The sequence below is a fragment of the Gambusia affinis genome, linkage group LG20 (assembly GCF_019740435.1).
Source record: "Gambusia affinis linkage group LG20, SWU_Gaff_1.0, whole genome shotgun sequence".
Lineage (NCBI taxonomy): Eukaryota > Metazoa > Chordata > Actinopteri > Cyprinodontiformes > Poeciliidae > Gambusia > Gambusia affinis.
Window position 1 is genome coordinate 12819304 of NC_057887.1, and position 60948 is coordinate 12880251.

General features: G+C 37.7%; 1 protein-coding gene across 1 annotated transcript; it reads right to left on the reverse strand.

The window, feature by feature from the left end:
- Nucleotides 1-544: 544 nt before the first annotated feature.
- On the reverse strand, nucleotides 545-53735 carry LOC122822841 (glutamate receptor ionotropic, NMDA 2C-like). The gene is made up of 16 exons (XM_044101805.1): nucleotides 52533-53735; nucleotides 40596-40950; nucleotides 37333-37431; nucleotides 27985-28050; nucleotides 27124-27312; nucleotides 25884-26224; nucleotides 24201-24315; nucleotides 21652-21863; nucleotides 16055-16220; nucleotides 14638-14791; nucleotides 14270-14395; nucleotides 12029-12258; nucleotides 9429-9589; nucleotides 8470-8657; nucleotides 4163-4395; nucleotides 545-3159 (listed from the first exon to the last, which is right to left on the reverse strand). The coding sequence occupies exons 2-16, from the start codon at nucleotides 40932-40934 to the stop codon at nucleotides 1618-1620; spliced, it is 4161 nt and encodes a 1386-aa protein (XP_043957740.1). The 5' UTR covers nucleotides 40935-40950; nucleotides 52533-53735; the 3' UTR covers nucleotides 545-1617.
- Nucleotides 53736-60948: the final 7213 nt, after the last annotated feature.

The window sequence follows — 60948 nt, forward strand, 5'->3', positions numbered from 1 at the left end:
CTTGTTTTCGTCTGCCATCACTATGTTTGCCAGAATCTCTCTGTTTTTGCCATTTACCATGAGTGACCCTACCAGTATTTAAACCCTCTTCTTGCTCACACTCCTTGCTGGTTCCTACTGTTAAACCCTGTTATTTTCTGTTGTCTTCATATGTTCTCATACTGGCTTTTTGTTCCTGAATTCTTGTGTTTATGGCCTGCTCTGTCTCCCTGTGGATTTTGTAAGTTTTTGATGATCACCTTTTTCATTAAACATTCACATCAATTCTTCCTTTCTACCGCATTTGGGTCCACCTACAAACAACTTATCATGACAAATGTGACATTTCAGAAAACTATCCTAAGAGAAAAATCCCACCAAGATTTTTAAAAGCCTCCCAACAGGAAAAGACAACCCCCCGGCCCCCCCAACCCCTAAAAAAACAATGATTTATTTTTTTACATGTACTTTACACAGAAAAGAAGCTTAAGGCTATAGAAAAAGACACACATATGTTCATCAAAAAAGACTCTTTAATTGGTCTTTGTGGATAATTACAGGGTGTAGAAGCCTGGTAATATAGATACTATAATCGTTTTCACTTACCTCATTTTTTAATAAACACTTTGAGTGGATGGTAAAAAGAGGAATGAAGAGGAAATATAAAAGAGTGGGAAAGTGGGAAAAGATCACTGCTTAACTGATGTTATTAATAAAGTAGTACCAAAAGCTTCCATAAACTTACAGCAGTTTTTAAACAGATTTTTTTTTTTTTTGTGCCAGAGGTGTGTTTAGAAAAAAAGGGTGATTATAAAGTCCTATATGTGGAATACATGAATATTACATTAACCAGCCTCAAATAACACATTCAACTATGCGATTATAGTACTTAGAATACAGAATTTATTCAACGTGAGGCTTGTGTGCTGTTGAAGCCTCACACTTAGATACAGTGAGGATGAAATCCGTGGGTTAAGACACCTAGTGCTGGTCAATGCTGTTCTAATCCGGCAATCATTTTGCAGATCATGTTGTTGTGGACTGCTTTCACAAAGTAGCTGCTTCCTGTGACTCATCATTATGACTTGGACTGATTATATTTGCTTCAGAAAACTGGTGTGCTTTTATGCCTTTTAAAAATTAGTACTGATGACCTCATGTCATAAATAAACACTTCACATCTACATCATAGCTATGTTTTAGATGTCTAGTGACTAGTGATGGCTGCCTATCCAACGCTCCTGTCCAGATGTAAACAGTTTGTCTTCCAGACAATAATCAATGTTGAATTTCAGCAATCCACACAATAAAAATTTAAACACACACACACTGCAATAAATCTCAATTTACAGTTTAACCACTTGTCAATAGCATGGTCTCCTGTGAAAGATGAACACTTTTGTGGGAAAGCAGCCACTGAGTTAAATCAGTCAAACCCAGCTTTCCACAACTTTATCAAGGATAGATTGGTGAAAGTCTTTTTTCAAGAGTCTGACCTGAATTACTATTCTTTACCACACAATGACACAATTAAAATCAACATAACTGTAAATCTAACAACAAAAAACTTCCCAAAGTTGTAACATTTATTATTCTCATCTTTTGTATCTCCACAGTTTTCATCCATAAGGTTGTCAATCAGACTTCGGATTCTAGACTGGAAACTCGTCGCCAAGGCCGAAGTACACAAGGACTCCCAACAGGCTGTCCTGTTCCTCCTTGCCCTAGCTGGGCTTCTGAGCCAGGCTGGGGTCCCTGATAGGCCCCATACGCTCCATACACATTGTCTTGATACAGCAGTGTCCGCTGTCCACCACATCGTCCACCACCACAGGCCAACAGCTGGCATACTGGGCTGGAACTCTGGCTGTGATGCTGGAGGTCCAGTGGACTGTGATAGATTGGGAGACCGGGGTATGAGTTCAGATAGTGTGTGTACTGTCGGCTGAGCAGGCTTGTGGCTCTGCGGACCATACCCCGCCCTAAACCATTTCCATTTCGAACTGCTTCTCCATATGTTGGGAGGTGGGTGGATTGGGAGTAGCGCAGCCTCTGGCCCTTTCGTCCGTTTGGCCTCCTCTGGTCCTCCCTTATATGGAGGTAGGCCTGGTTCCTTGGGAGGCACAAGTTATTTCGAACATGGGCAGGATTGTAAGGCTTGGCAGATGTTGTAGGAGTAACAATGCATGGAAACAGGTCTGGCAAGGTTGAAGGTGATTGGCTGGATAAAGAAGACTGTGATTCATCAAGATGATGAATTTGGTCGTTGCCCCAAGTTGCTTTAAGAAAAGAGGGTCGGCGGTGCCTCCGCCGACCCCTCAGCACAAGGTCCTCTGGAGGCCAAGAGCTATAATTCTCCACCCGGGGACACATCCCCTCTCCTGAGTAAACATTGTCAACACTTGGGGCAGAGATATGATTCTCTTGGAGGTGATTGGCTTTAAGTTCAGTCAGACTGATAGTGCTTTTGTCACACTTACCCTGATCCCCATGTTTTCTCCTTTCCACTTCCCCATTCTCACACTGAAAACTCTTGGACCTCCTTTTTGGTTGTGAAAGGCCCAATTGGATATGTTGGTTTTGGGGTAAAGAGACTGGATGAGATGTGTAAATGTCAGGTAGTTGGAGTTCTGAGTAGGTAATGTAAGGGGAGTGAGAATGGGAGTCTACATAAACCCTCCCTGTAGTCTGGTAGTAGTGTGGGTGCTGATGAGGGAGTGTCTCCCCTACAGCCAGGTGAGGGGTGCTCAAACTGGACACAGGAAGTGGCCTGTCATACAGACACGATGTTGAACGAGTTGGAAGTGTGTAGCGCAGTGGTGTTGGTCTACTTACACCCCTGTGTTGTTTCAAAGAGGTAATGCCAGTTAGAGGTGGTGTGAGGGACCCCTGAGGAATGGAGCAGTGATTTTCAGCAACATAAGCAAATCCCCCCGGAACGGCCTCAGTGGTGACTTGAGGGACACGAACAGGCATACTACTACCATGACGAGTCAATTGCTCTATGGTTTTGGTAGCATTGTCCAGGGAGCTCTCAACATTCGCAGTGGAGACCAGATCCTTGGCAGTGCGAAGCATTTTTAGCATGTTTGCTTGAGCATAGTTGGAGGTCAGATCAGGTTTGGCCAAACCAGATGAACGTCCTGGATCTTCTACTCCTTTGAAGCAACTGTAAATACCCTGGTGTGGTATGTAAGACAAGCATAGAACATTTTAGTTATGAAATAGAAGTAGAACAAAGTAAATAGGATATGTAAATTATTTCAAACCAACCAGCTAAGCATTCCAAAATTCAGAATTTCACAGGCAGAATTCTAAGCAACTGGTGCATCTGAAACAGTCACCCCCTAACAAAAAACCCTGGATTTTTCCAATGAATCACTTTGTTGCTGAGGCATGTTTAAGGCAATAATTTACTGTGCATTCTCCAAGAACAGAAAAATGCTGATCAAACCATTTGGATTGCCCCAGAAAATCCACAAAAGAAACAAGCCTTAACTCAGCTCCAGAAACCAAGTCATTTTGAATTAACAAAAACAAAATCCCTTGACTTTTCTCTGGTTACAGCAGGCAGAGATATCCAAAAAGGACCACATTTAATTTGGAGTTAGAGCTGCTCATTAGGAACTAATGACAGCAATTTCTTTAGAAATCTGATCAAATCCCAGCGCAGTGGTATAATTATATACTCAAGAAGACCATCCATTAGAGATTTCTCGTTATGCCTTCAATCAGTCTTTTTTGCCCTCACAGCCACATCCTTAAATAAATGTATAAAGAACTAATTTATGCTAACTACAGCAATAGCTTTCAAATCTAAAAGCTAAATTAACAAGATTACAGAAGCTTTTCAATGTGTGGTGTTGGGCTGAGTACTTCGGCTACTATTGAAGTTCTCCAGTCAACACCCTACTATTAGATGCACCCACTGATTATAATTAATCTGACTTTGAATAAAAAAAACTGTGCATGTAATATAACCCTAAAAATAAGAATTATTAAAACAGTCTTTAAATATCTCTACAAAACGTTATGCAACTGATTCAATTAAAGTAGGACTGCTGGCCATCTAACTACTTAGTCGGTCTCTTGACCCAGTTCTACACAAACAGAGCATGAATAAGCTACTCTAGATTTTTTTATTTTTTTTGGGGGGGGGTTCTATTTTTTACAAAAGCCTTACCCTGCTTATGGCCAACAAGAAGTCAAGTTTATGAGACTTATGGAGAGAGTGCCGCAACTTCCAATACAGCAGGTGTTCCCAGGCGAAGACCAGCAGACTGAGGCCCATAGCTACCAGAAGCATGTAGAAGACACCAGCCATGTTGTCAATGTCTAACTTGCTGCTCATCACCTCGTTTTTCTCATTCTGGCAGATACCAGAAAGCCAAACCGTCTCCAGGCGTTCTGTGTCTCCTGAAGGATTAGAAATGAGAGGGGGAAGGGGTGAAATAACAGTCAGAACTTTCAGAAAGTGATGATGATGATAATATGCACATCCCAAATTCTGATGACTGAAAGTTACTAATGTCTATTATAAAACATGTATTGAATGTGTGTTTGTCTATAATGGGAATATTTCTTCTTCAGCATAGAAATTAAAGCAGTTTTGCTGGTGTAATACATTTATACAGAAGATGGGAAAGGCCTAGTACTATTGATGTTAATATTGGTGGGGGGCAAGAGGGGTGAACTGGCCCTCTGGTGGGTGTGTGTTTGGGTGTGTGTGTGTGTACTGCTGGCATGCTTGGATGCCTCTGGGTTTGTGATGTGGGGTTGGTAGGGTGCCCTGTCTTTGGTGCGCTGGACCGCCTTTCCTCTACTGCTTCTTCCTGCTGCTCTTCCCCATGCCCTGGGGGCCAGAGCATGTGTTTGATATTTGTGTGCAGGTTGGGGGTGGCCCTGTGGTGCAATGCATGTTGTGTCTTGGGCAAATAAATGATAGTAAAACAAAATGTTGAATATCTACTGTCCATTTCTTTTCCACTTCTAAATTATGGAGTACTTTGTGTTGTTCTCACACTAAGTCCCAATAATACACATTCTGGTTCTTTGAGGGAAATTTGCAATTTTACTATCTTGAGAAAACAAAATTTTCTACTAAAGATCATGTGATAAATAAGAAACAAAGATAACAAATATTGTATAAATATTTCTGTAAGTAACTGGTTTTTTTGATGTATTTTTTTTTTATCTGTCAGGCTGGGATTTGACTTCAATTGATACCAATTCACAGAATGTGCATGTGTCCTCAATCTGTTTTGTTGTACTACAGATAATCCTAAACTGTAACAAACACTATCACATTTCTCAGGCACAGCTCACAAAAAGTGCTAACATATGAAAATGACATGAAGGTAGTAAGACTAAAATAGGGCATAAACAACAGTCACAAATTATATTTAGTATATTTAGATATTATTTGTTTGAAAGGTAAATATAATGCCTTTTAGAAAAATAGATGGTGTTGCACTAGAATTGCAAAATCTCAATTCAAACCCCTCGAAAACTGAAACTGAGATAAATTAAAACCTTTCAGAGATCTTGAAGATCTTTTGAATTGGATGAAAAAGTAAAGTTAATTTTGGTGTTAACCCTCCCTTTGTAGGAGGTTTGTTGCCAGAAGAAAGAGGTTAATTCAGCAGAGGATTATCTGGACCATTTCTTGATCCCACTGAAAGGAGGATGCGCAACTGCCCTTATCTTTCACACGTCACAGAGCACAGGAGCAAAGGGGCAAAGGAAATAACCTAAAAAGAAGTCAAGGGATTGCCCTTTCTTTACTGCACCACTATATCTTTACATAACAATTTATTCCCCTGTATTTCAAAGTATTTCATTACAGTGGTTGTTTGTTTTAAATCAATGGTTGAAGCTTGCCAAAAGCAATTTTTATGCACATTTTCTAGCAAAACTATGTTTTTCTTCCATAGTTTCTTTTAGAGAAAAGCCCCTAAAACCCTTTCTTCATTGTCAAGTCTCGCTCTAGTCAGTTATAATGTGTGGTTCAGATCTAGTCAGGTTGTGAGCATCTCCATTACATTTCTATTCCTATTAAAACATAATGGGTGAAAACATTTTATGTTACAAAAATGTGAAAAAGTTTAAGCGGTATGAATATTTTATCAAGGCAATCAATAATCAAGTAAGATGTTGATATCACAGCAAACAACATCAAGATGACAAACATTTAGGTAGTTTAAATCCAGTTTTTATTATTGTTAAAACTTGGACTTGCTTGTTTAATTTTTTAATCTTGCTATCAATAAAATTACCGAGGAAATTAACTTAGGAATTGTTTTGATGAGGTTTCTCCAAAAGCCTTTGTTACCTTGCTAGCTGTTATTTTTTCTAACCCAACTAAGACTTAGTCGTAAGGCATCATCAGTTTTCTGTAGCAAGTGTTGGTGGTTTTGGTGGTGGAAACAGATCAAATGCTAAGCAAGCAGTAGTACCAGTTTAGCACTTGGACAGGTTTAGTGAAAAGACCCCCAATGTGACTGTGGTTGTGAAGGCTTAGATTTGGCTCTCAGTGGATAAAGGAAATTAACTATATACCAGCAGCTATCTTAGCTGGTGTGTTGGTGTGTTCCTGCAGATTTTGTGAATATTTAAGGAGAAAGTCCTACTGTGGGCACTTCCTGCTGTTTTAAAATATTGACTCTTCTAGTTTAGGTCAAATTGCAGCTGATCCAGCAGTCATTAATCTAGACTGATGCCAGAAACCCATAAATCCTTAGCCAGCAACTAGAGTTGTGCATCCTAAACCCACGGACGAATAGAAATCAACACATTTCACAAGAAGAATCCGTAGGTTTTATTAAACACAGCAGAAGTTTAAAAGAAATATCTGAACTGACAGAGCATTTGTAAGTAGTCTTGCATACCAGACTTTAGCTAATTTGCGTCAAATCTCAGAGGCACTATTCCTATCAACAGTTTACCACAGGGTCAAGAGCCAGTAGACCAATTTTGCATGTAAAGGGATTTTGTATATACAGTATTTTAGGTTTTTGGGGTTGTAATTGGTTTCTCCAACGTTTTGCATTTGGACTTAATTTGTTTTCCTTAAATAGTGACGTGATGTGTATGCTTTGTTTGGAGTTGTGCATTTGAGTTTAGATTAAGGTGGTTTTATAAACTGGTAACTACCAAATTAATTATACATCAATCAACAATAACTTTACAGCCAGTGACAATTATGATGATTCTTCTTCATGAATTATCATTACCTTGATTAATCAAGGCATCTGTTGGTGGTTGAGAAATATGAGACAGTAAGTGAATATTTTGTTCTGAACGTTGATGTTTCAGAAGAAGTAAAATGTACAAGAGTGAGGATTTGAGTGAGCTTGACAAGAACCAAATGATGATGGCGAATAATTGAGTCAGCATATTTCCCAAACTCCAGATCAGAAAGGGTATTCCCATCAAAAGTCAACCATTGAACAAATAGTAGTAAACTACTATTGTTAAAGAACTTTATACTGGTTCTAATACAAAAGTATCATATTGGATAGTGCATCACAGTTTGCATGAGGCTGCATAACTGCAACCCAGTCAGGAAGCCTTTGCTGATGCTCTCCCAACAGCTGAATACACCAACAATAGGAACATTAGCATCAGAACTGAACCTTGGGTCCCAACCTCCATGTGGATGTTACTTTGAAATGTACCACTTAGGTATGTAGTTTTGCTGACCATGTTCACCCTTTCATGAAGACAGTATTTGCTGTTGGATGTGGTTTCTTTCAGCACGATAATGCAACCTGCCATTATGCAAACATGGTTTGAGTGTGTTTCAGGTCTCAGTTTGGAAGGCATATTTCCTAGAGTTCAGTACAATGAAGTATAGAAAAGTGCTGGACAAACAAGTTTTATTTATTGAGGCTCCACCTTACATCTTACATTATTTAAAGTTTGTGATTTAGAATTGAATTGGTTACTTTACCTGACTTAAAATAGTAATCATTACTTTGTTTTAATGAAGACATTTTTGGCAAATAAAAGAAGCACCACAGATGGTACCTCATATTAACTTGTCCTTTTGCCCCTGTACTACTTCATTATATATAAGCTTCTTCAAGGCTTGACTTTGAAATAGAAATATATCTGTCATGACATAGTGATATTGCCCCCAGGGAAAGATTGTACAATGAATAATGTATAGATTAAATTGTCAAGAATTGTCTTGAAGTGACAAGACTTTGTGCACCTTTCACCAAAGTCTATTTGGTTGATGGATAATTCTTCAGAAGCAACTCATCAAGAGGCGGTGATCCTTGAGAAGAAGGGCTAGTCAGTTGGGCAAAGACTTTGAATTCAAGAACTGCACAATTTCTAATTATATGCTGGGATTATTTGAGACCATATGGTTATGGTCAAAATGGGAGAGCTGAGATTTTGTCTAGAATTGCAGGTGTAGTTTTATTTCTCGATAGATATAAAATATAAACCAGGTCATTGTAGTTTGCATAGAAAGGAGCTTACCATCTCCAAGAAACTGTAGCAATGCCAAGTCAATTGGTCGTTTCCAGCGGGAGTCTTTTTCCAAAGCAATGCCATATCCTGTGGTGGCAAACACTTTCCCACTGCCAATGGTTACCAGTTTGCAACCCTCATCTTTACCCGCCATGTAATTCAAGACAGCAGCATCGTAGATGAAAGCATCTAGTTTTCTGCAGAAAAATAGATCAAAAATAGCTCTTATGTGTAATGGATTTCAAAAGTGTACAATGCACTCGTAACATATCGAGGTTGTTTAGTGTAAAAAAAAACAACAACAAAAACATAGATGGTTACAAAACTGGAGCAAAGTTTGCTGACAAACATGTTTGTAGGGGGAAAATTACAAAGAAAACGACCTGACTGCATAATTTTAATCACTCAGAAATAAATACTTTTTAAGTAGGGCTTCATTAAAATGCGCAACATCTTGACTTGGTGATCTTCAAATACTCCTCCTTGTTCTCCCAATGTACATATATATATATATATATATATATATATATATAGAGAGAGAGAGAGAGAGATATATATATCTATCTATATATATAGATAGAGAGAGATATATATCTCTCTCTATCTATATATATAGATATTTATATATCTATATATATATGCTATGTGTGTACATGCACATAGAAAGGCTCAAAGAATCCAGAATCTGAGAGCTTTTTTCAAAATGAGATGATAACATCAACTGCTTGACAGTGCTTTTTATAGTCAACAAATTAAATAGCAGTAGATATGACTGCATCTAAAAATACAGCCATCACACTGGCCTAAAACAAAAATAGGTTGTAAAATACAAAGTGCATCAAATCTCTGCTGTGTCACCAAAATTATGATCATTGCCGCCTTGTCATCTGATGCCTTTTCTGTCACAAGAATCAGTTAAATATAGCTTCCAGGCAGTAATTATGCTTATAGTGTGAACAAATCTTTACCCGGTTTTGAGGCTCTCCAGAGCTTCTTCCACCCCCTTCTGGTTATATTTCATCATGTGTGTGTGCATATCGGGATAGTTGCTGCGAATGTTCCTCTCAGTGCTCCCGTTTGGAACTGTCCCGAAGCGAAAAGGAGGATAATGCTCCTGTGGTTTCTGAAACTGCAGAGACACAGCAGATGAAGGGAGAGGTAGAAGAAGATTATTGAAAAGGAAAAGAATAGAAAAAACAGGATTCATACGTCTGTAACTCTTCCACATGTAATCAGTTTGCAACCAGAAACTGCAAGGTATGTCGGTGGTTTTGAAATTGTTCGACCATCAGTACATAACAGTGAAGTGGAAAATTGAAGTGTTGTTGTCATTAGGGATGCATAATATGTTGGCATCAGTACTGACCAATATTAGTCATTGTGTAACACAACGATATCTTCATTTATCGATTGCATCCTGAGTTTTTTTCTCTCTCTATTTTTACACATTTTGGGAAAATATCCAGAGCAGAGAAAACTGACAGAGAAGGGGGATGATGGCAGAAGACAGCAAAGCACAGGAAAAAATTTTGTAAGCCAAAATGATTTAATAAAAAAATGTATAAGATGTGTCAAGTAAAAAGTTTTGGGGGAAAAATAGAAAGACAAAAGTAGACAGTGAAAGAAAAGTAAATTAACAACATGGAAAAATTGGAGGCGAGGAAAGAGAATGAAAGAGAAATAAAAAATAAAAAAACACTGCACAGTAAAAAGAGAGGACTTGACCAAAAAGATGAGATGGATGGAGGGAGGGAAACAAAAACAGTTTTTTCCTTTTATGAACAAAGTAAAGTTTGCTTCAAAAACCAGTTGGATAAGCATCAAATCATAATAAATGGACTGATAAGCTCTCACTCAGCTCAACCTGATTAAACCCGACAGCAGCCAATGTGTATTTGTTTGAAAAGTTGTGATCCAGCAGAAGTTCACATTTCATGACGTTCAGCATAGTGAAGCAGGAATATGTTCGTTGGAACTCAATGAGACCGCAAACAGAAAGAAGCTATTCATCTTAGTGACTGCACTGACCTTTGGAGCTGAGTAAAATGAATAGATCCAATCAACCAGGGAGTTTGTGAGTGAGCACGTGTGTTAAATATATATAATCACTCTTCAGATGGAACTCCAATAGTCAACTAAAATACTACACAGAAGACCGATCAGAGGCTCACATTTATATTTATGCTGACAATTAGAAAAAACTGCCTGTACAAATAGTAAAAAAAAAAAAAATGTCTTTATTGTAGAAATTTTTATAAAAATAAGCAGAAATTATTTTGGGGGATTTAGATTACCCCATCTAATGACTACCCTGTGTTAGCATATGTTACTACAGTATGGTCTTAAAGTATTATGTATAACTTGTAGTAATTTTAGCAAACTTGGACATTTGAAAATGTTGTGATTCTACCTTTTTAAATGTAGACTTAAACTAGACTTAAAATATTAGTAATAGCTAAATACTGCATACAGCACATTATGTGTACTGGAGCTATACCAGATTGTATTGTTCTTATTAAACTAAAATTCTAGTAATTAATTTTGTTTGTGTTGTCATATTATGCCTGGGTTATTTAAACAAATCTAAATAAAGGATTGTAAATTATTCAAATTATACAACCCCTAGTGGTGGGTACCCTATGTGATTTGTTGTTGCACAGTGGAGTTCAGGTTTAAATGCATTCATATGAAGTTTAAAGTTAATTCCCTTTTTAAGGAAAGAAAACTATCTTTAAAAAATATATGAATGCCTTCAGGCATAAGTAGTTTATTTAAATTTATTATAAGTTTGTTGCTGAACAACTTGTCAGCAGCACAGAGAATTTGTAGGACTGATACAGTTAATTTACTTAAAAACACACACATTTATTGATGATAAAAAATGTACGTACATAGAAAACAGGACTATCCTTTATATAGTACTTTAAAGCAGTGAGATGTAATCTAACTCTTTGCTGTGTTGTATCTCGGCTTTAAATAGCACCTATTCATGTTTGGTTTTATTTATTAGAGCTTTTAGAACCTCTTTCCAGGTTGAATGTTTGTGTGAAAACATTCAAGCCATGAAGAATGTCTCTGAGACTTGCTCTTCTATTTGGCTTACTATTTTTCAAAAATCATTTGACATTTTACAATCTTGTTCCAACAGTGTGAGATACACTGCAGACGGAGACCACATAGTGGGGAATATTGATGGACAGACCCAAAGTACTGACAGAACAAGTTAAAACTCAGACAGCATCCATACTGACAGACGGCAGTAATTGATTAGTCATTCACACCACTGGGCTTCCCACTGAAAGGAAAAGGACAGAGGCTTTCACGACAAAATCCTTTTGCTGGATTCCATCTCAGAGGATTTCTGTGAGTCCACTGGCTCGGTTGTGGTCACGGCCTATTAGGCGATGGATTTTAAACACCATGGAGAGGACGCGATGCATCAGCATGAGCTGTAGATAAAGCCTAGGATGTTTTCACTATGTGTCAAAGAATTACAAACACACCCCAGTTGCATTACTGCCAACTTTCTAATTGCTACTATTGAACTGTTGCGTGTTCTGCCCCTTACCTTCTTGTCAGAAAGGCCAGACACGGTGTCAATATATTGTTCCTGGATCATGAAAGCAGCCAGGTTGGCGGTGTAAGAAGCCAGGAAGATGACAGCGAAGAAGGCCCAAACCAGGACCATGATTTTACTGGTGGTTCCTTTGGGGTTTTCAATGGGGACGGAGTTGTTGAAGACGATTCCCCACAGCAGCCACACTGATTTCCCTATCGTGAACGTCGGCCCACCCGGAGCTGAGGAAGGAAATTGTGGAGAGTCAATGTTTGAATAATAAATCTGGAATGTCCAGTTGCATCCTGAGTTTTTTTCTCTTAGGTTCCTCATATGAAAACCACGAGTACTTCTTAAAATAAAAATGTAATAAACATTGTGAAAACAGACTCAAAAATACTTGACATAAATTCAAATATTTCAGAAAACCAGAAAGAGTCTGTATAAGGGTTTTTAATTCTGAGAATTCTTAATTTCTAAATTGGCCTGAAAGTGGATTTGTTTTTGTAAATGCAAATAACAATAAGGCCCTTGACAGTGCAAAAACATTAATTAAATATACGATTAATTAAAATTAAAAATTAATTAAAAATTAATTAAAAAGATGATCAATGCTTGCTTTTGGCTAAAATGAAAGAAAATTAAACCCATAAGTAAAATAAAATGAAATTATCATCAGTAGGCGCCTTTTAATACATTCTCAACAACATTTTTAATTGTTTCTCAACAATTAAAAATGAGATTTTGTGACAGGAAACACTGCATGTCTTAAAATATACATTAAAGAAAAAAGCCTGAGCAAATCATACCTAAAATACCTAAAATATGCATTGTGTATATTCCACTGAATCCTTAAGTGCAACTGCATTTTTCACAATGATTCATTGTAGAAGTGATAACATTGCATTTTAGTTACTTTCCCTGATCATTGTTGTCCAGTGCACTGTGTAAGTAATCCTGAACCTTTCCATGCCCTCGTTTAAAACCCCACACAAGAGAGGAATTTCACTGCCTCAGCCCATTTTCAGTGGTGCCACTGTTGTTCAAGCACAGCAACAGAGGTTACCACCTTCATCAATCACACTTCAATTAGTGCAGCCAAGATTGCTAATTGAAACAAGGAAATGACCTTTCGGACCTGGATACGGGCATGGTCTGCCAGTGCTGCATTCTGGGATTGATTGGCTCTCTCACAAAAATCTTGTTTGGGAACTCTACCCATTGCAGGACATGCAGACTGCACTTACACAGGCTTACTGTGTCATATGTGGTGTGATGTAAACTGAGAAGCTTTGAGGTGTTTGATGGGTATTTTTAAAACAATGTTTATATGTAGCAAAATGTAAATACAAACTGAGAGGAGAAATTATACTTGACTTTCAAAACATTTCACAATAAAAAATATGAAAACTGTGCATAGCATTTATGTCCAACCCCCTGAACTTTTACTTTTAAACTTTTCGGGAGTTTGGTGATCTGAGGAGTATAAGTGTGTGTTAGCATACAGCCACAACAGAAAGATGCACACATGGACAATAAGTAATCAAAATAAACAACCAATTGGAAGACAATTTTGTCATGTAATCTCACAAATTGGAATATCCTGATTAAATTCAGCTCAATCAGAATGAAATTATAATCTGAATGAGAATGGTGGTTAAGGCCAATTGATAATCCAAACTGTGTGCATGTGAACCCTAGTTCTGATTGTGTTAAATTGATCTTTGACCTTTGTCACCATGATGTATGTCCGCCTTCAGTGACTATACGCTATGTCTCATAAGCAAAACTGATCTAGAACTGGTCTGTTGTGGTCAAATAATCAAAGCATGTTAATTTCCTTCCACTGTCTCATCCTGTAATGCAGGAAGAACAGCATGTGTTGCTTAGCCTGTGACGTAATTAGGCAGTGCATTAACATGTCAATCGTTATTAGAACCTATCATCGGTCCATTCTGGGTGTTCAGAAGACACACTACTGCATTTGTTTTTATGCTTTACACAAACGGAAATACAACTTCCTATGTTTTTTGTAGGTAAAAACACAAGACATACACAAAAAAGTGATTCTATAAAGTATTGAATATTCAACTGATCATACAAAAATCACAGGCTTCTGTCAAGGCCCTTATTTGTGGAAAAAAAAAAACATTATTGTGATTCTAAACCAACAAAAATGTAAAAAGGAGGCCTTTTATTCTCTTCAAAGCCACTGTACATGTGAAACTAAAATAATAAATAAATACAACTCACCTTTGGCGCTTACCAGACTGCGGTTGTAGCCCACTGGGCTGAAATATTCAAACACAAACACAGTCACAGCCACGACGGTCAGGCACATCACAAACATCATGACCCAAACTGCTGGACTGTAGGGCTCTAAGAGAAAAGAAAAGAAAGTAAAACCACACACTTTGATTTTCAAACAAGAATTAAATAAGAGATTGCTAAAATCCAAGCTACTCATGTTGTTTTTTGAAGCCAGTAGTGCAAAACAACAAGTTTCCTGAAAGGCTTGTAGAGACAGAACAAGTGTAACTAAGCCATCCTTGAAAAAAGGCTTAGAAAGATGGTGTTAACAGGGGAGTATGCAAAACAAACGTTGAAGACCTATTTCTCACCAAGAAAGGCAGACGGCGATACTGTGCCGTTGCTACGCGCTACCATGACACTTATTCCCGTCTCCACAAATGGTACAGAGAAGTCAATGATTTCAGAGCGCTCCTCGTTGATAGTAAGAGAGCCGATGGCCATGTCAGCACGCCTGTAGAAAACCTGATGAGGAAAAAGCAAAAATAAAACCACTGGAGGAAGAGTGTGAGAGAAACTGACCAGCTGCAATTCCTGTACCTAAAACAAACACTCTATTTTAATTTTATGACCAGTCTTTACTTAGGGTGACAAAGTGTCATTTTGTTTTCTCATAGCAGGAAGGTTCTCAAATTTCATTCATGCAGCCAGTTAAGTTTACAGATTCTTCATGTGACTAAGGATTAGAGCGCTAACACGCTAAGCACTGAAAAGTGCTAACACTTTTCAGGTGTTAGCACCTGAAAAGTAGCTGTCTGAAGGGAAACAGATTTGTCTCATTATTTGTGCATGAAGGAGGAGCTGAATGCTCCGTCTCGAGATCGCTCAAATCCAAGGTGGCTTTATAAATGTTGCACACAAACACAATTATACTGTAACACTTGCTGAATACCCTCGGGCACAGAAACACAAGCGTGAAGGCTTCGCTGCAGAACATCTGTTCAGAATGTTTTACATTTGGCTGGTGCTTAGTTTGATGTAGTTTGGCAAGTACACAGTCTCTAAATGGAAGAGAGATTCGTTCGGTCTCAGTGAGTCATGTAGCATTATATTCAGAGCCTTTTTACTTTAAGTATGTGTAACAGCATTTGGGATGAACTCAGACGAAGAATGAAAGCTTCGTGTAATTTAAGCAAAAGTGATGACGATGTGTTTTTAAAATTAAATTAAGGTTAGAAACTGTGTAAATATCCTTGTTATTATTCTCGTCATTATCATCATATTATTCCTTATTGGAAATTAGCTTAGATTTCTAAATTAAAGATTTTTTATATAGGTTTATTAAATTTTCTTAATGAATGTTTCTTTTTTTTTTTTTTTTTTTTTTACAAAAATGATATCAGAAATGGAGAAACTTGGTAACCTACTATTTGAAGAAATACTTCATGAAAATTATACTCCTTTCATATTTAGTGTCGTTCTTTGAGAAAATGTTAAAAATATATTGCATGAAGATGCTTTGGGAAGTAGCGTTAAACTTGTATTATTTAAATTACCTTTCTTCTGATAATTTTTTTCTTAGCATTTTTAGTTAAAGTTATTTGAAGTCACAACTGAAGATATGAAAAGCCATATTTGGTTCTAAAGCTGCAGATTGCAGATACTGGATAACCGATGAACATTTTTGATCAATACATATCAAGGAACAATTTTTTGTCTTTGGGGGGACCTTTTAAAACACAGTTTACCAACCTGTTAATGTAAAACTGCGTCAGCATTCAGACTTACCTCCCCAATCATCCCGTTCCAAATCCCATGCACCAGTTTGCCATGCTTTCCGTTGGTGACCAGGTAGAGATCGAAGGAGAACTTAATTGTTTTGGATAGCTTCTTGAGGATATCTATGCAGAAACCTTTGCAGCACAGTTTGGTGTAGGACTCGGATTGGACACTGCTGTTAGAAAAACAGCAAAATAAAGAAAATAAAGAAAACATGCTGTGAGACATACAACATATTTTATTTTTACATTTTCTAATCTGATAATCAAAGCCTGTCTCTGTTGCTATATTTGGCAGAAGGCATCAAAGCTGTTGTACTCGTTTCGCGGAGTGAGTGCTAAATACTTCCAGACTCTCATGCTGACAGCAACCATTGTCAGCTGCAGCAAAGTGAAGGACAGGAGCGCTAAGGTTCATTAGCTAAAATCAATGGCGGTTAAAAGGAGTATTTCAAAGGCTTGGAAGGGATGCCAAAAAAGCTGCACAAATCCACTTTCACACAGTCCCACAGATGCCTTGGTGAAGGGTTGCGTGACTTCGATGGCCTCCAATCAACATCTATTACAGTCTGTTGTTTTTCCAGCTTCTTCTGTGTAACCTTGCTACTTACTGAGGTGAAAAAATAAGACGAGAAAGTCCTCGTACATATAGGCAAAATGTAATCAAACACAAAGAGAAAATGTTTATTTCTAAATTAGATGGGAATTTAGGTCAACAGATGAAACAGCAGCTACAATTCCTGCCAAAAATCTATTAGGGGCTGTGTGTTTGTGTCCTTATTAACTGAAGTATCCATCCAGCACGTCAGCAAGTGTTGAAAAATGATAAAGACAACCTGTCGCGGGAATATATGAGCCACGCATAAACGAAGAAAAAAGTCAAGTGAGCAATTAAGATTATTGTTGATTGTTTTCCAGAATGCTTATTGTGGACAACATAGCATCACAAGGTTTTACTTCCTTCATGAGACTAACTCAGAAAATTAGAGCGTTAATTAAATGCTGTAGGAGCCGGCCACCTGTCATCATTAACCACACTCTGATTGCCATTCTCCTCACAAACAGTCTGAAACTGGGCCGCTAACACACAAACACATGTTCACATGCAGCTCACTTCCATCTGGGAATTTGTAACAGTTATGTGTTTATGTTGCAGTGTGTGGTCACCGGATGAATACAAACAAACAAACAAAAAAATGCATAGAAACTGGCACAGTGTGGAGGAGAGCATGAGGCAGCTGGACCAAGAAAGAGGAAGGGAAAGGGTAAACGGCTGACAAGTCACACATGATAAACACCCAGACAAGTATGGGGTGTTACTTGTCTGACAGGGCAGCGGTTCCGTTTGGTGGGAAAGGAGGGCAAGAGAAAAAGAGGACAAGAGGAGAAGATGAAGCAAGAGATGAGTTTGTTACTTCTGGGATCATACAGAAACTGAAAAGCAAAACAGGGTGAAGTTAGTCCAGTCCCTGAGCTACAGATGATCACAGCAATTATTTTCCTCACATAATCAAGAACTTAATGTTTCTAATTTAACTGGTAACTGCTTTCATTATAAAAAACAAAGTCAAATTGCTTTTTATTGTGAATTTAACGTGTGGGCTACACTGCAAAAACACAAAATCTTACCAAGTATTTTTGTCTTAGTTCCTGGTGCAAATATCTTAGTGCACTCGAAATAAGACAAAACTGATTTACAAGCAACTTTTCTGCAAGATACAGGAACTTGTTTTAAGTCAATAATCTTTGAATATTGGTAGAAAGTGTACTTATAACTAGACATCTTTTCCTACATTTTGAGTGAAAAGTGCATTGTGCACACAAATATCCTGATAAGTCATGTATGTGCCTTTGCATATCATATAAATAATCACATTGAGCCACTATAGCCAAAAATACTAGGGCCATTTTCTGGTCCCAGTTTCTTTAAAAAGAAAACTTTGAATAAAGACCTGAAATTAATACAACATTTGATAAGTAGGATCAATTGGAATGTATGTATTATTAAGTAGAAATGCACTTTCTAAATAGGCTAAATTAGATTGCATTTGATTAAACTTTCTCTCTGACTACTACTTACTCAGAGCTCAAAATCAAATGATAATAAAACAGAGAAGTTTATATTCTGTAATCAATGAAACAAGGACAAAAATGCTTCAAACTTTTTGCTTGAAAGATAGGAGGTATATTTTTTCTCCTTACAATAAAACCTTTTCTTTTAAATCAAAAGGGCTTAATTGTGATCTACATCACAACTAAAACATTTTTTATATGACAAGAAAACTAAACAGAGCACATGTTTGTCATGGATGCTGGCTGACTCAAGATGAAAATGTCACATGTAGGAACATCCATCTTTGACAAGCAAAATGATAACTGTGATACTGAATGATGAAACTGGATGTAAACACCTATTTCCACACCTTTTTCAGCTTGTTATGTTGAGAAAACAAAGTTTGTTTCTCTCAAGAAAAATAGCTTCGATCACATCTAAATTAATCATAACAGGAACAGCTGTACACAGTTTTGTCTTTTTTTTTTATAATCTTTTGGTGTTATATTTGCATGCAGTTCAAAAAATTTTATATCTATTATTTATGTTATACTTCAGAAAGCAAAGATAAAATTTTCTAATGTTCTTTTTAAAGCCTGAAATATGTAAACAATAATGGAATGCCACACAGAAGTAGGGAGGATTACCAGTGTTTTTAAAAATATGCTATAGTATATAAGCCGTGCAGCACTAGAATTTGTGATGCATAAATAAGTAGGATATGCTTCAAATATGATCTGTTTTTCCAACTTATCTGAAAGAATCAATGATACAAGCATTTTTTTTATAACTGTTCTAATTATAGCTGTTGAAAAATACTAACTGGAATAATAGCAAAAAAATTTTGTTTGTTAATATTAATTTAAAATCGTTACCCCACGTCTTGCCAAACGACTGCCGGAGATGGGCAACACCCCTCTAATCAATGCAGCGTGTTTTACTAAGCTAACCTGACATAAATGCCCTCAGAAGTCACCAAATAAGTGAAGAAAGTCCATCCCCGAGTCATTTCTTCTCAGTATAAATCTAACTGTTCTCTTAAGGTGTGTTAGAGAACATTAAAGAACAAACAAGATCATGAAGACCAATAAATGCAGGTTAGGTTTACAGTAATGTAGATGGTAGGTTTTAAAAGGAGGCTTAGGTCATAAAACTACAGTGGTCACCAGTTGCAATGGTAGAGCAATCAGTAAGATGAGCTGAGGACACATGAATGATGCAACAAAGAAGAAAACTGCAAGCAAAAATGTTGCAATCACAGAAAAGTCATAGTCATAACAGAGGATAATGATCTAAATCACAATAGTAAATCCGTGACAAAATGGCGTAAAAAAAGGAATTAAATCAAGTTGTTGGAATGGACAAATAGAAGCGCACACCTCAACTTGATTGAAATGGTGTAGTGAAAGAGAGAAACAAAGAAATAAATGTCTGGAAACCATAAGGTTTGAATTAATGTTTTTCTTTTCACTGTACATAAAATCTTCCAAAAATAAAATTGCAAAAATATCCATTGCAGGAACTAATTGTAGCTGCTGGAGAAAAACTTCAAAACCTCAGCTGTCTATAAGAGACTCCACTTTTCACAAGGTCAAACACTGATGCGTAGTTATAAATCTTTACACAAATGCATCAAATTTTTCTCCAATCATTTTGTACTTATATTTTATAGGACACAACTACCAGTGACAGATCAGCGGTATGCCATTTCAACTACTGTAAAGTCAGACTTCCAGCAAAAGCACCTGAAGGCATCTGGCCTGGATCTCAAATCGGTTTCTTATCTGATGAATCTTCTGCATGTACCAAGTAACTCTGAAAATCTTTGGATAAAATGTCTTGAACTGGAAAATGAGGCGTTAAAGATGATGAATGAACTCAACTTCAAAATAGTCGTGATAGAAAATGAGTGCTTCATATTTTTTCTTATCACTAGATTTTGTCATCCTCAAGATGAATCATTCCTAAATGTGAAAAAAGCCTCATAAGTTGCAATTCTGCATAGGATTTTTACATAGGCTGCAAGGGGACACTTATTTACTCACCAATTATGTGCTTGAAGCAGGTAAGAGGAAAACGTGTCAGGATTTGAGTAAGTTTGTTAAGGTTTAAATTGTTAAAATTCAACAAGTGCATCTCAGCACATCAATAAAGATGAAGGAGTGAACATCAGCCTGTGATCAACACAATGTTAGAGAGGTGGTCATAATTATATGCCCACTTGGTGTGCCTCAATTTTACTTTGGTCAAAGTTGGATAAAACTCTGAGATGAAGAAAATTCTTAAATTAGTCAAAACTGGACAAAAATACCAAACCTGGTAATGAAAAACAAACAACTTTTTGTTAAAGACCTAATCGAATTATGGGCAACTATTTCATAATCCACATTAAATTAGCATCTGGTCAGTGCATAATTTGCCACACTATAATACATCAGATAGACAGAAGTTGGAATTTAGGGATGAATTTATGCTCTTAATCAGCACAGAGAGGTGGGCTCAGCCCCCTGGCAAAGGAAGCTATCATCTGTCCAAGGGAAGGGGGCTTAATGAGCAAGACAAAAAGTTTTAATCATGCTAAACATCTGCTGTACGGTGAAGCCTCTCAGAGTGCCACAGAAAGATTATGAGATTTATATAGCAGCAGTCCGCTCTCCTACTTCCTGTTTGTTGGTATCAGTCCAAATGGGACAGAGCGAAATAGTGAAAGAGAACCAGAAAGAGGCTACGTTGTCCCATGCTTTGACAGATGTCCCAGTGTTGGACAGATAAATCTTTTTTACTGGCAGTCACAGTTTGGTTGCACCCAAGAACAGCCGGTACATATCTCTTTCTATAATGAATGTCCATGAAACGATTAAAAAAAATAATAAATTCAACACATGTGTTCCTCCTTTCCACTTTAGCATAATGCATTCCCACCACACAAAATACATATACAATCTGACAAAATATACAAAAGTTCAATAGGTATGAACGCTTGTGCAGGACACTGATTCTGTTGTCGAGTCGGAAACTGTGAAGATAAAAATGAAGGCGTGTGCTAGAACATTCTCTCCCATGTTTGCACTGGTTTGAACATAATGAAGAAGCTGCATCCCGCTGATGGTGTGGAAGCAGCTGGAGGTAATAGCTGTTTAATGTCTGTTTTCTGCTATGCACCAGTCTGTGTTTGACACCAAAGGTGTGTTTTTAAACTGTTTCAAGCGCACACAATTACTCTGCGTTAAATGAACTGTGGAGGTTTGCAATGAACTTAACTAGAGCAGACAAAAAGGGAGGGGGCAGATGTCTGGCTCTTATTGGGACGTCTAGCTCTGTGGGTCTAGAATTACATTTGAATTTAAATCATTTTTTTTCATAGGAAAAGCTAAGAACAGGAAGGCATAATCAAAATATTTCTATTCATAGATTTCACACATTATATATATATATATTTTTTTTTCTCAGAGCTTTAAAACTAACTGTATCCAGGTCAAAATCTATATGCTTTTGTATATGAATATGAAGGTAATTTGTGGGAACATGCAAGAAGTTTGTATCCTTGTGTGTACCTGTCTGTGTGATTGGACTGACGCCTGCAGGGCACAGTGTTGCGGACGCATGTGCCGGTTCCTGGGTCCACGTTCTCGACCATGACAAAAGGATGCTCCTCGAGGGTGGCCACCGTCAGATGGCGATCATCAGATATGTGCTCCAGGAAGCTGCCATACCGCGGCCAGATGGGGTAGCGAACCTGAAGGATGCCGCGAGCAAACGTGCCCACCTGAAACGTGGAGAGAAAGAGCTCATTGGTAACGCGAACATCCCCGTTCGGATCTAAAACGACCTTCATGTCAACCTTTTTTTATTTCACATGCCATTCCCCACAGGCATGGGTGAATTTATTAAATTATTTAACAGCATTTGCATGTGCTGACCTGGGGACTGCAACATAAAAAGAAAGGAGAGTCGAGTTTATTAACAGATGCTGCTCAAAGGGAGTGACAAACACCTACAGCTAAAACAATAGACAGTTCACAGCACCACGTTTATAATATAGCTCATTATGAGTTGTCTTCATCATGTGTTAATTTTTTTTTTTTTTACTAATACATCAGTAAAGAATGTTTCTGATTAAACCAGCAATTAAAAGTTACACTTCATTTATGTGGACAGTTCCAATGACAATCTCTCAGAACACCGGTGAAGGGAAACATACGAGACAGATGGAGTTCTGGAGAAGTTTGAAGAAGATTTAGGTTGTGAAAAAAAATATTTCAAGGAGTACTATTCAATCCTTCTTTAAATAATAAAGCAAATAGGAAATTTACAAACCCACGAGACATAGCAGGGCATTTAAAATTGTGATGACAATGAAACAAAACATGTTGAAAGTTAAAGGGATGGTCAATTCCTAGAATGTAAGTGTAGAGCAAGCAAGATCAAACAATTAAATAAAATGAAGATCATTTCTACTGAAGCAACAAATATGATTTTGCCAATCCAAATTATTCCAACGGAGCACCAAACAGATATTAAAAATGATCTGTGACACCTTAAAAGGCCGTGTAATTACAATTATGGTAAAAAGCTTCAAAAGAGCACTGTGACATGTTATTATAACAGATGAGGAGCACAACATGGTAGAGAGAGGCAGAACAGAGCACGAAGTATCTGAATGTGATGACGTGAGACCAATTTCCAACTTAACATGAGGTCTGTTTTGTTACCTGCCAACTTTGACTCTCATGGGAATATGAAGATACAACGCGACCAGAGATCATCTGAGAGTTTTGTACATTTTCAGCACAATTACACATCTAGGTTTGTACACACATTAAAACATATAGTTCTGCCAGGAAGTGACATTGACAAAGTGGGTTAGTCTTCCCAGGACAGAAATAAATGAGTTCAACCACAGCAGTGAGATTACACTCAGACCTTTCTGGTTAGTCGCAGTTTTTCCAATACACCCTCAGGCTCCAACCGTGTGTGTGTGCTTCAGTGTGTAAAAGGGAGTAAAACACTGTAGAGTGGATGGTAAGGTTGTGAAAACAAGAAAGAGAGGGTTCCTCCGCAAATCAAGAAGGTAAATTATTGAATTTTGGGTCCTCTTAAACACACAAGTGCACCGCAGTAAATTAGAAATTTAGTTTAAAATGTCAGAAATTCAATTAAAAACGTGGAACTACTACTGATACACACGTCAGTGTACTGTAGTTTATGCACTCATACTTGGTTGTGGTTATTTTTTCACAACTCTTTGAATCTACAATCTCTTAAATGGTCTTTTTAACCTATTCAAAGGTCTCCAAAGTTGTTGTCTGTCCAGCATGTTAACAAGGGTTTTGGGTTGAGTGTCACTACTGAGTAAAACCCATTCTATGAGTTCTACTGTTTTAATTGAATTACTGAACATTAAATTAAAGAGAAAGACATTTCATCAGACTGTCTCTCTATAATTTCTCTATGAAACAGAGAATAAATTTGGAGACTCAATCTTTGCTTTAATTGATGTTCCAAATGTCTGACATTAAGAAATTTTAGAGCTCAAAGCATCATGATGAGGGAAGTGTGCTTACAAGTGTGTGTTTGTATTGCAAAGTCTGTCTTTTATTTGCTAAAGCAGAGGCTTTTTAAAAACATTTTTATACTTGTAGGTAAAATAATTTAGAAAATGTTTTCAGTAGAGCTGGAGTACAGACAGGCACAGACATGAGCAAGCAGAAACGTGGACAAAGAGATGCTCCCAGGGCCATATGGCTCAGGGTGATGGCACATCTATATTTAGCCTTCTATATTGTGTAATAATAATGAAATGAATCCCAAATCTAAATTGAAATATTGCTCCCTAAAAGGAGTTCTTTTCACTTGCATCTAATTAGAACATTAAAGTAAAAAAATAAATAAATAAAATGTCCGTAATATTGGTGAATGCAAATATCAATTTCTTGCACAACAGTTATAAATCTGATGCAGATTTTTATTATGCACCAACACCATGGAGAAAAAGGTAAACATCCTTAAATCTGAATTTTAGTGCCACAGAACAGACACATTTTCATTAAACCTTCTTGTAGACTGAAGGTGAGAGTTTGATTCATGTCATGCTGCTGCTCACCTTGTCCCACAGTCTCTCGCGGTCCAAAGCAATGATGACCATAGAAGGGTTGGAGAGAAAGCCTTGATTGTTGAATGACAGGTCTTTTTGTTCCCACGTTACATTCAGCATGTGCCTATATGTCAAACAGAGATAAAAGCACAAAACTTAAGCAATCAAAGGGCGTAGCTTTAGCATTCTGCGCACGGGATGTTCCATATTCATTTAAACCAACACACACTCACAACAACCTGATTCTAATCAAGCCTAAAGCTTTCCTGAGAGGGTTTAATTTAATGTCTTGGACGGGAAGCAGCTCATCTTAGTTGATTGGTTGAATGTCAGGATCCTGCTACTAAATGGTCTTGATACTTTTTGAGGTCTAATTTCAAGGCACACTGAGTTGTTTTTTCTCTCTCTCTCTCCTCCAGGGAGTCTTTTGTGGGCTCTAGTGTCCCTTATACGAAAGTAGGCTGACAGGAAAGGGGGGAGGAGAAATGTCGCCGGGTCTGGGAATCGAACCCACGGCAGCCACGTCGAGGACTCAAAGCCTCCAAATGTGAGTCGCGCTATCCCCTACGCCACCACAGCACGCCCTGGCACACTGAGTTTTGAACAATTAATGCAGGCTGATTTAAAATGTAAAACATTTAAAAGAGGTACAAACAATGTCTTTTCAACAATGTTTACTCCATGTTATGCTCTGAGGAGTTCATAAAGCAAACACAAAAACTGTCCTCATCTGCAAACATGGAGGCAACAATCACTGCTTAGTGGAGCGGAAGGAGATCTCATATGAGATCCTACGATGTTCAAAACACTACAATGTTTTGTTTGAATGAAATCTGTCCCGGGATGTGTGATCCACTTGCTCTCAGCATGTGAATTTGTGTGATGAAGTGACTGTTTGTTGTTATTATAGCAACTGTTACATAAGGTGTGTGGATTAGGTTGATGATTTGCCTATTAATTTGCCCCTACGATTTGCTATTTTCTCTTTTCTTCTCTTTCACTCAATGTATATCAGGTATGACACATCAAAAAATTTACTCAGACTTTCATTTTTCAGGAGAAGGCTGCTAGCACCTCCCCATATGCTGTAGCAACATACAAACACACGGCTGTCTGCTGCTCCCATTCTTAGAAGCCACATTCTAGTGACTGTTTATCAGTAAAACAAAATTGTAACCTGTTTAGGTGTATATAGAGGTGTCACAAAACAAAGACCAGCAAGCCACCACCGGTAATGCAAAGTAATGATGACCAATTGACAGACGGGACACAAGCAACTTGTCAGCGCTGTGAGAATACAGAAGCTCAGCAGCTAACAATGTTGCAGTCTGAATCTCCTTTGGAGCTTCCCTTCAGCACCCAATTAAAGGGCAATTTCAAGGTTTTATTCAAATTTTATCTGGGCTGCATTTGATCATCGTTTGTTCCAAAATAACATAATGAGACAAGTCGAACTTGAAGAGTCATATAAGTGACTCTGTTTATAATAACTATGACCGGTATTCTTTTTGTATTTTGTCTCAAAAGTTTTGGTCTGTACTGTGACTCTTTTGGCAAATTTGAACACCATTTTATATGCTGGCTCAAACTCCACAATAATATTTAGATCATCCAAAGCAAGACAAAGGGAGCGGTGATTAAAAAGTCATGCTGTTAAAAAAATGAAGAAGTGATGAATTAAACATGCCCCACCTGAAGAGGGTGTTGTTCTCTGACTGTTTTGCTGGTTTACTGCAATCTCCATGTCCTTCAGGAATGAAACCATAAACCTTCTTGAAACTCTCTGCCCCTTTGGCTACAATGGCGACGCCCTCCCTTACTCTCTGCCGCAAGCTTTTCCTCCACTGGTCCGTGATCACACCGATCACACCTACAGGGAAGGTGGCAGGTGGAGGGCTGTTGGGGTTGCCTACGGCAAGGCTGGGGAGGATCCAGATGTAGCCGGGCCCCAGCAGACCCAACTCGCCTGCTAGACGAAACAGGTACTGCGCTTCCTCATGGGAGCAGTACGCCAACAGGACCTGGGAGTCCAACTGCAAAAAGTCAAGAAATCTGCTGTTTATGAAATATGCAGGACACAGCATCAGATTTATAAACTTCTTCTGGTTCTTTCAAGTCAGTAATATCGCTGTATTCTGGATGTTTTAACAAATGGACAATTCAGGTTTCAAAATATATGTTTCCCTTTATAGCATGATGCAATATCCAAAGGGTTTCTTGTTTCATTTAGGACTTAAGATTTCAGCGCAGAACCTTTACAACAATTTTTGAAAGATTTTACATTTTTGCACTTCGAAACTAGAATTTGCCTGTCATTTTTATTCACTGTATTTCATAGTAATCAAAAAATACAACAACAAAGATAAAGAAGAAAAAAACATATTGCAGATACATGATTCATATGAAGTCCTTAATTTTTACAGATAAGCTGCAGTAAATGGCAACGTTTTCAGTTTGATTTAAAGGGCCCAACAGTTTCTCCATGTTTCAGGTTTTCCAGGGCTGAGAATCAACAAAACTAAATGCTTCCTCCGTTTGTTTTGTTCCCTTTTAAAAACCAGGAGGGAATCAATGAAACCTCACTGACTGTTTTTACAGAAGCCGACTGACCCAGTGAAAAGAAAAGTATGCACACTTTTTTTGTCCTATAAAAAACCACTAATGGCAATACAAAGTAAAACAGGAACAAAATATTGACTTAATTATAAAACTAATCAATTAAATGGATAAAATGATGCAACAGATTCAACTTAAATACAATAATTGTGTTCAACATGTTCATGTGAGTGAATCATTATTTTAACAATGTTTTGTGAGCTTGCTCCACGCTTAAGAACAAGAAGAAAAGAAAATATGAGATCCATCTGCTTTCCTATTTTCATGCAGCATAGCTAATGTTGAGGAAAATATGCAAACTGCTGTTTAACTTTACCTGCTGCAGCATGCGTTTGGTCTTCAAATCATTGGCACCAACCGACATTTCCAGAGACATGATATCCTGCAGATTCCAGAGAAAGTAGGATGTGTCTGTGTAGGACTGAACTATATCCACAAATGTGTCGTAGCCCGGCATCAAGCTGGTGATTACAGCAAACTCTGCCCAGTCATACTCCTCCAAGATCTGACAAAGACAAGGAAAAGGTAAAGGCAGAAAATTACAAATATGATTTGCAGTGTATTGACTTACTCCCCCCACCCCCATTACTCTTTATGCAACATATCAACCTCAGCTAGATTAGCAGGATATCCGTACATATGACTACCGTATGTTTGCAAGGCACTGTTATTGTTTCTTTTGGACCAAATGGTAGGATCTAGTTGTTTTACCTGCTGCAGAATTACTAAATTGTTCCAGAATTTCCCAACTGATCTGCTTTCAAGTTTTTCAAAATGATCTACAACTCAACAAATATTCATGTCCTGCATGACTTTCCATCAGTGTCAATATGGGAAAAGTTGTTGAAAATATTCTGCCCATGTGAACACGGTGAAATTAGGGTCTGACAGATTTTACTCGGATTCTCCGATTGATTTGGAAACATGTTTTACAATGATGTTATCCAGTCCCAAGAGAACATTTACAATCTGCCATAAATCCAGATTGGACTGGTTTGTGGAAATTGGGCCAGGACTTCAAATCAGGGATTCCCCACAGACTCTTGGGATGTCCCTTCATGGTGTTAATCGGCCTATGAAATCCCCAGGAGTCATGATTGACCCTTTAATTAATTGTTAGGATAACCCTTTTCTTGCTCAAGGGTAGAAAAGAGATTTGGCTGATTGATTTTTGTACCTTGAACATGCAGATGACCTGCTGCTCCAAAGAAGCTCCCATCTGTAGAAAGGAGGATCCTTCAGCCTGTAAAAACAAACAAAATGTACTGATACAGTTCTATGAGTTATCATGAATGTTATCATTTCTCATGTTCTTTTACTGGACTCATCATAAGGCTACAGTGAGTAATATATGACTGCCTTTTATTATGTCCAGAATAAGGAGGTCGACAAAAGTTCAAGAAAATACCATAAATGAATCTGAACCATATTTTAAATGTTGAATTTGGATGAATTAGGTCAGTAATTGAACAATGTTCTAAACATACAAACAATAAACTTCTAACTATTGACTTACAGGCAATAAACGTCTGCTACAGCATGTGCCCTCTAGCAGTAATGATACAAATACAAGTGATGCTTTACATAATGAACTTTTGCTACGAATATAAATATTACATTTTGCATATTTATTGACGCATTCATTTTACAGAAGCCCTAGGATTTTTTTTTCTGCCTCTTTCTGGTACAAGTGTGTTTAAAGTGCAAACACTCAGTTCTGCTGCTCTCTTTCTGTCAAAAAGAGGAGGTCCAATGTTGTCCATGTCCATGTGTTTGCATACATTTGCATACCAACTCAGAGTGCATTGACAGGGGAGGGCTTGTTAAACACATTTAACAAGCTTCAGTGTAAAAATGGCAACAAGAGTGAGGGGAGGAGAAATAAATGACAAAGTGAAAACATGAAAAGGACGAATCATGAAGCATGAATCATGTGTATTCTTGTCAAAAACACTTTGACAAACAGGGGTTCCTCTAGAAGGTTTTCTAAAGAGGGTACAAGATGGAGCCACTGGTGGCTCACCAAAAGGTTCAATTAACTTTTTAAAAAAATATTTATGATGTATTTTGATGTGCTTAATATTATAGCATGATTAATTGTTTATCACATACAGGCCCTGACAAAAATATTAGTAGTTTTTGGTTAATAGTATTGTTGAAGCCCAAAGAACACAGCAGGCAGACAGAACACATAGAACACTGAGGGGTGAGCCTATAAAGTAAATCCAAAATGTACTTTTAGGTACATTTTGGATTTGTTTTTGTTTTGTGGACATCACTGACTCAACGGTTTGTTATTGGTCAAGACAAATTTCCTCAGAGGAGCCAATAAAATAATCTTCCTGCGATCTATTGATCTAAGAAATGTTGCATTCCTATTCATTCAAAAATATTATACAGGTATGGTGTTAAGAGGACAAGCAAGTAAGAAGAATCATTTTGTCATTAAAACCGAGTCGTAATTAATCAGAATTTCACCTTCTACAAAAAAATGAGGTCATTCGTAATTATTGTTTGAACAGACTGGTGTTTTCATATTGCAAACGTGAATTAACCAAGTCATGTCAAGATTTCAAAGCAGGTAGTGCTGATGAAATGTTTTGAATTTCTCAAAGGATTTTACATCTTGATTATTTTCAGAATCATTTAGAAGAATTTTTTTAAAATCCCATCACATAGTACATATTAAAAAAAATACAACTGTCTACACTGTATGCAAATATAAACATATTGCAGATATACTATTTTTATTGCTTCTGAAAATTCATAATTATATGCAATGGGATTACCATGTATTCAAACAATTTGCAAAAGCTGAAATGGGTGCAGTGATGGTTTGGTACACTTCACAACATTTGAATTAAGGTAACAGAGTAAACAAGCTTCATTTGGTTGAAATCTATTTAAATAAAAAGCTACATCCTCAAGTCGTTGTCATGCTGAAATTATTTGACCTCCTTTTTCTGGGAGTTTGCTCTGTTTTGTTCAGATATGGCATTCAGATTTGGAGTATCAGTGAACATCTATTTTAAAGCCTGATTCAGAGAGACTTGGGTCACTGCCTGACTTTGTTAGAGTTGTCTCACAGCCAGCTGTATATTTTCTGGTGGCATAATTTTTAATCCATTTTCTCCCTAGTCTGACCAGTCTGATTATCACTTCACTGCTGCAGAAAAGCACATCTGCATGATTCAGTGTGGACAGTCATTCATGTTGGAACATGCCCTTCAAAAAATGCACTTGGACAGTCATTTGTCCATGCAGTGAATAAGTCCAGAGCTGTCTGAGCATACTGGCAAAACTGATGTAAAGAAGAGAAGGTAAAGATATGGAAGTATCCAAAGTCTGTGCTTCATATGAGGATTCAGGATAGAGGTTATTTCTCAGCAATGACTTTTTCACCTTCAGACTCACTGACCTAATGAAGTAGCAGGGTGGTGGGATGTAATTGGATGAAGTGACAGTGAAGAAGTTTGCCAATTAATTAGGAGGTATCAATGAGGAATCTACTTTTTGTGTCGTTGAGATGGAAAAGAAAGGGAAAGAGGGGAAAAATAAAAGCAACGATGTGGGTAGCACAGCAAGGAATACAAATCCACACCACACTTTTCAGCTCTTTGATTGTAAAAACATTTGAAAATGAAGTGCCATTTCCTTTCAACTTTCCAGTGACACAGTGCTTTGTCACATAAATTACATTTTAGTCTATAGTTATAATATGACAAAACATGAAAAAGTTCAAGGATTCAAGATTGAGAAAAGAAGAAGAAGGGATGCTGTGTTCGGGGTTATTGCAAAGAGTCCAGACACTTATGTGAAGATGATTTTGTGTTAATTTCACTAAATTTATAAAAAATATTCTCAATAAGTTGTTTTTTTTTAACTCAGTTCTCTTTTGTGTGTTTTAATATTAAAGTATTACAGAATTAAAAGTGACATTTAGAAAACTTTGAACTCTCTAAAAAGAAATATGCCTCATTGTCTATACATTCTATCCCAGCCTCTCCCTCAAAGTTAACAGAGTTTTGGGATCTAAGCAGGCTAATGTTGAAGCAGGTCTGTGATGTAACAAGGTGAAAGAGCATGCGGGGCTTTGACAAGTTTTCATTTTCTGAATTTGATTTGTTAACAGGCAGCTGGTGTAAGAAGATGAAGATCAGCGTAACACAGTCTTCTTAAGAATTCTGAACATGTGTTTGTTCTATGAATCAAATGCAGAAATATATGAAGAAGTCGTAAACGTATGTTTAAGACAGAATGCTTTGGAGAAGTTAAGCCATGGAGCACCCCTCAGGACGAGGTCTCAGATCTTTTCTGTCTGTTCGTGTCTCATAGGTGACTACCTGTCATCGCTCCCTTCTGTTGATTTTCTCTTTCCCACAGTTGAGAGCTTCTGCAGAGCCCAAGAGAGCGCCGCAGCCTGAGGACTACCACAGGAATATCAGAGCGAGACTTTTCCTCGCTGAATTTCCACAAGCTTTATCGCTGTCTGAGCTTGTTTTGAGGCTCACCTTCACAGACAAAGTGGCAACCAGACCACTGGCTGGGCTTTGCATCAGAATAGCTCATAAAAATAGCAGAACACAGGCATGTCAGGCTGTTACTAAATAAATAAAATATGAATTGGCAGCTGGAGTTCACTGTAGTGCCCTACTTCAGCTGACACATGAGAAAACTGCTGAGGTGCATCATTTTAATGGCTATTAGACATGTTTGAGCTTTTACACAAACTGTTAATCTGATAAAACCTTTGGTCTGCTTGCTTTTATATCTATCTAATTAAAGCAAAAATCAGATTTATTTCAGGATTTTCGGTTGTGGATTCTAATAGGAATTACAACAAAGTGACCTTCTTTTCCACATCTGCCTCTCACAGGAGCACATCCACATGAAGAAACAAGAGTTCGCCCTCCCCTCCTCTCATCTATCCCTCCCAGCCGTCGTGTTGCCGCCACCTTGGCAGCGCGGCTGTCACACGCAGGCATAATTAGCAGTCTTACTGCAGGAGCGTATGGTAATGTGACAGGAAGACCGTGGACATGGTGGCTGCTCAACTGCTCCTTCCCACCCAGGGGGGTAGCTTTGTGCTGTCGAACTTCAGGCAGATCTTTTTTGCAATTGACTGCATTGATCCGTTTGTGATTTTCAGGAAATGAAACTGCAATTGTTTTCGGTAAACTGTGTCGCCAACATTTTAAGAAGCTCCGCTTCGTAGATAGAGAAGAAGGGTTTTACAATAAATCTCATGAAAAATCTTTGCCAGACCCAGCATGATATTTTGTGCTTTGTTTTTTTTTTATTCAAATTTTTCAATTTCATCTGTAGAAGTTGTAATTTACCATAGAGTATATTTCTCTGGCTAACTTTACACATTTTCTGTCCACATCACTTTACTCAAACTTCTGACTGTAGTTCTATTGCCAACATACAGTCGTGAGCACACAATAAATACAATGGTTTGAAGGCATTGTTTCAATTTGAATTTTGCCGGTGAAACTTTCCATTGATTTTGCAATTAAATTAGAAACAATAGACAAAGTAGTAGAGGGAAAGTTTTGTAAGTTAAGTTCTGAAGGGTGGTGCGCTTCAGTGTTTTTGAAGCACAGGACCCTTCCATAATATTAATGCACCTTTTCATGCAATAATAACAATAAGTAATTTGTAATTCTTGCCAGATTACAGTTTCAAAAGTATTGTGTTATAGTGTTATAGTTTCTTAAAATGCTTAAGCATCAAACTGATGCAAATTTGGTTGTGACTGATTAAAACATGGTGGGATATGTAGTGATTTTTGACATCTGACCTTTTAAATATACAAAACCACAATGCCTGACTCCATGCATACGCTATTACATTACCAGTATGACTGACAACTTCATTAAACTTACGAGAGGCCAGCTGTCACGCTTAGTGGTGACTTGGCCATTACCGTAGTTTCTAGCTTCCAGTGGGAATGCTGTGCAGCGGCTCCATTTTTTTCTATGACCTCTTTATGAAGCCTCTGCTTTCTGAATCATGAGGGCAGGGAAGAACCTAAATGAACTGGGGGTTGATTTGAAGAGATTCAAGAATAGAAGGTCAAACAGAGAAAGCAGGTCAGTTTGGCCACATAAACAAACCAACAACCCCCTCAAAAAAGAAACAAACACCATGATCGAGTAAGAGACGCCAAATCCTTGAACCAGTGCAATCCAACATTTCAAGTTCAGTGTGACCTTCAAACGCAGCTAGCTCTTACATTTGTCCCTGAAATAACTACATCATGCACTTTGCTAGCAGATACAGTAGTAATAGTAACCTTGCTTATGCTCAGTTTTATAATCACAACAACAAGTGTATTTTTAATAACTTTTCCTGAAGCACAGATATTCAATACTGCTTCATTATTTTTAAAATGGGGTTAACTGCAAAGTTTGATCTATTCTTTAATAAAATAATAAACAAGATGAGGGCTAAAGCCATGTTGCATTTTATCCATTAATCTAAACTGACTGGCCAGATCATAGAGAAATAATAACAGATACAGTCAAGATGTCCAGGATAATTATATAGGGGCTGTAGAGATCCAAAGCTCAGGATTTGGAATTTATTGACAAGACAACTAGTTGTGTGCTCAACAAATTTGGCCTTCATGGAGAGAAAGCAACAGAAAAGCCATTCTTGAAACGAATAAATTGTGAGACCCATTTTCAACTTGACTCAAGGGAATCAAGTAAAAATGAAGTGAAATAAAACCAATACAAAACTTTTCAACTGTCCTGTAAAATACATGGTAGAAAACAATCACCGCACATCATCCTTATGACACAGTCCCTATAGTGAAACGTCATGGTGGCAGCGTCATACTTTGTGGTTGTTTTTTTGATAGCCCAAAATGGTCTACCTTTTGAAGATACTTTTATATTAGTATATTTTCCATAATTTATCCAACTGTGGAATATTTTAGCAGCTAAATGAAAGTTTTGCTATTTTACATGCTTAGGTTTCTTCTTGTTTTCTCCATAACTTCCATGGTGACCACACATCTGGAGGCAGCACCCTCTAAAGATCACCCTCTACACTACCAGGACTGCCAGCTAAGAGCAGAGGAACTGAAAGAGGAAACTTATCCAGGCAATGATTTCCAACTCCTTCGAGAGGCGCATGTTTTTTCCTCTTTCCTCGCAGGGCCCATTAAACAGTCTTTATGCCTTTTTCTCAGCCATTCCTCACGCTTTCTCATTTCCTCCTCCTCGCTCCCTCTTGATGCATGTACCGGATGACGAAGGACACACTTCCTCTCCTCCCTTCAATCTTTTCACCTTTGTCTCATTCCCTCCTTCCTTGTTGTTAGCAACAGAAAGAGATCATTGAGACAGCAACCATAAATAGGCGGCCCGGGCGGCTGCCGCTTCTTTTTAAACCATCATCAAAGGCATTCATCTTCATCAGGCTATTGATAATTAAGTAGCATTGAGCTCTTTTATCCCTTAAGAGAATCATGCGCTCATGCATGCGTCTTTCTTCATCCAATCCACCTGCCCCATTGAGCCACACACTGCTGAGAAGCTTTTTTCTTCCTACTGACAACAAACCAACGTTCAAGGAAGGAAAATACAGTAAAGGTGAGAGTGTACAGGGATGAGTGAGGTGCTACACAGAAAGCTGTCACTAAACGCTGTGAAATCTTAAATATAGTATCACCAGGGCCATGGATAAACTGTGAGTCTGTTTGTTGCTGCTCTCACTATGAGAGAATAATTAAATGATCTAGACTTGAACGAGTCTCAAAATAATAGTTATAAAAACATGGCAGACATTATGTAGGAGTGACAAACTATATACAAATATGTAGCACCCGAGAAGAAAGTAATGCTACAAGTTCACCCAGTTATCCAGGATCACAATTTGCAAAGGCCATGTGAAAAAAAACATTAGCCAGGCGCTGCTAATCAAATGGATTTGATCACCATTAAGAAAACTTCAAAGTAGGAGTTTTGGTTTCGCTACTACTAAGGAGCATCCCAATGTGTTAGTAGTACAATGCAAAGGAGGATATATATTGGCAATAATGCAAAGAATCAGCTGTTGATGCCCATTAAGGGCTATAAAGCCAATTTTATAGCTTGCTAGATGTCAAAGCTTTTGACAGAACTTAAGCAAATTTGACAAGTATATCTTGTTTGGAAGGACTGTCCTTTAGAAAGATGAGACAAAGCACAGATATTTATACTTAATCTGTTGTATGGTTCCACATGATGCCAAAGAGTTATTTTCTGTTGGCACTGTGTCTGGTTTCCACAACGGCAGATTGCAACGGTGTGACATCACTATACCAATTAATGCTCAGTCCCACATACTTCATTCGAAGTCAAACAGTCAACACGCAGTCACATGCTTCTTGGTCATTTGTATTTTGACCCGGTGCAGATCACCTGAGAGATGCACCTCATACTTCTGTATATGTCACGGCGCTATCTGACGGCCTTCTCCCTCCCTTCCTGCATCTTCTATTTTGCTTTTTACAATATGGAAACAGAGCGGGAGTCAGACTTTTCTGCAAACAGCCTCCCCCATGTGCAACAATCCTGATTTTTCCATCCAGGAGATTTTAGCCATTTGACAATTTTGGTAGTAATTTAGTGAAGAATCACACAAATAAACGCTCCTCAAAAGTATTTATGTTGAACTAGTTGAAGACAGATATTAACATTGATGTTCTAGTCCATGTCTGGATGAAACACGGCAACAAACTTCTCATATATGTTATAACATAACATTTTGCACAGAGCTCTGTCAAAATAGTTCGACCTGGGCATGATGTCATGAAAATGCACAGGGAGAACCTGCAGGAAGAGGCCAGGTCGGGAATCAAACTCAGGACCTTCTTGCTGCAAAGCAACACTGCTACTAACTGGACGACTGTGAAGTCATATATCAATGTATTCTGAAGCCAAATGTGAAATTATGGGCAATCATTTCAAAAAGAGCTACAAATACATGACAGCTGAAATATAAAAGAAATAAGTCAAGGAGTTGCAATTGCAACCACCTTTTCAAAGTCCAGATCTCAACTTGACATTTAAAGATAAATGGGCTGAAATTCCTGTACAGTGCAAGATTCTGATGGGCAAGTAATAGTAATTTCTGTTAAAGGTTGTATTACAAGTTGCTTTAGTCCAAGTGTGTCTATTACAGAAGTGTAATGACAGTTATTGACACTTTACTTTTCATTGGACATAGAGAAGATGCAGCCAAAGATGGCAGACTGAATGAACAGAGAGACTGTAGACTCCTTTTTGGAAGAATAAAGAATCTACAAATTAAAACGACAGAAATTAAGAAGGGAGGTGAACAAAACTGAAATAGAAAGCATAAAAGATGTGTGAGAATGAGGATTATTGTTTCCCTCACAAAAGAGAGGGGGGAGATTTATCAGTGAGACAGTAAAACGCTGCCTGCAGGCAGCTGTCAGCCAAGCTTCATCGGAGCATCGTTCTCCTCTCTCAGCCTCTAACTCACGCACTCACTTCTGTATTCTTTGCCATCAGAATACAGTAAATCAATCAGCCCCCTGCAACTCCGATGCCTCCTGTTTAATACGCATACATAACTTGACATCAGTGGATAACCTTTGATTAACAGGAAACTGGTGACTACAACACAATTTAAAAAATGTGGCATCCATTATTTACAGGCACACAGCTACACTTCGGTTCAGTGTGGAACCCTCGCTGGTGGATACGTGTGAGAAAAAATACTTCGCCTTGCCTCTCTGCGTGTATGTGTGTGTGTGTGTGTGTCTTCTCATGTGTGACGGGGTTTATTTGCATGTGCTTCACTATGTGAGAGTTGGTTCTATAAATATGAGGTGCTCAAAAGTGGCAGTTCAAGTAACTAAGGAAAAAGGGCAGATGAGCAGGAAGTGGGAGAAGAAAGGATGAACCCATTTTCCTGATTGAAAGTAGAGACAAAACAGAAATTAAAAATCCATCTGGTGTCATCAATCTTTTCTTTACAATAACTACACAGCTCACAGCTTTGCATCTCTATTCATCAAGGAGATACAAGCCACATCTAAGCAGAAAAAAACCTGCCGCTCTTCTTGCACATCGGGATGATTGATTGAAGGCAAGATCGCCTCGTCTATCTATGCAAAGTTTTGTTGCCAACAACTCAGACTTCTTCCCAGGCAGGGATTAAACAAGCTAACGAGGGTCGAAGGCTGATCTTTCACACGTCTGTATCGCTCATATCCAAATATTTGCATGCAGCAAGTTTCTTGCCAAAGTAGTTTTCACTGCTCTGACCTACATAAGTTGTTCTAAAGTGAACAATGTCAATGCAAAGAGATTCTAAGACAGGAGTCTGTGAAGAGCAAGCACAGCTTCTGACATGTTTACATATTACACCAAAACACAAACACGCCATATATAGTCATAATGTTTGCATGTTCTTTTAAGCAAGATCAGCAGTGGAGACTGTTCGCCAGCTTAAATATATATATCATTCACGGATGTCATGTCGGTATATTGACGTGACCTACCTTGTATGGAATAACAACTGCAGAGCCACCACTGATGCCCACAATTGGCAGAGCTGTCTGTGTGGAGAGGAAGTCCAAGATTTGTGCCACTTCTGCCACCTAAGGAAACAGATGGAAATCAGCTTTAAGACTGCTGAAAGAGAAACTGAATTATTTTTAAAAGTAAAAAAAAATAATCCAGAAATATTTGAAACTAGTGTAAGCAGATTTAAAATCATTTTAGGTAGGATGAAGAAACACACATGGAGCCCAGGAATCGTAAAAAGTAAAGGTGGCATTGACATTTAGAAAATGAGCCGTAATACATCTTCATGGGAGACTTTTAATCTCTTGCGAAATGGTTAAAACTAGAGCTGTGCACAGTTGTTCCATTGTTGCTTTGAAGCTAGAGGGATTTTGGGTCAACACCTGACTGGGATTTTCTGTGTGGAGTTTCCATGTCTTCGAGATAATTTGATTTCCTCCCACAGTGCAAAAAGATTACTGTGAACTGACTCTACGCATGACAACGGTTGTGTCTCTGTGGCACCCTGAAATGAACTGGTAAACTGCTCAGGCTGTACCCCAGCTCTTGCTCATTGACTCCTGGAGAGCAGATTAAGAACATTTGTGATTAGCTAAATCAATTAACAGTCAGGAATCCAATCATACACTCACAACCAAATGAAACAAACTGGAATTTTGTGCTTATGCCTTGTAGGTGGGTGCTGGTCATTTTTCCCATTTCTCCAATTTATGTATTTGTGGTTTAGGTTGTCTCCTATGTAAACAAGTTGGGTACAAAACAACCAAAGGTCCCATCTGCCATGGGACATTTTGCTCGGACAAAGCATGGAATTGAGCAAATGGGGTGATAAATCAGAGAAGGGACAAATATACCTAAGACAACATTACCGATACTTCATAAAGTGTGATGGAGCTTACATCAAACTGGGTGATTCTGATGTTAAATTTCCTATTGCCTAGGCGAAACAGCTCTGTATGGCCTGGAATAGAAAATGGGTGGATGTCTCAAAATCATAAGAACAAGCTGTGAAATTATACACTCACTAACAAATGAAATAGACTTGAAGATGCTTTATAGATAGTTTCACCATTTTACACATTTGTAGTTTTAGCTGTTTTGTGCCCAGCGTTTCCATGACGGCAGGCATGCTACAAGTAGGAGTCTGCCAGGCATCATTCTGTACTGATTGTCAAGTCCAACCCATCATAACCTAAATCCTAAACCTAATCCATCAACCATTTAATGTATATATCAGTAATCTACCTACTCCCTATGGTCTACTCATGGCCCACTGTAAGTAAATGTTAAGTGACTTCAATAAATAACTTCCATGAGGTTTACACTTTGGGAAGGTGTGTGGGTGTCCTCAAGTTCTTCACTGATTCCAAAACTGGGCCATGGTGATTTTTCTTCTCTTAATGCTCCATTAAGTGCTTATGTCCTCCAGTACTCATTTTAAAAACTGACAATAAGATGAATTGCTGAGATAGCTAGTATTAGTCTGAATTACCTCTTGCATTATGTCAAATTAAAGAGCATTTTTAATCTATGCATTTGAGGTTATTTCTGAATGTGTTGGTATCAGTTGTCATGCCAGCCCTTTAAAATATTTAAAGCAGAAAAAGAGGTGTATAGGTTTTTTGTTTTGTTTTCTTTAGTTTTTTTGTTTTTTTTACCCTGGCGATATGGCATAAGTTCCTTGTGTTATCCTTTTTAAGACATCTTGTACCTCTTACACTTTTATACCATCTAATTGTCAGTTAGCTTGGTTTTAGAAAGATTTTTGGTCTATCTTTCTATTTTGTTCTCCTAGTTTTGTGGATAACGAGATGAAAAAAGGATCTATACATTTTTTTTTTTGCTGTGTTCTTCCTTTATGCACAGAGCTACTCAAATATATTTTCCTAGCAGGGAGATCAGCTTTACTCCCAGGATCTACGTGTATGGATTCAACTTCTATGTACTTTTTTAAAAGTTTGCAAACTGAGGCTGAATTTGAGGCGATCACACCTCAAAGACTTTCCTACGTCTGACTCAACAAAACACAAATGATATATATTTTTTTTTTTCCATCAGTATGTCACCATTTAAGGAAACTAAATCTTCTTGAATTGAATTAAATGGAGGCTTTGGTTGGCATTTTTAGGAATCCTATAAGCATTTTCCTCTGAAATGCTTCAGACCTCAACTTGACCTCCATAGATCCTAAATTACATCATGACCAGAGAAAATAGCCTCCTATAATTGCTTTGCTGTAGTTGTGGATTGTGGTTGGTCTGACTGTTTACATTGAACGAGTTTTGACATCAACCCAGAGAATATTTCTGTTATTTTTAAAGTTAAACTCTTTTTTTTTGAAACCACAAACCTCGCCACTAGGGCTTTTTATTTTTAGTGACATTCATTTTCTTGAGCTAATTATGATGCAAGAGTAGCCATGACACATACATTAGCCTTTCATTAATTGTTAAAAGTAGATTTTATCTTTCTTTTTTACAAAAGTACGCAGAGAATTTGCATCGATCACAAATGAGTTTGTCTGCAGGGAGTGATCAGATTTATTTGACTCAAAAAATGGGGTTGCAAAACAATAAATTTGTACTTCTTTCTTTCAAAGAAAGACGTTGTTCAACTTGTTCCAATTTTGTGACACCTACGGTCCACACCATACATATGCTGGTTGTCTCAAGAAAAGAAAGCTGTTGGTCTCATGGCAATGGCAGGAATTTCTTATGATCTTCATGTAAAAAAATCTGTGCTTAACTTTTGAGATAGAAAACTGCTTATTGTTAAAAAAAAAAAAAATCTGTGGGTTTTGTCTTTTGAGTATAATTGCTGAGTTTATCCATGTTTTAGAGTTGCTGATCCCTTTTTTTTTTTTTTTTTTTTGCTCTACAAAGTTCCCTGTAGCTAGTGTTGGAGGGAACCTTCACCACTTTTCTTGTTGAGGTGGTGACTGGAGTTCAGGAGTTATCCCAAGGGTTATTTTAGTTGACTCTGGGTTCACAGCTTACTAAAGGGCTTTGACAAAGTACAGATTTTAGGTCCGATGTGATTGCAGTCTTTTGGTTGTTGATGCTTAAGAGTGGATCATGGGTGTGTGTTAACATTCTGGCGGTCACTGGCAGGTTCCCGGTGTAGATTTGTGTTGCTTGACTATTATGTGTGGTATACCTTATTTAACTTGTTTCGATTGATTGATTGATTTACCATGCTATGGTAAAGTTAGATATAATAGGAAAAAAAAGGCTTTTACCTGAGCATCTGCACCTGAGCCCACATCGTCCTCAAACACCACCCCATGCAGTTTCTCTGTTGCCATCGTGTCGCAGAGATGCGTTAGCAGGTCCCGGGGGTTGGTGTCGTTGACGAGCACGGTCACAGGGCTAACTACCACTGGCAGATCGGCGAAGTTCTCCCCACTAAGGCGACCCCTGACCTCGTTCTGATAGCTGGAGCCACTGAACACTACCGCCACGTTAATGGACGAGTGGACAAGCAGTGGCCGAGCCTGCAGTGGGGGTAAGAGCAGGACAAGCAGCAAAACTGGAGGCCAAGGAGAGTGAGGAGGAGGAGGTCTCCTGGGTATGGCCATGTTGGCAGCCTACTGCCTGGAAAGGAGAGGAAGAGGAAGAGGGAGGGAAGCAAAAAGAGCAACGGTCACACATTCAAGCTGCGTTACATTTCTGATGTTTCTGACATGAATCCTAATCCATGCCTATACATCCAACCCTTATTTCTCTCCTCTGTTTGACCCTTTTGTATGACAGTATTAGCCTTGAATTTAGACTCTTGTGTCATCATGAAATCTGTGCATGTATGTGTGTCAGAGTCAGTGTGCATGTAATCCTCCATAATCCAACCCCCAGTGTCATGACTGTAATCACCTCTTCATCTCTACACATCTCTGATTCAGCGCGCACACCCACACATACACACGCATACACACATAAAGACAGGATGCCCGAATTATTGCACAGGTTCTCAATTCTCATCACTGAGATTACATTACATTACGATACTTCAGACAGAATCTCTCCACATGGTGTGATTTCATCAGTCTGCCATCAGAAACACTCAAAGTGACAACATGCAACTCAAACAAGTACATTCAGAGCCTCATTAGACAATGTCTGGCTGTGTTGAACAACTTTAATCAATTTTGATAACATTTTGGTTCATATTTATGAATGTGGTCATCGACATCGAAACAACCTCAAATAAAAAAAGCTGAAATGATTTAAAACAGAAATGCATACTGAGATTGCACCCACAATTGAATAGAAAACAGTAAAATCAAAATATCATGCATAAAAGTTGCAATCTGAGTCGGTTTTATTACTGCTCCACAAGGGACTACAAAAACTGCTTTTTGTTCAACATTTGTGATTGTTCTCCTTCAAAAGGATTCAACTGTTGGGTAGTGTTCAGATTTGACCTCTCACTTATAAGGATTGTTTTTCATTACGTTGTTTCAAAATATATTTGGCAGGAAATGGGTCCAGTTACTGCATCATATTGCCACAATAAAACAATTAACTCTTGTACGACCAAAATTCCACATTTGCCGGCTGGATTTACTTGGATTTTTATGGCAGTAGGATTACCAAACAATGTGCAGTAGGTGAATGTTTTTTTTCTGTCTTTTTCCCAAACAACTTCTATTTAAAGGCTTCGGTAGACATTCACTATCAATGTGTTATTTTTGACTTTGTATTAACAGCTTAGAGGGCAAACTTAAAAGGCATTTCTTGTCTGAATTGATTTGATGGTAGAAAGAAGTTTAGGGTTAAGAAAATGGTACACATTTGTGATTTATATGTAAACTGATTTGCTCTTCCCGTGCATGTTGTTGTTTCTTTTGATTCTCTGAATGTTTAATGAATTATAGTTACACTATCAACAGTTTATAATCACAAAATTTTCAAGTGCAGGCTCTTCCCCACTTTAATTTTTGCGACAGCAAGAAGAGCTATTCTGTGAGGCGTTTGCATGTTTTCCTGCTGCATGCATTGGGTTTTCACTGGGTTAATCCCATAGTACAAAAAAAAAAAACTAATGCTAGGTTTCCTTTCTTAAGGAGTGAGTAAGTCCATGCTTGATTGAGTTTCTGTTATTCCTCTACTTTGGTTCGATTGATTACCTCAGACCTGTACAACTTCCCTATTAACTTCCCTATTAACCACTGGACATATATAAGTAGACAGATAACCTTTGACAACATTTGTACAATTTTTTTTCTGTAGAAAATTATTTATTCAGCAACTGTTACTTTATCTTGATGACCTTCACCACCTTTCTTGCCTATAGTAAGGGAACTACCACTGTTTAGTTCAACACGACTCGATTCTTTGATGCCACAGATGCCGAATGTTCGCACGTGGGCTTTTGACCCATCTATTCATTCTGACATAATCCTAGTGTGGACTTTATGCCTCTACAATAACATCATCCTAATTCCTGTACGTGGGCGTGTTTTTATGTAGATATTTTGCTACTTTTTCTAGTTGATCTAGGGAAGGATTAGGATTTGGATTTTTTTATACAGTTCCTGTGATATCAAAAGAAAAATAATGCTTGTTTTAGATAATTTGGTAACACTTTATTTGACGGGTTGTGAATAAGACTGTCATGACACCGTCATAAACATGAGTGAGTCTTCATGAATATTTATGACTGTTGTCATAAAGTGTCATTTGGTTAATCATGACACTTTTAATACAAAGTTGACATTGAAAAAGTCTTCATTATGACAACCTGACATAAATCAAGAAATCATGATCTCAGATGAATTTGTTATAAAAGTATAACATAAAGGTACATAATATTTAAAGTTTAGTCAGTAATACTTTTATAACAAATTTATGTCAGATCATCATTTCTTGGTTAATGTCAGGTTGTCATAATGAAGACATTTTGAATAATGTCAACTTTGTATTAAAAGTGTCATGATTTACCAAATGACACTTTTTGACAACAGTCCTAAATATTCATGAATACTTACTCATGTTCATGATAGGTGTTATGTCATGTTTATGATGATGTCGTGACAGTCTTATTCACAACCCTTCAAACAAAGTATTACCGATAATTTATTCAGTCTCTTGTCTGATCTCTGTTCCAGATCAAGATTAAAAGCTAAATTTTCTGAGGCAACACACATGATTGGATCTTATGCCAGATGAGTAATTCTAACCAACTTAAATGTGTTACATTTTACACTTGTTATACAAAGATCATGCAAAAGAATTAGGCATACAAACTAAAATATAATTATTAGAATAACAAAGTGTTTATAATATGGTCCAAAACCAGAGGACAAAAGGAAAAGAAAAAAGGCAACAAGAAGATAAACCCAAAAATAATACATGTAGTTTTTCTTACAAATCTGTTAAAAGTGCAGAATTGTTTTGTGAAGTTGGTCAGTTTTGTAATCATCATTTCCATATTAATTTTCTTAACAATTCACACCTTCAGAATCTACATATGAATTAGGCTCCTTTTATTAGAACGTTTGCTGTTTGAAGATCGACCCCTGTTGGAGCAGAACCTTTGAACCTTTGGTTAAAAACAGGAGGGCTTTCATACAGCAAAGGATGGAAAGAAATAAGGGAGATCTTCAGGTACATGGGCATATTTAATAGGTAGAATGGGATAAACAGTTAGTCGGTGGCCATCAGAGACTCTCTGCTAATGAACAACAGCTCCCAGCTTTGATTCAAAGCAATACAGAGTTAAACGTGCACCAGCTCCTTTAACTCTCTTCATCAACCTGGCACACCAATCATTCATCTTAATAAGGTTTTCAGCTCCTGGGATTTTGGAGTTCATATGAAGAAAGATACAATTTGAAACCTAGAAGCAATCCATTGTTATCAGAAACAGCCGGATGAGAGCAGAAAGTCAGTGGTCAAAGGTAGCCTAATTTTTTTACAAATGGATGTTTAAAACTTTTTCACACCTTGCCTCAATACGATCCAAAATTTAATCAGGACTTTATATGGCATAAAATAAAAACTAGTGCAGAATTATAAAGCGGAAGTAAAAATATACATTTTAAATTGTTTAAACTTTTTTAAACCTGAAATGGATGATGGACATTTGGGCTCATGAATGAAATATAATGAAGCCAGTTTCCTTTACAAGTCACTTAATTAGTAAACAGAGTTGTGTGCATTTTATTCTCAGTGAAATCCAACTCCTCTGTGAAAACCAGTACACATTGACATTTACATGCCTCTCAAGTGGTTTAGATCTTACGGATAAGCACAAACACAGAAGTTTAGCTCAGCCGAAAAACGTATGTCTCCATGTAGAGGTACTGTTTACACAAGAGCTTTTAGGGGACATTAATGCACTGGTCAGTGTCAACTCAGAAGAAGAAAAGAGGAGAAGAAAGAAAATCTAAGCATGAAGTCGTTTTTCACCAAATCATCAATGTAGTTTTTGCATTGTTCCTTCAGCCTCAGTTTGCAAACTTCCTCCACCTGATTTTTTTAATAGAAACCTTTTGTTGTTTTTTCTCATTCCACAAATAATATGACCAGCAGACAGTACAGACATCATACACACAAAGATCTGTATGTGGACATCGACAGAGAGTAACAAGCCCTGGCAGATTGAATGGGTTGATGAAAATTATGTCACTCAGGATTTACTGTTGAATGGACAGCAGAGTGGACTAGGAGACGTAAATTAGGCTTATGGGTGGTTTGAATACTTTAGTAAGGCAATGCAAATGAACTGAAAAGCATAATTTTGTTCTGACTATTGCAACATGCAAAACAATTTTTGGTCTTTTGATTTGTGTCATTGATTCAGAAAAGACAGGGGGATTACTGTAGGAAATCCTTAACCTGGCATGTGAGAAGATTTGTCATAAAAGACCAGTGGGGAAAAGGTTCATGAAAAGTGTTTGCAAAAGGACAAAGACATTAAATGATTGGATGAACCATCTGTCTCTCACCATCTGTAATAAGCAAATATCAACCAATCAGGCCAATGAACGGGAAAGAACGAACCACATCAAGTTCCTGATGAGTTAAAAAAAAACAAAAAAAAAACATACAGTAAAGGATTTAAACCACCACTGCCTTTGTTGCACATAGATGGACTTAAAACTAGACAGGATGGAATATGCTTTTGTAAAGATCTCCCAAAACTAATATAAATAGCTGCACTAGTTTTTAAGTCGTTGCCTGAAGAGGAGATAAATCAAATTATGTCAACCCAAAAGCAAAAGGGAATCTATCTTACAGCAATAAGCTACAGATCTCCCTTTCTATAATAAAATAAAGTGTAGTTTGATCTTATCTAACAATACTGCTTATAGAACAAACAAAACCTAAATTTTTCATATTTTTGCATTGCACAAATAAGCTTATTAAACCCTGACCAGTGCCACAACACTTTAATCACTACACCCAGATTCCAGGCCTGATCTCTAGTTTCTAGTTGTAATAACTGAAGCTGTGTGCTGACTCTAACTCGTCTAATTCAAAATACCAAAGAAGAAACATTTAAATGCAACAAGACGAACCAAAGAAAATGTAATAACTAAAGCATACAACTAATTATACTGATGATAAAACAAAATACCTGCTCAAGCAAGATCTATTTAAAGTAACACTTAAGCATACCAGTGAGGAAGTATCAAATTACTGTCATTTCATCCTGAAATTAGTGAATCTATTGGGTTTTTTTTCTGTGTATGAAACACAAAAATGAAGCGAGACATGAATGATGTCCGACACAAACCACAGATTCACAATCCTACTAATCCACTGCTCATTTTTCAGTTACAAAAGTATAAAAATAACCTTATATTTGGATGAAATTTTAAAAAATAAATAAATAAATGAACTACACCAACTCAGTGACACGAATGTGAGAATCACCGCAGTTAATTTTGAATATTAATTATTCAAGTGGCTGTCACACACAGATTCTTAAGTACAGCTGATGAAATCAAAAGGAACAATTGATGCTTATGAAAAGACAAAGTTATGGCAAAAACACAGAAGGGAGGGGAGAAAGCACAAAAGTGTTTACTGGGTAGATCATTTGACTCGATATCAGGTCAAGTGTTCATGTCTCTGAGTAATCTGATTGCATAGGGCAACATAACGGGGTCACGGATATGCGCTGTGTGTGGAAGCGAGTGTAGAAAGTAAAAGTTTGCTCCAGATTTCTTGCAGTTACAACATCTTACAAGACACAAAATCCACACATAAACTGCACAGTTTGAAATTGTTCAATTTTAAAGAGGAGACTACTATGTGAAGCGTGCAGGAAAGACCTATACACACAACAATTTGCCAACCTCATGGATGTCTGATTTCCGCATGTCTTAAAGTTATCAGCATCTACAGTGGCGTCAGCAAACTGCATCTGTCATATTTTCTGTTCTTATGGAGCTCAAGCCTCTTAATCATGCAGGATAATCCTAAATCTATACCTGCACTGGCATCAACAAGATTACAGAAATTGAGTCTCATCCATAAAATGGAATAATGTATACAATCTGTACAGCTGCAAAATCAAGATTAGTCTAAAATCTGTAAAAAACTAATCAGACTTCTTAATATATTTTTGGTTTAACAGGGTTTTCGTTTCATTTATTCTGTAGCTGTCTTTCTAGAACGGATCCTGGAACTTCCCACCAGGCCTGGACCTGCCTTCCTTATATTCCTGGGGGCGAAGTCATACGGTGCAATTTTCGATCTGGTTAGGTGACTGAACTTCCTCACGCTATAAACTATGTATCCCTCATAGTTAGGAGTTTTAAAGTCCAAAATAGATCCATACAAAATATCAATTTTATACAACATAATGGTGTTCTCCAAACACAACCACAGATTCATCTGACTGGTCTGAATTAAGAAGTTACAGCTGTCTCCAAAGTTGGCCACTGACTTATCAGTCTATGATGTAGTTAGCTCTGGGCAATTGCACTAAATTTGCTAAACATTTTTAAAGGTTTTGTGGCCCTAAAGACTTTTATTTAGAAGTAGCTTGACAGGAAGAAGGACAAACAGGGAGACGAGAACATGCAGTAAAAGGCCTGGGGCTGGGAATTGAACCCTGCATTGTGGCCTCTGTATACAACGATTCCTCTCTAACACTGAGCCTCTCGTTGCCTTGATTTTTTTGAACTACCAATTTTTCTCCACATTTTCTCTGTTTCTGAAGTCAGTTATCATATTTGATGTCCTGCATTCTCCATCCAGGAGGAAACCAAGACATCTTTTTTTACAGAAACACTGTCTAGCTCATTCTTGAGGTCCTAAAGTGACCCCATGTCAAAAGGGCAGATATAGTCCCTCCTGCTGGCTCAATTCTGATTAGGAGGAGTGCTGACTCCATTTTGATCTTATTTCCAAATGGGTTTTTAGTCTTAAAGATAAACAAGTCTATTGTAGCGAAGGAAGAGCTGAACTCCAGGAAGAAGATCTTAATTTACTGGGCTATGTCCAATCTGTACCAATAGTAATGAAATGTTGACCAAGGACAAGATTGACGTTACAAGCAGCAGATCTCCCACATAAACATACAGATGTTCGAAGGGAAATCTCATAAATGCTATTGAATTGAAACATTAGTTCAGAGCCACAGATCGCTTTCTAATTTGCCACACATCACATTCAACAGGCTGCACTATTCTTTATCATTGGGAAACACCCAAAACACTGGAGTATCGGGCCAAAACAGCATGATGAACAATACTGATTTGAGATCTGAGTGGTCCTGACATCCTTCCAAGTGGACTAAATCACTCTTAACACTCCGTATATGGCAGGAATATTAGACTATACTTAGAGCCATAATGGCTCTACACATAGAGCCGTTACCTTTTTTCCATAAGGTAACAAATCAGCATAAAAATCTTGCTGAGTGAACCAAACTTAAGATTTGAAAAGCAGGAAGCTATGTGGATAGGGACTCTTGATGGCCTAATGTTTTCTCTGGGTATTCTAATTTTTTGTCTGATTTTTTTTATTTTTTTTTTTTTTTTACCTTGCAATTCTGAGTTAAGGGACAGATTCAAAACTAACTATGTCAAAGCATTATGTCAAAGTAAGCATGACATAATGCTTTATTCCCTGGTTTCCAATTTACCGTATTTTGTTTTAATATCCCTGATCTACAGCTGTAGAACCTTAATAAATTCAATTTCATTTAACAAAGGCACTAGTTTCATTTTCTTGCTGCTTTTTTTCTGAGATTTCCAAATTGACAGTCTGAAGAAATTGTGAGCCCCTTGAGATATCTAAAAAAAGGACTTCTGCACTTACAAGTAAAATAAAATGATTTCTTCTTACATTTACGTTCTATTAATAATCACTAAATTCAAGGATGCTTTTATTTATATATATATATATATATTTATTTATGTAAGTTTTTAATGAGTGTTTTAGCCACATTTCTGGAGTCTCTGAGATTTTCATTGCTATAGATCTGAGTGGTGAAGGCCCAAGCCGATTTAGAAATCCTCTCACCTTGTCAACGTCAGTCATCCAGACGATAACGTCTGGCTCGCAACGATTTCCTGTATAGCTGTCAAATCTTCATGTGTAAGAGGAGAAACCCCCCCTGGACAGACAGGGTTTCAGTGTTAGCACTTAAAATCCTAATTATGATAAATTCATGGGGTAGACGTTATGTGATATGTTTCACAATAAGCTCCAGGGTTGAGCGTGACACATGTATTTATTCATATTGAGAGTTTAATTTAGATTTGGAAGGTTGAGTAATGATGTTAAACGTATGTGAGCGGGAGGCTGTGAGAGCCTCACGTCAGCTGGTCTCCATCAAGTGATCCACATGGCTGGATGAAAGTGCAAAGAAGAAAAGAAAGAAAATGGTGTCTCAGTTGAGCTGACTGATGAGGACAGAGCTGCTGCTCCTGGTTCAGGGGTAATAGCGTGTTTTCTGTCAAACACAGTCTTAACTCAACTGATTTGATGGCGACTTAAGGGTAAGAAGTGATTGATGTGCTTCACAGTCCCATTAATTCAAGTGTAACTGAAATCGTTTCTTTATTCTTTTCATCTTTTGATATTCTTAATAATTATGGTGGCAATATGAATTGTGAAAATCAGAGACAGAAATTAATTTCCTCTCCACATATCAGGGGAAAAATGCTCTCAATACACCTTTGTTTACTTTACATCTATCCGATAAGAGGGGACCCAGAGATTTGAGTGAAGGTCAGACACTTGTTTCTCATTTTTTGCATTTTTTTTTTTTGCTACTGCACCGATGCAACTTCTTTTGTTACTTTTGTGCAGAAATAGTCCCAGGTATCATCCTTTTAAGTAGCTTAAGACAAATATCTATTACATCCAGCACTGTTAATATATTACCAACTTATATAACAACAATGGAGAAGACTAATTATGACAAAAACAAAATAGCACAGAACTGAACAGATAATGTAAACATGGATTCTTGTATAGTTTTGCATTCTTTTCATATTCCTTAAGACTCTTCTGATTTTGACAGATCATGACCATATGCCTAAGTACACTAAATTGATGATACATGCGTGACACCATAACACATTCAGCTAAAAAAAAAAAAACATCTGAAAGGTGCGGTGTGAATTTGTGTTAGACTCCCTCAGTCAAAGTGTTGAAGCTGTTACTCAGCTGTAAGTCTTTGGAAGTACGTCTCTTCTTGAAACAAAACTGTTTTATGATTTGCAAAGTAGCTCAAGATCAGGCAGAATAGATTTTATCCCACCAGGCCTGGACCTGCCCTTCTCATATTCCTGGGGGCAAAGTCATACTGAAGTAAAATGAGGTTTAGACTTTGACTAGGCCATTCTCAGCTCCTGCTGTAAGGCTCACCCTGAAAGGTGAATTTCCACTATAGTCTTATACAGCCTTCAACAGTTTTTCCTCTACAATTGGCCCCTGTATTTAGTTCCATCCACCTTCCTATCAATGCTGACCAACTTTCTTGTCCATGCTAAAGAAATGTATTCCCACTGTATGAAGCTGCCACTTTCATGTTTCACTTTGTAAATGTTGTGTTCACAGTGATGTGGAGTGTTAGTCTGCATTGTTGGCAAAAAATGTCCAAATAGGTCTAATTTTCCAAATGTTTCACTGCTCACCGTTAACTGAAAACAACTTCTCAGGTTCATCAGTGACTTTCTTGCCAGTCTTCCACAGAGGTCAGTTTGTGGAGTTTATGACTAATAGCTCTTCTGCTTACAAATGATTCTGCCACAGAGTTACCATCAGATGAAGGATTGAGATGTTCAAAGATTGAGGTATTGTTTTACATCATAGCTTTGTTTTAAACGTCTCCGAGACGTTTTCTCCAATCTCTCTACTGTGTTACTCTGTCTTTATGACGCCGATTTTTCTCTAATGTTCACTAACACATAACACCCAGACTAAAGCTGAGATTTGAACTATTTTTAAGAATTATTTCTAAAAGTAGTTGGGTTTGCTGTACTGTATTTAGAGGTATCGGAACAAACAGTACTGAATATAAATGCTACGAATTCTACAAGTAAATGTTTAAAGTGCAGCTTTGATTGGTGTCACATCAAATCTTAGTAAAAGATAGTGTTTGGTTGCAATGACACAGATTCCAAAAAAGTTTAAGTGGTATGAATGACCTGGCATGTTTCTTCAGAAGTCATGAAGTCAAAAATCTGGTTAGTGTTTTCTTTTTGCTTGTGGTTTGACTCTTCTTGAGTCGATGTCTGTTCTTTATAGTTTTAGTTTCTGGTTCTGGTATTCTTTTGTCTTTGTTTGGGTTCACTCCTTTCTCTCTTTTAGCCTCCAACAGCCCATCTGTAAACACAGACTTCGTTCCCATTAAGTCACATAAAATCATACATCTAACAGCTATGCTACACACACCTAATAGTTTCATTCAGAACTTATATCCTTTTTCCTTACATGACCTGTTGACTTTTGTTTCATGCTAGCAACTTTTTTTATATCATTGAAGTGTATTATTACATTTATTTTGTGATTTTCTCTATTCTGCATTTGAAGGAAGATGTTCAAGGTTCGTGTATATTCCCTCAAATATTTTCAATTTTAGCCATCGGAAATATTTTGAAAACTAGTAGCTAGTAACTTTTTTTTTTTTGTTAAGGTACCACTGTTTTAAATCTAGAAACGACATGTCTGTGAAGCAGCTGATTGCAGGCTAGCTGGCAGAGCACAAAATCCAATGAAGGAACTTGCTAAAGTTGTTAACCTCGTGTATGTAATATTCTGTGTAATAGTCTTGCTAATATAAAAACTCCTATTTGATGAAATGGTTGTTTAGCTCACTATTTTTGCTTAACAATGTATAAAAACACAAATATATGAACATGCAACATTAATATGATAAAATAATCAATATGCTATATTATTTTTGCAGCTATTGGAGAAATTGTCTTAAATATGAACACTTTTATCATGTTTAGCATTATTCTTTTTGACTAACTTTTTCACTCAAGGTCATCCTGCTCTCATCTAAAATCTACCCAAGCCCAGTTTTGATCCATTACTATATGTAGTATATCATGTAAGCATATTATTTTTATTAATATTATGGGCTCAAGCGAAATTATTATCATAATTACGTGCAACTCAAATGTGAAAAGCATTCATGTGAAATACAGCAGCTTAAGGAAGAAAAATAAATCAATGCAAAGTTAAAATTAAAATGAGAATTGCTCCTTTTTCTGATGAAATACTCTAATAGATTTTGTGTGACCCCCTTCTGAGCCTTAGTGAAGCGACCCAAAGCTCCTGCTCAGGACCCACAGGTCTGATTAGCAGTGACGCTGCAGCTCAGTGTTCAGTAGTAAAACTGGAGCAGACAGCTGCTGATGATTATAGGCAAATCAACAGCACAACTAAAACAGGTTGAACTCAGACGCCAAGTAAGAATCAAACCCCTGAGAGGAAAATGCAAATATCTTCAATCTCACACAGGGTCTCAGCGTTCCACTAACAAAACCGTTGCTCCGTTTCTGTCAGCAACAGATGCGCACTTTCTCTCAAGGAAAGTCGTCACTTACAAAAACTGAAAGTGTGACTACTCACACTAGGCTCTCAGAACACCCCTGAGCTTCCTATTCTGCCTGTATGCATTGATTTATATCATTCATACTTGTTAGATGTAAAGGATATAGATCGCTGATAGTGACAGAATGGTTGTTTTATGCACTTACCTGTGTTTTCTGCTCTCATCCAACTTAAACTCCAGCTGCTCCATCATTATTTTCTTTTTCTTTTTCTTTCCTCAAAGCGTCTCCTTTTGCCTTCACCTGCTCCTCACCTGCCCCTTTTTCCCCTCTCAGCACCTGTAGGAGTCCACATTTAGACCACGTCTTTCAGCGAGAGCAGGAGAGTGTGAGTTCATCAGTTCCTCCGCGCGTGTGTGCGTGTGCGTGCGTGTGCAAAGCAGCCTTTGATATCCACACACTCTCCTGAAGGACTTCACAACGTGATGGCAAGTGTGGGTGTGTGTCTTTTTTTCTCCCCCAAAAAAACTGTCTGGGCGCTCGGCTCCCCGTCTGCTTTCCTCCGTGCATCACATTCACAAGTGGTCGTGGAGGTGAAGACAGGGCATCAAAACGGGACAGGAGAGGAAAGTGACGGAGGGTGAAAGAAGGAAAGGGAGGTGTGGGAGCCCTGGCACAGCAACCTGAGTGTGTGCGTGTATGTGTGTGTGTGAAGCAGCTGTGTTTGGTTCTCCGTCTGTATCCGTCAGGCTCCCTGCTGCTCGGATGAGAGGAGGAGTGAAAGAGGCAGAGAGGGAGGGAGAGTGATAAAATGCCTCCTCAATGACAGGAGCACAAACCTCTGTAACACTCCAGCACTGCTTATGGTGGAGCCTCCTCCTTATTTTTCTGCCTCTCCCTCCTCAGAGAAAAAAAAAAATCCATGGAAAGTAAGAGAATTCCCCACACGCATGGGGAAAAGTCCTATCCAAACCTAGACATGTTTGAAGAAAGTTTTCCCCCTCCTTTGCTTCACTTTTCAGGCCCCCAGTTGCTGATGCTCCTCCTCAGGTCCTGTTTTAGCAGCAAAAAGAAAGGGATCAAATTGAGGTTTGTTCCTCCTTTCCTGCCCTCCTTCCCATATGGATGTGAGGTGATCCAGATGTTATAGGATGCTGGAAGCGTCAGGAGCAGAGAGAAAAAAGCAGGACAGATGGCAGGTCTGTGGGGTCGGGCAGGCAGTGCACTAGCAGGTCCTCATCCTGTTGCACTGATTTGTTTTTTCTTCTTTTTTTTCCTTCAGCAGAGTTTCTCCCTCTCCGCTGCGCTGACGCTCATCTGCCTGTGCTGTCACACCAGTAATCCTGCTTTCCTTTCCCTCTGCAACTCCATCTTTTCTCCCTGCATCTCTCTCCATCCCCTCTCACTCCATCACAGGAGGGGCTGCATGTGTGCCTTGGTAATGATGGTGCGAGGATTTAAGCCTGCCTCCCTTTTCCCCTCTCTCCTCCCTCTCCTTCACTTCAGATCAACTCCTCCTCTTCCTCCTCTACCGGCCCACATTTGCTCTAATTTCTTCCGTTACTCACCTTCATCTTTTCAATCTCTGCTTCCTTTTTTTCCCCCTCCCTCCAATCACCACTCTGTGCTGTTCACTTACATCTATAAGCTTTTACAATTCTCTCCCAGCATCAACAGGTCAAACAAAAATCTGACAAGCAGTTTTGTTTACACAGTCAGGCACCCCGGACGCTCTGTTTATTCTACGTCAGTGAGTTTGCAGTTTAGCAAACTCAGTAAACCAACAGCTTCTCTCACACGTCATAAGCTTTTTGACAAATATCACAATGAGCTGGAATATGTCCTTTAAAGCGATAATACACAATTGCTATGAATCTAAAGCTTAATTATCTCCTGGCCCAGCTGTCAGCTCTTCAAAACAGTTTCATAAGGTTTCTCAAGTGGGGATTTTAAAGCATATATTTAGGCTGACTCAAGCTTTGCATTGCAGAGAATCTCACAAAACCTAAATAGGTTTTAAATTTGAGCATTCCAAGTCAGGGAAGGTTTTCTGATTAAAGCTTGATCTTATGTATATGTCGTTTTTAGTAGAAGTATTAATAATAAAACTGGTCAGATTGTCGAGAAGAAGGATGGGGATAAATAGAGAGCAACCTTGGAAGGAAACCTGTTAATAGTGTCACATTCAGCAGTACAACAACTCTAAACACACAGGCAAATACCATACAGGGAAATGGTTTGGATCCAGGAATGTTCATGTTAGAGTGGTCCAGTCAAAGTCCAAACCACAATCCAGTTCCAGCTGAGAATCTGTAGCAGGACCTGAAAACTTATGTTCACGGATGCTTTTCACTCACTCTGACTTCACTAGAGTTATTTGCCAGAGAAGGATGGGCAAATCTGATTTGACTGTGATTTGCAGCTGTTGTTTCAGCAACAAGGTGTTTCTACAAGTATTCCTCATTGCTGCGTGACATGAAGAGCACCACCTCTACCCGTTGCTCTTGGTCTTCTGTACCCTGTACGACATATATTGTCCTCTATTGTAACAATGGAGAATAAAGCTCAAAAAAAATCCCAGAACAAAGCAAAATGCTGAAATGTTTACATACCATGAAACCTCTAAGGGGGTTATTAAACCCTCAGAGCCGGTAACAGATCAAGAGCTTTTGGACACAGATTTAGCGTTGCTTAGTGAAACTAGGGGAGCATTTTGATTATGATAACATGGGCCTTCATTATCTGTGCCATCAAAACAAGGTTTTTGTATTTCTTCAATTTCGAAATCCTGGTTAATTTTCTTGCTAACTCATGGGGGTAAGCCCTGTATGACACCAGAAGCTCCCATTATGTTAGACCCGTAGGAGCCAATCTGGAACTCGCATCTGCCTCCTGTCCACCCACTCCGTCTACTCAGCGCAGCTGCCTCCCGATCAGAGCCTGTGGAGTTATTTGGGGGCATGAAATGAGTGTTATTAACTGGTTAAATAGGATTAAAAATAATCCCTTGGCAAATCTTTAAATCAGACTGTTTTCAATATTTTCTAGTGTCCCAAGCATGTAGCTATAGCTACAGTCTGTTGAGTTGTAGGTAGACAACTCTACAGCTGTAAAGATTACTGTGTCAAGACAAAGACAATAAAGTTCTCTTTTTTCATGCGCCGTCTACACTGAAAACTACAATCTAAATAACGCTGTTTTACAGCTTCACAGCTGCAATGCGTTTCGATGATGGATCCATCCCAGCCAGCAGAACAGATCCATGTCTCACTATTTGTAATCATTTTCACCAATATGCGATTTCAGGTTTGTATTTTCTGAAATGTGTTCAAATTTGTGCTTGTAATTGTTCAAAAAAGGTGAGAAACCCTAAGGGTTATGAAAATATTTGCAAGACATTGTAGATTTTAATCTGGGAGTCTGTGATCAAGCTGCAGGGCAGAGAGCATATGTTCTCATCAGGCTGGTTCACACGCTGTCCAGCTTCTGACACACAGAGAGAGACCACCCGTTAAAACGTGTCTGTTATTGTTACTTCGCATTCATCAGTGGGATCGCTCATTCGCTTTCCTTCTTATTACTCATACAGAAACACCTCAGTCATGCTTCTCACATCTGATATGCTATTTTAACACTTGTCTGTATTTTTAGAGCTGTGTTAAAAGGCTTGTCTTTTGGAAAATAAGCTTTTATTAGAAAGGACAGCGTTGCTGTTTACAACAGCTGTCCTATTATGTGAGTGAAAGAAGGGAGCAAAAGAAATTAATAAGTGAATTTGAGCAACATGCCATGACGGGTATTTGCGTAGACATGCTCTACTAAAACATATGAAGCAAAAAATCTGAGAAAGCTATTTGTTTGTTTGCAGCCTGTATGGTCACAAGTTTGGAACAATACTTGAAACAATTGATGTTTCTTTCAGATTTTTTTTTTAGCTTTTTTTAAATACTTGCAAACAGATGATTGCCTTCCAACTGAGAGCTTAGATTCAGAGACACAAAGAAAGCTTTGTCTGGGCACAGCTCGCCAAGAATCGTCATAGTAAAAGTAATCTTTTGTGATTTGTCTTTATAGGTGAAGGCAATCAATCTCACAATCAATATATGTCTCAATATGTTCTTCAGGATGATTAATTTTAGATTAATCGTGGCATCATATTCAGTATTATTAACATTCAAGGCTCCTGAAGAACTACTTTCAAACATTTCTTCTTCCCACTCAGTATGTAACTTAAAATAATTTGTTTGTTTTTTTTTTTTACATATTTGTGAAAACTGTCAGTATGTCGTGACAGCACAGTATGAGACAGTTAACCTGTGAAAAGATCGTGCTCCTCTGCCTTCTCACTATGATCCTACTTTCATCTGCAGAAATACACCGCTCGATCAGAAACAACCAATCACAGCCCAGAGTGCAGCTCCACGGACACACAATGTCATCCCTAACTAGCAAAGAGCAAGATATTACATCTTTAACCCTAAATAGTTTCCAAATAAATAGTTTTAGTTGTAACATGGTGTGAATCATCATATGAATCAACTCGCTAAGAGGCTTTGATCAAATCCAATCAACAGTGATCAAATTCCCTTGAAGAGTTTCACAGGTGTGTTGAGTCATTCTGCTGGATCATTTTCCTGCTTCCATTTTTAGAGTCAGCTGTGGAACGTGTCCCTGATTGTTTTAGCGTTAGATATGGAAAATTAGTTTGTAGGACAAGTTTGTGATGAAGACTTTCCCAGAACAAAGCAGATTGTTGTACATAGAACTGAACTGAGTCTGTTTGTATTTTTGGATGATGTTTATTCATCTATTAGTTGTATGACTTTTCATATTGTATATTTTCTAAGTATATTATTATTTGTAAGTTAAAGCACCTAAGTTTTCATAAGCCTACTCAAATGAGTGGTTACAATGTAGAAATTTCTCAATTTCCCTTCATTTCTTGCAGGTTGAGTTTCTCTTCATGAGTCTTAGAAAAACAGAGTGTCTTCAGTCAGAGGCTTCTTCAATTTAGCTGTAATACAGGCCGCTACATGATGTCTTTCCTGCCATCACCATCTATAAATACCCTTTAAAGAATCTGAATTAATATGAGTTACAACAACATTTAATTTCCCTTTGGGAACATTAAAGTATTTTTGAATTTGAATTATAATTTTGTTTTTTTCACAGAAGACAGATTTTTAGGAAATTAAATGCATGATTTTCAAAGTTAAACAAAATTATCCATTTCCAAAATATGTAATGGAAGTCATATTTGCTGCAAGATCTTTTGATATAAATGTAAGTGGTTGTCCTACCAGGCATTTGAGGAAATGACTTATACCATCGAAAAACATCCTGTTTTAATCTGATTATTCCACTGCTGCCCCAGCTTCTCCACTCTGCTCATTCATCTCAGCTGTATGCATTGCATTTAATCAGCTCCATCACTTTAATCACCTTTATTCTTCTTACTGAGAAAGATATCTGGTGTCATTTTTCCACCAATCTCCCCATGTCTGCAAAAGATGTCATCAGTATGTCAGACATGTCAGAGACATTAGCTTTCTTGAAGCGCTGTATTCTGATTCATTGTCTTTCTTTTCTGACAGAGCTGGGTCAAGAAGGCAGAGAAATGTTCTTGAATGCAAAATTTCTTGATAACTACTCAGAAGGTTTCACAAGTATTCCGATAAAACCATCAAATCTTAATGCATGCTACTGGAATTTTATGACTTAAAATCGAAGGAGTTTATACAGTTTTCAAAAGGTTTTGTAAATTAAAATTTGAGGTTGCAGTTCTGTTCAGGTGCCTTTGCAGTGATACCACAAAATAGAATCAAGTCCAATCAAATTTCTTCAGATTTTGCCAAATGTAGAGAATCTACATGTGTGTAATTTAATCTCAGTAAAAATCCAGCTATTCTGTAAATGACTCAGACGTGTGTGTGTGTGTGTGTGTGTGTGTGAAGACATTAGAGAACAAACAGTATCATCAAGACTAAGCAACACAGCCAGCAGGTTGAAATAAAAAAAGTTATGGAGAACATCTCACCGAACAATGATCCATCCATCTTTCAAAATGGAAAGTGCTGTTTAAGCTGCATCTACCTAAAACAATTGAAAAAATATCTTACACTTTTCAATAACCAGGCATTGTGTGAAGAATATTTAGAGAGTTTTATTACTAGAGGTAAAAATGTGTCAATCTCGAACTGTTAATTTCCTGGTCACAGAGTCAGTGAAGTTACCAGCATCAGTGTGCCTCGTTAAGTCTCACTTGCAATGTCATCTGCATAACAATTAGGTCCAATTTTATGCCTACAAATAAGCAAGCTCACAAATTGTGTGCCCTTAAGGAAGAGTGTAAATGCAGAACAATGTGACCAAGTAAATTGAACCCGGGGGGAGCAGAATGGACTGAAAGGAGCCAGAATCATGGCAGCACTGCCAAAATTTGGATTTTTCATTAACTTTCACTGAAAAGTTAATGTTGACAGACAGTTGATCTTAAGGTCACCTGTGTCAAAAGTAACAATTTCATTTTAGAGAATTTACAATCCACATTTAGCTGCAATAATGCTGCTTATCCTTACAGCGGTCCACACATCATGTTATTAACATCACTAAAAGGTTTAAAAAAGTAAATCAAAGCAAAACAAACAAAGATGGGAACGTATGCAGATCTGGTTTTTAACAAGAATATTGAGGTGTCTGTCAATAGTTTCTGGAAGATTTTTATCCACAGTATAATATTACATGTTCTAAAATCAAAAGTGTAAGTAAAAACTAATCGGACATGGCAACATATACACTCTTTAAGTTTGACTCAAATAGATTTTTTATGCTTTCAGTCCCAGCCTCCTTTGCTCAACTGGCTCTCAAGAATGATTTTTGGGTCTTTATTAGACCCAAACTTATATATATTTATATTATTATTATTACTGGTTCAGTTCTTCTGTTTCACCCACTCATCCTCCCTTCACTGGCTCTCTGTAAAATATTGAATTGACTCAACGAAGCCGCTCACCATTCGCAGAAGAGATTGCCGAATTGAAGTCAGTGTAGCATGTTTTACTGAAAGTTTCAACCTTAAAAGAATAAAGCAATGAAAAATGTGGAGAGGAGAATAAAGCAGATGGAATGTGAGGAAGGTTATTGTTGTTGTTTTGTTAGGAATTTCTAACGTCAGAGCAATGTATGTTCTGCAATGCAAAGCGGTGGTAATTGTTGAATTGGATGAGGAATTTTTATTTAATTTACACTGTGGTTACTCACTTTAAACTGGTCAAGGTAACTTTTTATGGTCTTGAACTGGGATGGATCAAATGCCGTGCACTTAGGACTGTAGAACGAAATACAGGACCCTACACATAGAAGTCATCTTCATGGGCCTCCGACCTGACTTCATTAATATCTCTTGTGCATATTCTCTTTCATTTCATAAGTGAATGTCAGTAAATGAGGTCCTAGTTTAATCTTTTTATTGAGAAAACACCTAACAGTCAGCTTAATTATAGTCAGATGGCCAGAAATTACTCACCTTTCTATTTGTCTGCAGAGAAAAGACAAATTGATATTGTTGGATATGTGTTTGTCCGAATGTGACAAAAATGGTTAAAAATAGTTGAGTTCAAATTTATTCTTGTGTGAATATCTTCTGGCAGGTACTTATCTTTACTAAATTTATTTTAGTTAAAACCCATTTTGTTAATTAGCAAACCCATTTCTGTTACCCATTTCTGAGTCATGGTTTGTAATTAACTTCATGTCATACCATGAACATACAGTGACCTATATTTCATAATTTAATTCAGACTGTAAATCTTTCTGATGCATTGGAGAATGTTTTTATAATTACTTAAAGGGCCAGTATTATGGATTTTACAGGCATATAGAGCCATTTTATGATAGATTTAAGTAACTATGTCACCTTTAGTAGTCATAAAACTAGAATATAAAATATGACTTAAAAGATATTTAACTCTGTAATATAATGCTTTGGAATTGGGATGCTGTCTCTTCAAAATTTCCTGCTTTTCCTGATCTTCCACTTTCAGGAAGTCAGAACAACACCAATCCTCTGTTAACCCTTAAATAATATCTTTACTAGTGTTTCACAAAGAAGTAGCTTATATAATAAACTCAGCAGATGCACACTTCCACCAGGTATTTGCTAATTGCTGCTGCTGGTCTGAAGGAGGTGAGTGAGGGAGTTGCAGGGGAAGGCTGCTGTATGTGGCGGTACAGTTCAGTGGTTGCCACGGGAGATTAAAGGATTTCTGAAACATGCATGAAGATTCAAAGCAACACTCTAGGTATGTTTTTGACTAGGGAATAACATTCTAACGTGATGTAAAGATAAAAAAAAAAAGTCAATTTACACAATACTGATACCTTTGATATCTTGACTCAGGGTAGCTGAATACCTTTGCACACCACATTTTCAGTTTCACATAGTCATTCATCCATCCATTCATTATCTAAACCTGTTGATCCTTGCAAGGTCGCATAAAACTTTTTATACTTAAAAGACAATATCAGGGGTCAGCTCCATCAACATCAAGCTTGTAAGGGACTTGCAAGAACCATCAACATTAAAAGAGACGATTGTCCTATCACACTGAGCCATCTGCAGGCA

Coding starts and splice junctions, on each gene's coding strand:
- LOC122822841 (XM_044101805.1), bottom strand. CDS start 40,934: ATGGCCATACCCAGGAGACCTCCTCCTCCTCACTCTCCTTGGCCTCCA. Junction 27,313..27,984: donor AGGTCATCTGCATGTTCAAG/GTACAAAAATCA, acceptor TGTCTTTGTCAG/ATCTTGGAGGAGTATGACTG. Junction 8,658..9,428: donor CTGGAGAGCCTCAAAACCGG/GTAAAGATTTGT, acceptor ATTTTTCTGCAG/AAAACTAGATGCTTTCATCT.